Here is a 71771-nt window from a genome sequence, read left to right as displayed (position 1 = left end):
ATGAGCCACCTTTTTTTAAAACCAGATTGTACAGTACAGCTAACTTTAGCAGAGTTCTCAATGTTTTAGTGTACATTAAGCACATTAATTATTTTAAATACAATTACATATGCTTGTATTAATTCTTCTAGATGGCATAGGCTTTGGCAATTCAATCAAAATTATGTTAAGTATCAAAAGTTATATAATATTAAGGCACACTCAAGAGACGTGGAGTCTAGAAGGAATATGCACAGCAAAGTTATAAAGACTGAATCCAATTTTAATTTTTTCACTCTGCTAATCTGGATCTTTTGATTACTCACAAGTCTAACATGTCCCAGTTCAGGCTTAGCTTTATACTTGGAAATTCCCAGTGCTTTTTATGGTTCTTATTTTTGTTTGTTTCTTTGTTTTTGTTTTTGTTTGTTTTTTTTTTTAATGGAGAATGCTTATCATACAGAATTAAATATTACAAGCTCTCTAATATGTAAACATTGTTCCATGTTTTTGGGAAAACTTAAGTCTCCGAACAATTTCTGATTTCTTGGTACTATATGGTCCTTGGTTACTCTGTTTCTGTCATGCAAAAATTAAGGCCAAGAGAGAAAAAACAAAAATCAGGTTAATTTTTCTTTTAAGATAAATTAATCACTTACTTTTTCTATTGTTATTTTCTTGTGTCTTTCTTAGAAAGGAAGAGTGACAGATCATGGGATGAATGTCACTGATTTCAGCAAAGTTAATCCTGCTTATACCAAGCCTGATCCCATAAATCACATGTTCACTAATAAAGGGAGTGCATTTACAAAAGCAGTGGTTTCCACCCTCCGTCAGTGAGGCAGGCAGAGCCTGAGTGTCACCATCCTTTCCCTGACAAATGACCAGACCTTCTGAACAAGAACAGATCCCTGTGTGGAAGACCCAACATAGCTTACCATGTGTGTGCTACAGAATCAGCAAATCTCCTGAGGGGGCTGCAAAAAAATCAGATTATTACACCTGGGGCATGGGGTGTGGGCCAGGAGATTCTCTCTAAAGGGCTGAATTCTGTACAGGGGGTAGTGTCTCATCATCCATTCATAGATTATGCACTGCATTAGGGAATAATTACTTTTGGGGACAGGACCATTTATGAAGTTCCTGAAATAAATCTATTTGGTGTACTTGTAAAATGTTTGCTATGCTGCCTCTCTTCTCTGTTCAGTGTTATGACAACAGGAGGTTTGGGTAGATCTGGGGTAAAATGGTTGTGCTGTGCTTTTGCAGAGCTGAAAATGAAAGATCACTAGGAGTTAAGTTACAGTACATCAGCTCTAAACAAATATGAACCTGGCTGAGTATCTTTGAATAAAATTTCAGTTTCCTAGCCTTATAAAATTTGTGTTATTCTGTAAATTTAAATATAAGTACTGCAATTTGAGAAAAATAAAATGTTTGGGTGTATGAGAGGTCCTGATCTCAACCAGTTACTTGTGAGGCAGATCCAGTGTCTTACAAGAAGAAGTCCTAGCCACTTCTCTGTGAGTTCTTCCTTGACAAAGGCTGGGCTGAAAACTCAGTTCCATTGAAAAAAATAGGAGTTCTGCCATTCATTCTGTGGATCTGGCCTCCACCCTGGTTCTTCATTTGTAATCCTTAAGAGTCGGTGTCTAACAAGTCCCACAATGAAGTGCAGGATGTAGCTGAAATGATACGTTTAAATAGAAAAAGTGTGCTAAATGCTCATCTTTCACAATATATGAATTCTTGGGTAGATGTCATGAGGAAATGTAAACACCTACACTTTTCAGAATAAACTAGTAAGAGTGCTTAGGTCACCAGCCTGAGCTTAAGCTTGGGTAGCACTCCCTCACAAATACAGAACCAACCGGCTGATCTTTTGTGGCATTTTTGTATCATACAGAAATATTTTCATTGGGAATATGATACCATTTTTGAAAGAGGTTAGATTTCTCTTTTACATTCTTAAATTAACTTATCCAATATGATGTACAGCCACTGAAAAAATACTCATGGATGCTATAATAGAAGCCTAAATTGAATTGAAATGGTATTGAATACAAAGTTATTTAGTAGATGAAGCTCTAAAATCCCAGTTCTGCTCTTTTTAAAGGATTAACTCTGTTCAGCCTGTCTGAAAACCTATGCATGCTACACAGAAAGCTTAGCTGAGATACAGGTAGAAGATATGAACTCCTGAAACAATTACTAGTTGTTTATGTCCCGCTCTGGGCAGAATGGCAGAGCCAGCACTCAGGTTTCCCAAGCCAACTGATAACACAGCCTTCCCATGGCAGTTCTAAGGCTGAAGATACGTCAGCGTGGAATCACTGAGGTCACTTCTCTCCTTTGTTATTCCCCTTTTTGGCTCTCTCCTAAATTCAAAATTGCTTTAAAGCTAACAGGATTTACAATCATGTAAATAAAGGACATTATATTAGCTTGCATATCAGATACGCTTGTTTATTCTGTCCAAGGAAGAGCTAGCAATAGCATTTTCATGACATCAGAGGCGAAGCAAAGGAAGCCATTCCAACTAATTAATCTCAGTAATGTTTATACAGAAATATAGGAAACTGATCTGTGTAATTGTTCTAAGGAGTCACAGTTTGCACACTATGTTTAAACAACGTATGACTATTAAGGGCAACTTTGAGGATGGGTTTTTTAATTCATCAGTACAAAGTACTTTTCCGAGTTTATCAGAAGTGTGAGGTTCACAAAGGTGGAGATACAGAAAATTTTCAGACTTGTCTGTAATTAAAGCCCAGGTGCAAGGAATTCTGGAAGGAATGACAAACTTTGTTCAACACCAGTAATTTGTGAACTGCATAGCAGTGAGTTAATGGTAGGTACAAGGATTAAAATGATTAAGAAACTAGATTCCCATCAATATTAAATAATTATATTCAGAGACAGTAAAACTTAAATAATAATTCTGAACTATGGTTGTAATTTTTTTCCACCTGATTGTCACCTGAATATCTGCAGCTTCTAAAGGGATTTGTTCAAACTGCAATACACTGTATGTATACAAACACTGAAAGCATCACTGTGGTTAAAATGTGAGTTAAATATGGGAATTAAATGATGCAACACTGCTTCATGAAAATCAAGTGTTCAAATTCAATTTTTCTCTGTAAAATTGAGTTTTATAGTGATTTGGGACCAGATTATTTAAGTTAAAAATTAATTTAACTGGCCTTCTAAGAAATTGCATGTCAAAGTTTTTGTTTTCTTTGTTTAACAAATATGTTTAGTAATCTTTCATACTTTTCTTTAAACTTCATTGAGAATTTTAGGGGAAACTGATCTATAAACAGGGAAAATTGATGCCAGGGCAAATTGATGCCATTACCATTGCATTTTTTTCCCCTCCTGTATTTCATCAAATAATCACAGCATCTTTTCCTTAGATTGTTTTCTGTCAATACATGTGGATCAGTGATTTTTACATGTGCACTGGGTAGTTAGTAGTAGCTAGGTTAATTTGAGTTTAACTGTGGTGTTCATGATGCTACTGAGCTCAGGACTAAAGTTGAAATAGGCTGGGGACCACTATGACGTGGGAAGGATATCTGGTTGTTCTCTACTGCTTTGCATGCTGTTTTGCAAGCACAAATCCCTTCCATCCAATAGGTAAAAACCATTTAAAGAAATGGTGTGAAAGATGTGTATTTCACCCTCTGTACTCTATAAACTTCTCCCTCCATGCCCAGCTGCAACCCCCCGCCCTCAGCCTAAGCTAGCTGCAAGTGGTGCCTTTTCCCCTCAGTGCCTGCAGGTCAGGAGCTGAGCTCACCTCCCCTTAATGCCCTTTGGGTTTGGTGGGAACACTACTACCACTTGCAGCTTCCCACGGCTCCCTTCAGTCGTCTCCACACCACATTCCACCTCCCTTTACCTGACTTCCCTGCAGCATCTCACTGGGTCCTCAGCCTTCCAAATTCCTTCACCAAAACTGTTGTCACTGCCCAGTGAGAACAGGGGGAATACATCTGTGACAAGTGATTTCTTTCACCAGAAACTAGGAAAGAACGTACCTCTTTTCAATTCCAAAGACATCTTTGATATTTTTTTTTTCATAATGTTTGAAATGCACCAAAAGTAATTCAGAAGAATCATGTTTCACTAGTCAGCAGCTGCCAGCATTTAAAATGGCACTGCTCACTGACCTCAGCCAGGCCCCCAACAGAAGCACACATCAAAAATCACTGTTGATACACTAAATTAATCTACTTTTTAGGGCTGTTCAGGTGAACTTAAGAGGAGATGGTACTTCCAAGGTGTCCACTGGTCTCTAAGGTTAAAATTTAGCCTTGAGCAGCCACCCACACAGCTCCTGAAGGGGTGGCCTTCCTCCACACACTGCCAGCCCAGCCTCAGTGTCCCACTCCTATCCATAACACCTTCCAGCTCTCACTGATTGCCGTCTCCTCCCTTGTTCTCCTGTGCTTCACTCCACTTGTTCTCCTCACACACTGTGGGGGTCAGGGCAGTCATTCTGTTCTCTCCCAAACCACTGGCAGTAAGGGGAGGACAGGTCTACATTTTGTGTATAAGATGATTCAGGTGTTGAAAGCTTTCCTCTAGGTCTCCATGACAATTTAGAAAAATCACTAGTTCCACAGAGGGATAGTAAATTCTGCTAACACTGCCTATGTTGTGACTTTTCAGAGAATTTCTTTCAGCTGCCAGCTGAGCTAGGTCAGAAACCTCTCAGTGACCTGTGGCCAGCAAAGGGCCACCAGACCTGTCACCCAGCCAGTCTGTCCTTGCAAAACCTGCTGAGGATAAGGAGCAGGGATGACAGTGGAATTCCTGTGTTTACACAGGATCTATTTAATCGAAATAAAGTTTTGCTGTCATACCTTCCTGTTTTCAGAAGTTATCCAGCTGTGATCTTCCTAATCAAAAGAGATGTGGCAGCATGCCATGGAACAGCCTTGCTTCCAGCATGTAGCCCAGAGTATTTCCAAACCCCAGACTGTGCCTAGAAACACATGCCTTGGGTGAAAATCTGACTTTTATACTATGTGCAACAGAACATACACTCATTTAAAAGAAAACACAGAAATAGCAGGCACCAAGACCCACAGGCCACTTTGGAGAAAACCCCAATGTGGAGTGAAGCCAACCAAAAAACCCAAGGCTTCACCTGTCTTTCAACAGATAGATATCTGTCCATGGGGGACATATCGCACCAAGTTGCACAGTTGTATCTTCATGTATTTAAATTAATGTCTGAATTTGCTTTCAGCACACTATAAATTCAAAGGCCTCATACATATAGGATTATAAATCTCTACTTTATGCAGAAAAAATGAGGTAACAGGTCCTCTGGGTCCTTTGGTTGGTGGAATGAGCAATCCCAGTCCTTTCATGCTTCACCTGAGGGCAACATGGAGCAAAATTCCAAGTACATTGAAAATCTGACTGCCTGGCATTACTTCCTAAAGGATTTTTTGTTCCTATCAATTTTAATGTGGGATTACTAATCAATAATAATAATACAAGGTCCAGGACTCCTGTCAGCAATCTAAAGGCATACTTTATTAATTTCAAGGATCCGAGAGTAATAATCCTGAGCTGGGGCTAAGTGGAGGTTTCTTAGCAGCATAGTATTGCTTTTTTTTCTGCATAGTGGGTGAGTGACATGTTCCTGACTTGGACTGAGCTGCTCACAGTGTGGAAGAGGAAAGAAGGCAGGAGGTTTGAGGCTCTTGACAAGAAGAGGAGAGACAGAGTGCAGTCACTGCTTGGAGGTGCAGTGGTCCCCCCCAGCCACAGCTGCTGTCCCATGAGCTCTGGCACTCACCTCTGGCAGCAGGGATGCTTAAAGGTTCCTACAGTATGGAAACATAAACTGTGGGGTTATGGTCATTTGTTCACTCCAGCAATCCACAGCCTTGATTAACTCCAGATGATGCTGTCCCTGGCCCAAATTCAGCAAACTATCTTCATCAAAGATCTCTCTTCATCAAAGAGTGTATTTTCCATGAAAATTTTGCAATAAAAAGCAATAAACTTTTTATTGTAGTTGCTAGAATTATATCAGCTCACTGAACTCAGTGGTACTTTTGTTTTAATATTCCTATAAATCTGGTGATCATAACCTCCCTATCCTGTGTTATCCAGGTGTCATGGTTGAGGCTCACAAGAATCCTTTCCTTTACATCTGGGAATCTACAATTCAACTCACACTTTGTTATATTTAAATGCCATGCAAGTGTGGATTTGACTTAATCTCAGGTAAAATCTCTAGATACAACAGGATTTTGATGTGTATGTGAGCTCCATGCACAGATATACCCTAGAAACTGCAGCTGAGCCGAGTCACAGGCACAATGCTGAGACTGGAAAGCACTTAATCCCTTCTGCCATACATTCAGCATGAGCCCTGGATTCCCATGGTGCTCCTCCCAAAAGTCTGTTCAACATGATTCCTAAGGAAATTTCAGACTTCAAAATTTCCACCCATGTCAACTACCAACAAGCCTCAATTCAAAACTCTTCAGTGAAACACTTCTAATTTGTATTTTGTATTTTGTATTTTGTATTTTGTATTTTGTATTTTGTACTTTGTATTTTGCCTCTGCAAACTGAAAATGGAAGAAATGGTCACATGAAATATTTTACCAAATCACCAAGGTCTACTTATTCTGAAGTTGAGCACAATCCTTTTCTCAAAAGTCAGCATGACCTTGATATTGAGATCATATTCGGAAATTGTTGTCACCTTATGCATGAAAATGTTTTCCTCATAGCTAAAGATTAACAGTGTGTGCTTTTTCACTTTCTTTCCTGATGCACATCTGGATGTTTACATTTGCCAGCCTGGGCAGTGCTGTTTTAATAAAAATGTAAGTGTGATTTCTGGGGCCTTGTCACACTTTCATTATGTAATAAATCTCCATAACAGAGGTTGTGGGTGATTATTGCAAGAGGCATCAGTGATGTGGAATCTGTGTATGAGTTGGTCTAATTAATTTTATCTCTGTAGTTGTTTTTGCTCTTGAAGACAATGATGTGGAAATATTAACCTAAACATGAATGAACTGTTTCTTGAAAAATTTTCTTTAAAAATGGACCTTATGTGGACATACCAAAGCTAAGACCATCCACATTTACTGTCTGTCACATCTCTCCACAGATAACTCAAACTGAACATCAACAACACAACACCTTTCAAAAATCAAAAGCATATTTATAAATTAGGGAGAAACAGAATCTTAGATGACAAACTAAACCTTACCTCCTACTATAGCTGTATCAAGATGTAGTCTGTGTTATTTATAGTAGTCTTTGAAGTACAAAGACTAAGAAATATTTCTTCTTTCCATGTTGATGAGGAGTCTGTATCTCCTCTGGGTGCTCAAGTGAAATAGAACAGAAAGCTTGGCCTAGCCAACTGAAAAATCAATTACTTACACAGGGCTATATGCAAATATCTAGAATTAAATTTTTCACACCTGATTGATGAGCATAATTGCATTAATTTTTAAAAGCCTATGAACCTGAGCTCCAGTTCGTGCAGAGTTTACACACATAAATTGGACAAGTAGCTTCATATTAAATGCTAAGAGAAACTTTTGCCTGGTTAACCTTTTGGCAGAAGGAATTTCCATCAGGATCCATGGGCATGCCTGCATCAGATTATTTGCCACATTTACTCTTCCTGCAGCTTTTCTTTGAGAATTTACTTGCCAGTTGGTAGGACCTTTTCTGATGACAGTGAGAAAGGTTCCAGTTCCTTGTGTTTTGGTGATTATTATTTGCTGACCAATCTTTGCATGTGTGTATCTGTCTTCCAGAGCTTTTCCATTCTCTGCTGTCTTCCTGGTTGGTACTATGTGCATCCCAATGATTCTTCTACTCTTTTGTGGGTGGCTGTTGCATCATCCAGGATTGTGAAGGACAACGATAAGGAGACTAACAAGATATGGCAAGCTATCAATGATAAGCAGCTCCTCTTGAAAGCCAGGACTTCTTGACACAGTGACTCCCCCAAATGTTTAGGACATCTGTGTAGAAATTTGAGGAGGGTGAGTGTATTGTTAGCCTTCTAAAGAACCACAGTAATGCTGTCCTTTGGTGCACAAGACAGACAGCATGGCAGAACTGTACAGCAAGGACACATAAACAAACATTTCCCTTCCAGCACGATTTTGGAATAGTTTACTTGGTTCATTATTCTTGCACATTTCTTCAGTCTTTCTTGTATTCTGAAGAGTCTCTTCTAATAACATTAAATCCAAATATTAGTACCCAAAACTGCAAAGGCTGCCTGCAGACATGCAGATGTAATTACAGGCTTGTCCCCACACAATCCACTCTCCCCTTGCCTCACACTCAAAGCTGCTTCATGGTTTGAATGCTAAATGTGTCCCACTTCATGTATCTGTAAAGCCAGATGCTGTAGCCCATTGGTCCAGATCATTACTTCACACAACCAGTAACAGTATGTGGAAGATTAATAATTTGGCCTGGAGAAAAGCAGGAAAATGTTAACCCCCAGAGACAGGGCCTTACTTTCTTTTAACCATTTTCTACAACCAATATAAACAAAATGCCAAGATAACCAAGGTGAGCTTTTTTATTATCTGCTAACTATTGGCCTAGTGAGATGGAAAAAAGAAGATAGGCCAGAAATGTATCAAAATAGCAGAAGAAAGTGAAAACAGATTATATCCTATTCAGAAGGAGAGAAAGAAAGTTAAGAATCTATGTGACAGCTTTGGGCAACAGAATTCTCATATGAGAGAGAATTTATCTGCACTATAATAGTGCCCACAGGGTAGCAGCAACCAGAGGAAGCTCTTGAAGCTGATGAAGAGGCAAATGATTTTGCACAATGATTTGTACTTATTACTGCTGGTTTCTCAGAGACCACAGCATTCTCAGGCAATGAAATGATCCAGTCATAAACATAAATTGTTGAGAATGCTGCCAGCTCAGTGGGGAGATTTTCTATGCAGCACCTTCCTCTGTGTACCTCCAGCTCCCTTAATGGCAGACAGAGCTTCTGGGAGGGTACCTGACCTGCTTGAATGTTAAATTTTCAGTATGTTGCTGAACTCATCAAGAAGCTGGTAGAAAATTGGACCCTCCTCAGATATTCCATCTTTTTCAGTGGTTATAGAGTTTATATGCCCACTGATGCAATGTTTGGTTCAATGTAAGAACGTTGTTAACATCTGATTTGATTCTTGTAAGGCAAAGCACCTGTGGCTGAATGCACAGTGAGTGGCTGATAAAACCATTGATCCTCACACACATCAGCAAAGTAAAGTACATTTGTCCTCACTGCCAAAGCAATATATTTACCTATGCTGTTCTGTGAAAAGTCATTCTATTTTCCATAAAAACATAATTCCCATATGATGCATATGATGAATAAAGTAATCTTATTTTGATGTTCATGCTCTCTGAATCTGTTGTCATTGCCAGTTGCCATCTGGGAACACCTCTTATTCTTTGACTCCATGAAACAGTCTCCTTTCTTCTCAACAATTTGGAGCAAGCAAGCAGGCACTTACAAGGGAGGTAGTGTTCACCATCAGCCACTTAAGCACTCTCATTTCCTGCTCCAACTCTTAAATACACTGCCTCCACTGTCAATCTGTAGTTTCCCAGGAAAAACCAATGCATCTTTCTGTGCAGGACTCTTGCTTAAGAGCAAGGGAAATGGTAGGTCTTTTTTCTTTTCCAAAACAGTAGCAACAATTTAAATACCATGAGCGTATCCCTGTGGGTTTTGGAGAAATGTCTCTTTTCTGTTCAATGGATACATGAGTCTGTGACTGTGGTGTTGGAAGAAGCCACTGTACTGAGCAAGCAGGCCACCAAAACCTAAAGAGAATTTTCTGTTTAACCACATCTCTTTAGAATGTTTCATCTTGGTGCAGCAGCCAAAGTACAGGCACGTGGGTGCTACTAAGGCATTAAAATCACATGGGAACAAGAAGTAATACCACTAGGACTCTCCCATGCCTTTTATGTTTTTTTATGGTCCATGCTGCTGTGCTGTTGCCATTTCTGTAAGATTGGCATGGCAGAATTCCCAGGAACAGAAAGCATCACAGTTCCTGCACTGTTGTCCCCACTAAGCATTACAGATCTGCAGGACAGTGCAGTTCCCCAGAATGTTCATCTTTTACCTGTGCTCAGAAAATAAATTTATTTCAGAAACTGCTTATTCCTGCTTAATACTCCCATCTTCCTCCTTGTGCTGTCACCTTATTTGAGCTGCTAAATGACCTGTCAGAATCCTGTGTGTTTTCCACACACAAACCCATCCAGTATCTCAACTCTTTTGAGAGACTCTTAGATTCATGTCAGAATGAAGAGTTCCTGGATGGAAACTTGAAAATGCTTTGGTTCACCAAAAGAAGATGAATCAGTGCAAATGTGTAGTTTGACCACAAGTCCTGCAGTTCTGGCTGATTCCAGCTGGCTCTGCAGTGCAGTCACAACATGTTGCAAGAGAGGATCCAGAACACAAACAGCTAGCTCACCATCTGGAAAAAATAGCACAGGATTCCTGCCCAGAATAGGCCCCTGCTGTCTTTATGCCATTGTTACAGAAATTAAGTAGGAAACAGCTGGCCATGTGGACACAGTTATTGCAGAATATCACTTCTGCAACAGGGTAGAAAGAAAGGTCACTGAAAATGTCCATGTGAAATGAGATTTTCATATGCACATGACTTGGTCAGCTTGCAACATCTATTTTAGAGGCGGAGCTTGACTTCTTTTGCTGCTGTACTTTGTCTTCCTACTAGGTTAAATCTCAGTAGTAATTCCAAAAAAGAATTTTGCACTCATTACAGGGACAATAATAGAAGATACTGATAATTATTAAAGTTTTTGATGATTGTGCATTCAATTAGCATTGCAGAGAACTGTTGCTCAGGACAAACTACTTCTTCATATCTGAGAGCCTCAAGATAGAGAGATTAAACAAAGTTATTTATCTTGTCATGGTAAAGTAAGTCTTTAAAATCCCCTCTTTTTCACTAGTGGGCACTTTGGAAAAGTTTAAGACAGAGCTTGTTTGAAGTCTGTGCTTTGAAGGAAAAGTCAAAATACAAGAGGAAGAAGAAAATGCTGAACTCCTTAGAGGAGTAACTTAACCCAAAAGAATGCTTAAGCATGAGGAAACTGAAACAGGCAAATATATACAGACGGCTTATTGTGTGTCTGGGTTTGGAGATCACTTGTGCTACCAGAAGCAAAGATTAATAGATTTGGATCTTTTTCAAGGCCTGTGTCTGTCTGCTTCCACCATTGTGCATCTGTGAATACATGAACTCTAAGTTAGATTGCCCATGAAATGGAACTCAGTGAAAGGTTATGCTCAGGCACGGGGAAGCCTGTGGCTGCTGTACTAATAGCAGTGTCTAAATTCAGGGACCATGGCCTTCCAGCTCTCAGAAATGGGTTTTTCAGCACCAGAATCAGAGGGAAGAACAGAATAAGCCTTTTACTATTCTCAGCAACCTCAGGAATATGCAAAAGTGGTGGCTTGATGATTTTCTTGAGCACAGACACTTTGCAGAAGTCCCCTTTTGGTAAAGCATAAATCTCCTCAACTTTTCTCTTCAGATTTTTTAATGAAAAAGGATGCTTGCAAATATGTAAATGTGTTGTCAGGTTTGCATTTCCTGAGACACAGAGTTTTTGGTCCACAATGGGGTAATAGCTTTTCATCAGTACTCTGTAAATCCCTGCATGAGATGAATGGATTTTTTTTAAATAATTTGGTTTAGGGTCAATTTAGATCAGTATGCCTACAGACAGATAGGTCTGCTTAATTGCTATAGATGCATTTTAAGTGTTCATGGATGAATACACAGCAGGTCTGATAAATTGATACACTGAAGTCTGTGAACCATAACTTGTACCTGGATGGTTTGTGTATAGTTCCACTAAATATGAAAGCAACTCATATGTTGCTCATGCATATGACATACACTTGGGCATTTATATGTGGAGTTAAACTAGCATTGAACTCCACGTAAGTAGGAACTGGAGAAGATGAGAAAGAGGGGAAATACTGAGGAAAATAAATGAGGTGAGATTCGAATGAATGACAAAATGCTTTAAGGTAAATATGAGAGAGCAAAGAGTGATTTTGCGAAAGGATCAGGAAGTGAGGGTTATTAAAAGGTTAGTGTAGCATAATGCACAGGGCAACCAGCATGTGTTAGTTTCTCCATCTATGAAACTATTTTTATTTTTTTTTTAAGCTGAAAGCAACACAGACATGTTTGGATTAAGATCTGTATTTTCTGCTATCTGATAGCAAATATTCTGTATTGCATTTATACAAAGCTAGCCTTCTAGACAACATAAGCTTTTTCAATTACAGCAATATACCAGCTCTCTATTAGTGCTGTGGGAATACATCCAGAAGACAGGAAATAATTTCTATGAGAAATTATTTGCACTTCAGCTCTATTAAGGGAAGCACCATCAGGGTCAGCTTTCTGTTGCATGGCTTGCTGTCCTGACTATAATTTTTCTTCTACTTGTACGAAAGTGAAAAGTATTTAAAAACTGTAAAATCATGTGAGAAATAATCACCTCCAAAATTCCTCCTGGAATGGCTAGACAGATTTTTTTTTTTACAACACAAGACACTGGCAAAAATCAAGATGAATTTCCTTCTGTCCAAGTACTATTGTGAAAGCTCCAAATCTGGCTGAAGACCTGCCCTGGGACAGAGGTACTGTTGTGGCTTCTTGCTGTGGTTGTTGCAGTGTTGAAGTGCCTTTCTCAGGAAAGCTGTAAAAGGTTTGTACAGCCTGCAACTTTCTTTAAGGTACTCTTCAAGTTAGGTGTGCACTGTACCATGCAACTTTCACCTAGACCCGCTGTGGTGTTTTAGCATAAAAAAAATGTCCAGAGAGCCTATTTTTTAATTGTGCCACATCCAATTTTCACAGACTCACTATATAAATGGGGTTTAATTTGCTTTTCAGAAGTACCCAAGGCACAGGAATATCTGACAGAAATATTCTGGAAAACCATCATAGAAAATGCTGTCTTTTCACAGACAGATAACAGCATGAATTAAAATATGAAATGTAGCTTATGTTAATGTATGAATCCTTTGCTTCAGGACAAAAAATAATCACTAACTTATACAGACTAGGAAAAATTCCTCCTCTGGGAAGGCTTTACATGATGAGACTTTTCTCAGCTTTCTTTAAACCATCCAACCACTGCAGAACACAGGGTAAATGCAATGAAATTAAAGATCCCTTGGAAAATCTGAGTTATTTCTCATTATAATTATTATTATTATTATTGCTATTATGCATTTATTATGCATTTCTCTTGAGTAATGAATACATTTCTCACTCTCAAAATAGTCATAATGTTCCTCAACAGGAAGAATCAGCCTCCCTAGTTTCTTTTTCCAGCTACAGCAATAGAGCTTCTGTATGAATCCAATATCCATATCCAGGGTTAAAAATGAAACCTTGTTTCAAGTCAATGGAGTGACCTAATCATCTTCACTTAATTACTCTACAGTCTTTTAAAAGAGAATAACGGAAACCCCAAACAAATTTATGGTCCTTAGTTTTGTCTTTAATGCTGACTATGAGTGGTCAGAAGTTTGGCTGGAATGTTTTCTTTACCTTTAAAAATGCTAAATATACTCTTTAAGAGTTTTCCTCCTGCTTCCATCTCAAGATTTCCTCAAACTAGCTGCTAGAGTGAATTATCTTACCATTGCAAAGAAGAAGACAACATAACAGGGGTCTTTCTGTCCGATGGTCAGAAAGTGTTCAACAGAGAAATCCCATAAGAGACCAGATTCAGCAACTGTCCAGAACAGCTGCAGAAAACTGAAGAAGCAACTGAATTTTGCAGGCCAGGGTATGTTCTCCACATCAGGAATATAAATCCTAAAAGTTGTTTCAACTGGTAATACTCAGAGGTTTCAAAAGATCTATCCCTTCTCAAAGTGCTGAGTTCTTTAAGCATCCGCTCCTGAGGACAGGAAAACCCATGGGGCACTGGCTTCTCCTGTGACTGCAGTACTATTTCTGAAACTACACCTTGGTGATAAAAATCTCTCAAATCTGCAGGTTCTTTGATAAGTAAATCAAATTAAAGTGATGATTCCTCTCCTGTGCCATGTTACTCCCATTCCATCAATATCATGGAGGAGAATGTGGATAAAAATAATGTCCAGCACTATGTAAAAATCAGCTCATAATATGTGTAGGGGTTTCCCCCCCTAATTGAAAAAGTTAATTTAGTTAACTAAATGTTAGCTATCTCAAACATTTTGCACCATTAAATTACTTATTTCAACTCAATTTCAAAAATCTCTAGGAGAAACATCAGCTAGTATTTCTCCAGAAGAGAAGGTTCTAACTTAACTGCAATTTAACTTGACTAGGTGTTACTAACTTCTCTTGTGCTTATGTACTTTAGAGTGTATTCCTATGAGAAAATTCCCTGTTGGGTACTTTTCAGATCTTGTCTTGCACTGCTGTACCAGCCTAGCTACAATGCAAATGAAGGATTTTATTTGTGAGTTCCATAGAGGTGCTTCTCTGCTTCTCATTTCCTTTAACATAGGTTTTGAAAGTTTTCAGACCAGAAAAGAAGATCAGAAAATACCTCTTGTAAACAAGAAGTGGTGAAGTATTTTGCTTGGAGACAGAGTTCCTACGTCTTTGGGAACAATGTTCCTTGAAACATTTGTTATCATTTCCTCTTTTAAACAGTTAAATAAAGAGGCTTTAAACCAAGGGTTCACAGCGATATTAGCAAAAGGTTAAGATAATATTTGTAGATTGTTTTTTCATCAATGATTTCAAAGGGGAAAAGCAGCATAATTTAATTTTAATTGCTGCTCCCATTTCCACAGAATGGTGCATATTGACAAAACAGATGTAATCACACTGTCTCTGGACACTCTTACTCACCATGGATGTGGACATGGTAAATTAGCAAGAACTGAATAGGAGGAAGTATGGGTTACATGAAAACACTTTAAACTAGTATGTAAATACTTTATCAGAAATGTGCTTTGTAGGATGCTGTTTGAACTGTCTGGCAGCCAGAACTCCAGAGGCTGATTCCACAGCTGCTCGTTGGCCCTGTGGGACAGAGCTCCAGGTGTGCTGGAGCTCTGCAGGGCAGCAAAAGGATCAGCTGCATCAGTAAATCACCATCTCCTCTCACCTTGGGCAGGGACAGAGGTGTGCTCCAGGGTTTTGCTCTCTCGTTGCAATAGCCCAAGGGAGTTGCTGGAGTAAAGCAAACTTGTTCACTAACCATGTCCCTAAACTTTTCTAAAGTGTCCTCTCTCTGCCTTGAAATACATTTTACATTGAATGCAAGCCCCATCTCTGTGCTGAGGGAACCTGCTGGTGGGGGAAATAATTTGCAATTTACTCCTGGTATTCAGGAATCAATCAAGAATTGATGAGTCTTTCAGAAAAACAATTTGTATCTATGGCTTTAATAGTACAAAGAAAAGGTCCCACAGGATGGAGAGAGAGAAAAAAAACATGAAAAAGTAAGAGAGAAAGACTGGAAGCCAGTGAATAACAGATAAACGGTTCAGCCAAGCAAGCCAAGCATATAAAGAAGCTATAATCCTGGGACAAAGTGTAAAGTAATTTACTGAGCTAAGTTTTCATAGTTCTGGGGCTCCATGCACAACCTCTAGTCAAAAAAGAAGCTGATTCTTTTTCCTCTGAAAAAGGATCTCTGAAAAACAGGAATATTTTCATGATTAATGAAAGATTAAATGATCTTGTAATATACAGCCCAATTCATGCATTTTCTTCATTAGTGATTGATTAAGTGGCCTGAAAGTGTCTGCAGACAGAGAGAAAGATACAGACCAAAATTAAATGAATCTAGGTTTTCCCAGCAGAGAACAAATAAAAGGACCAAAATATTTCAGATTATCTGAAGTCTACTTCTAAATATAAAATGAAGTGTTTCTTCTGATGATTACTTGATTCACTTTTTTTGCCCTTTACAGCTAGAAGTGTTTTGTCTGGCTGCACAGCTGATACAGGCATTTGACCTAGAGGGCAAGAAGCACACTTAGGAATAAACCCAAGTAAAAAGCCAAGAACAAATGCTGTAATATTTTTTGTCCTGTCTGTTTTTCTGCATCCCAGATAACAACCCCAAAGTTTAGAGAATTACACCTTGATATCCAGATCTGGTTCAGAAATCTAATCTGACATCTTTTTCCATGTTTCAAACTGCAAGAATGACAAAGAACAGCAATGATTTGAAAATCCCTATTAAAAATATTAAAATGAAACTGTCTCATAAGTGAATTAATTAGGTTTAGAACTAGCCTGAAAAATTCCTTTTGAGTTTACAAGTTTGCAGCAAGTCTCCAGGGAGCTTGATTCTGAGCTACAAACCTGCCAATGTACACAGATCCTTGCAGTGTAGATGATGTTTGGGAGCTGACAACTTTCCACATGTCTCTTGTGCTAAATCACACTTTAATGTGTGGCTTAAATGTAAGGTAAAAATGATAAAGCTAGGAAAAAGGAAAATTCCAGATAGTAGTAGAAAAAGAAAAATAAAAGTAGTTGTTCCCAGTCTAACAAACTTAGGAGGGTTTATTCCTTGTTTCCTTTGATTTGCAAAGGCCTGTAGAAATGATTTAATGTTTGCAGGGTTCATAGATGTGTTTTGCAAAAATGTTTATCCTTCCCTTTCCTTGTCTTTTTCCTCTGTTTATTTCAATGCCAAATGAAAAATAATGACTCCCAACTTACACTACCATTCAAAACATTATTGTGAAATGAGCCTGGGGTGGCTGCTTGACCACTAGCTCAGTGCTTGGATTTGGCCTGGCTAGCACCAGGGCAACAGAGAAAATAAATGCTGAATGCAGCTTTGATTCCTTCCATTAATAGAGACCTCCACCTGTTTATCTCTGCCTCTCACTCTTATCACCTCCCCATACTTAGCATTTGCATGAAATCTCTGAACCCCAAGTATCTTTAAGGCTCATCCACCTCTCTATCAAACAGTTGAATCCAAACAACTCTTTCAAAACTTCCCACTGACGGACAAACTGCTGGAGTGCATAATCCCATTCCCTCAGTAAAACAGGTAGGCACAGGGGAAAGCACAATGATGCCCTTGAATTACAGAAAACCTTTACTACAAAACACTTGCTTGAACCTTGGATTCTTTTTCAGCAAATAATGTTGAAGGTAACATTACTTATTTAGCTTACCTTTTAGAAATAGATTTTTTTTTTAATGGGCTGACAGAAATCTATTTTTTCAATTCAAGAAGTAACAGCTTTTCCAGGATTTTGAAGGAAAGAGTATTATAAGCAGGGCTCAGTAGTGTCTCCTTTTTTCACTGAGTCTATACACATTTTTCAGGCAAGCTCACATATAAAGCTTTTCAGATGTGATCACCAAATCATTCATGACTAAGATTGGCAATAAACAGAAAATAAAACAAGAAGTTTTATAAGTTGAAATGGGCATTGAAAAGTTTTTCATCCTTAAATGTATTTTTTGCTTTAACTGAATTTACATACAAGTACTTGTGAGAAATCTTGCACACATCTTAAGGGTGGGGCAGTAGAAATAATTGCATCAGAATTTATGTATTTTGGTAGATCATGCCTTGAAAAATTTCTAAAGCTTGTTTTTTATTCTTAAAAGCTGTGTTTTCCTTTTCTGAACTCTTTGAACTCTGAAGAGAGTTGTGCAAAGAAGGATGTTCTGGGAAGACAAAAGAGCCCTCATTTCCCTTAGAAACTGTTGTTTCTCAACTATTGGTTTCTCACCAACTATTGGAGAGAAATCTATATATATGTGGAGGAGGAATGATTTCTATGGCACATGAAGCATTTAGGCTTGATATTTTGAAAAAACCACATAGCTACACAACCTAGATCTATTTCCACTATGTACATAATGCTTGTAATGTTTCCATTATTTATGTAGCGCAATCAGACAGAAGGCAATCTGCTGTGCATGCGAATGCATCAATATATTTTGTCTACATGCAGTAAGCTGCAGTTAAAAACATTAGTTTTTAACTACCAGTGTAGTATAACATGACCCCCTTGATTTTTAAACTGGAACTACAATAGGAAACAATTTTTTTGCAACACTGCCCAGCTTCCTGCCTCCCACCTTGGATTCTAACCTTCTTGAAAATCATGAAGTAATCCAGTTACCCTTGCAGCCACAAGGGAGCCTAAGCAACACATGAAACACAGAGCTATGGAGCAGTATAAATGCAATGTAAATATGTGGGCATTTAAAGTAACCAGAGCTGCAGACCTGAAAGGTGATGGTTTTGATTGAAAGCCCTGCTTCAGATTGCGTTTCTAAGGCAGGTGTTAGTCAAGCAATGAATCAGGGTTTGTTACATCAACAGGACTAGTGGTTCTTCTTTCTTTTCCAATGTTTTGAGTTTTCCTATACACTTTTCTTGCTATTTCAGTGTTTTCTCCCATATGTGCATTTGTGAAACTACTACTGAGAAGAAACATGTTACGAAAAAAGGCCATAATAATTTTTTATGTAGTAGCGAAGGATTTGGGGGTTTAAGAAGATTTGAAAACTGACTTTTTTTTGTTTTTAATACTTCTGTTTTCCAAGTGATCAGGTGATTTTTGATGCATTGTTTATATGTTGGTCTGCTTGAATCATCTGAAGTAGATTTCTCAGGCTTTGACAAAGTAAAGTTACATCAAAGTAACTCAAGTTAGGCATCCTCTGAACTGAGAGATTTAAAACCACCAGTTCTTTTTCAAAGCCTTGGCTGCTACATTTGGAAGCATTTTAACCCAACCACTCTATTCTGATGCAAGTAAATTGTGGCATTTGCTCCATAGTCAGTTTCAATATTTAGCGAAATCAACAACAGAAATGCAAGGGCTGCATCAGATGCCTGATCTGTCATGGTGCAGATCAAGTTATGCAGAGTTTCATCTGAAAAATTTACTCCACAAGGAAAACCATGCTGGCATTCAGCCAGAAGATTAAAACATCCTTTGGGATGCAAAGCTGCTGCAAAGGCAGCACTGCTGATTGTCAACAATGTGTGTGCTGGTTGATATTTCCATAGGTCTTTCCTAGCTTTGTGAAGCCTTGGGTAAGGCCGGGTAAGTTACTACCAGGGTCTGAAGAGCTTCTCCTGCAGTGCAGCTCTCCTTGCTGCCCAAACACAGAGCTGCACTGCAGGTCTACAGACAACAAAGTCAGCTCCAAATTTCATAGGCCTTGAAGGATAGGAAGGATTGTGCTGGCACCATGGGCTGTGTAGGGGTGTGTCTTTGCCTCCTCCCTCTGTGATGGCACTATCCTGTTAACATTAGTCAGCCAAGTTAGGTACATCATGTTCTGGCAGGACACAGCCTCCTAATGATGTTTGTTTGACAAACAACAAACTTTTATTTCCAACAGGTGGTCTGTAGGGGATTGAAGGCTCCTATATTGCCTTTGGATTTTTGTCACTCTTGCAGTCTGAGAAACCAGAGCAAAGCCACTTACATTAGTAAAAATAAATTAAAAATCAAAATATCCTAAGGAAAATTGTGCTGTTTTTTTATAGGAGAAATAAAAAAAAATCATGAGACTGTCTGCTTTCCATGAATGGACAGGTGATAATTTCCCCTGGAGGAATGGAGTTGTTTGTAGCTAGTTTTATTTCTGTGGTGGGCCAGAAAAAAATCAGAGCCCCATCAGAGCTCCTCAGCATCAGCCCCTGCTGCAGTTAAGGGGCAACACTCAGAACAGGCCAGTGACAAAGGAGGAAGATGCAGCACCCCTCAGCACAGCCTGGGGGACACAGTGGAAAGACCCCTGAGACTGAGATTTGTTGTGTCAGGCTTCCAGCTTGGCTGGCACTTTTCCTCCAGGAGTGTACAGTCCAGAGGGGCTCTTTAAAGTAAGTCAACAAAAACTTTTAAAATGGCATTAAAGGAAGAGAAATAAACAACTTAGGAAAACTGGCAGGCAGAAGGAAAGACATAGGTTAGGTGTGGAGAAGAGGGACTGGAGAGGGTGATGGAGGAAACAAAGGGAAAAAATAACAAAGTGAAAATAAGTAATGAAAGGAGTGACTACAGAAAAAACTGACAATGTAAAGGGGCTAAATAAAACATAATCTCTTATGCAGACATTCATGATTAGAAAAGGTTATTTCTCTTTCATTTTTATTTCCTTGGCAGAGAAGGGGGAGCTGTAGGGAGAAGGAAATTAAGTGTTTGCTGCTGGTGCCGATGGAAAATTTTGTTTCAGCTGCAGCTCAGGCAGAGAAAGAATTTCCCCTGGTCAGACCCAGGTAAGGGGTTACAGAGAAGTGGTATCTGTCCAAGGCAGAAACCCTTAATATCTGTATTAATTTGTCAGGTCTTGACTAAGGAAAGCAATATTAATAAGACTTTAACATTCTTGCCACTGACATGTGACATGTGTCCATAAATATTTAAGGAATGATGGGATCACTTAACCACTCTTTCTTCATTTCAGCCTCAGTTCCCATCCTAAACTGAACTGGAAAATTTTTTATGCACTTTGGCTTGTCTCAGTTAATTAACACCCCCACCCCTCTTTCTATACCTCCTTTCCTGTCTACTACTTCTGAATCACTCTCTCCAGCTCTGTCCAGGCTGCTTTCAGCTCTGGCGTTGAACTGCAGGTTGTCACTAAAGGCACCTTGGCATGTACATAAAAGAGATTTGAAGGTGGAAATGACCACCCATTAAATCACCTCATCCTTCCAGTCAGTGTGGGATTTTTCCTGCAGCACACTCCCCAGGGCCTGGGGTTTTATTGCTTCGAGCAACAGAAATTCTACCTCCACCCCCTTTGGGAGGAGTGCACCAGGGCTAATAGATCACACTCTTATGCAATTTTTCCTGATACATAGCCTGCATTTTCCTTTGTTTGATGTCTTTACTCCATTATTCATATTTATAACTGGTGCTGGGTGAATCCCAGGTGGTTCTGACGTTTATTTCTGTTTAAGAAGGCATGCAAAAAGCCAGAGATTATCTGCATTCTTTAAACCTTTTGGTGCCTTCCTGACAGACTCTGTTATTTCTTCCCTGAAAACTGCCCAGGACCCAGTAAAAAGTCACATTTCTCTCTACCCCAGAAGGGTAGAAGGTTGGATACTGGCCAGTTCCATGCTCTGGTAAATCTATCCTGAGAACAGACTAAAGCCCTCACCTCCTCAATCTACAATATGCCTTTTTCTCATCATTACCCAGTAGCTGAAGTCCTCCAGTTTAATTTCCTGTACTCATCAGGCTGTTGCTGTGCTTTTTGTACTCCTTCACCAAATTGAGGGGTTTATCAATCTGTTTTTATTTTTATTTTTATATAGACACTTTGATGTCTGAGCATAAGAGATACTTCTTTAAGTATTTTTTTCTTAAGTAAGTAGGTATTTCTTATGCTGTTATTTCAGCTGATTTCTCATGAAACTCTGCAGTAACCAAACAGGAGCAAGCAGGGTCCTTTCATTTGTTCTGAGGAAATCTTGCACAGCAGGATTTAGTCTGTGAATTCCTCCTCTGGACCCTCCATCCTGTACATGCAGCCAAATACTGCAGAGGAGTCTCAGGGTACTCCATGCTTTGAGAATGCCCAAGCAAAGTCCAACTTAATGGTTACTGGCAATGCTGTTTTGCAGGGATTATACATGTTTATACATGTATTTTATACATGTTTATACACATGTTTATACATGTGTGCAAGGCCAGGGACAGACAGTGCTACCAGGACCTTCTCACTATCTGAAATTCTTCATTATGGGAGCAGGCTGCTCCCTCTTCAGATGGCAGAGACATTATTCCAGACCTTGATTCAGGCATCTAACTTGGCCAGGACACATTAAGTCACAAGCAGAGGGACTGCTCCTAATACTGTCATTTTAATAAATACTAGTTACCAGGGCTGTAGCAAGTGCCAGATCATACCTTTCTTCTGTAAGGGTTTAAGAGGGACTTAAATCAATGTTTCTGTCAAAATGCCCCTGTGCTACAGTGAAGCCTGTCTTCTCACTCTTCCCCTTTGAACGTTAAATAATGACAAAAAATTGCTCTGCTGCAGAAAGAGAAATAAAAGGTGAGAAATGTTTGTTGTCATCTGGTAATCAAGGCATTCAGATTACGGGGAAATTATTTTTAAATGCTTTTACCTGAGGCATTCTCATTTTTTATGCAACAGTAAATTGAGTACACACTGTTCTACAAATAGCATGTTTTTTTCTCTGAGGAGGTAGAATGACTGCAGTACTGTGTACCTCATCCAAATGCAGGATGCTGAGTTTCATCCAGTCACACCACTACTGCTCTAACACCAGGCAAGACAGGAGGAAGAGGCACAAGCACCCCTCCTCTTATGTGCTTTATATGGTTTTAAGTGTGCTTTTAGCCTGCTAGACACCAAAAGGGGAAGCTTGCTGGCTGACAGCACAGCGGTGGTTGTTGGCCTTCGGAGGTGCTCATGTGGTGAGCAGCTGGCACCTGGACTGCTTTCATATCACAAAAACACAGGTGGGAGAAAACCAGAGCTTACATAGACATGTGCTTCTTATGTCTCCTGCCCTGGACAACTATGAATACACAGTTACAATTTTTTCCATCATCTTATTTTTGAACTATATACACAGGTATCAAAAACCTAAATTAAATGGCAGTGTCAAGAAGTAATTGACACTGATAATAAACTGCCAGACTTGCCAGAACAATTAACTGGGGAAAGGGGAATATGATTATTTTTTTCTGAGGACTAAAGACCATCAAACCAACCCTCAAATGACACAGAAAGACTTACCAAGAGTAGCATATGTACACAGGGAGAGCCTTTTTGGCTCATACAGGCTTTAGAGATTGCAAATTATGGCTATTCCTAGGAGGAAAGAAAAGAGGTTCTGTCAGTTGTACAATTACTTTTTATTGGCAGTGCTCTTTCAACTCAAGAAAACATTGGCTGAGGTTCAAGACCAAGATTTGGCTCAAATGCCACCACAATTTTTCAGAAATGTGATGAATGTTCCTCAAGAAATAGTTTCCTAAGGAAGCCACAAAAATGTGTCCAGCTAGGTTTCAGGATATCTAAAATGATATCCAAAAGTTGCTACCACTGAAGATCAATTGCCTTAAGTAATTTCACCAAATGACATTTTTACCTGTCAGACTGGCTGATGCTCTCTAACAAAGGGATCCCTGACACATTTGGATGAACAGTTTCATAAATGTTGATGTATGTTTATCTCTACACAGTTCATCACACCCATTTCAAGCATTTATTTTGAAGGATAAGCTATTAAAAAAAAAAATAAATCAATCTAGTAACAGTGGAAGACAGTCCTGTCTCTGTGAAGGTGGTGACATGTTGGCCTGAGGGTCATGTACTGAACATAAATTCAGTCACTGATCTCTCATGCCTGAGTGAAAATATCCCCAGGACTGAGAGAAAATTTCATTTCAGAAAAGTTGATGAGACTTTTTTCAGTTGCTGTCAAGGAAGGCAAGATGTCAAAAGTCTGTCTTCCTGCTGTCTTCCCTGAAGATGTGTCCCTACAAGATAGCAGGGTTAAAGCATTAACCATTCCTACTCAGTTCTAGAAAATTTAGAAAATTAGCAAATATTAGTAAACTGATCTTTAGCTTACCCTGACCTGAATCTTAAATTGCTAGAAGAGACTGGAGATGTCTCATGTAAAACATCTAATTTTGTTCCCAAAACACCTTTAATGTTAACTGAGTTATCTAGAACACAAAAGCCTATTTGTAAAATTTTTCTATGATGCTTTGTACAGAAATACTGGGAAAAGTTTTAGGTACTTACAGAGGATTCCTGTCTGTATTGGGATGAAGATATAAAAGCATAACCATCAAGCAAAAGCAGGAGAAATAGTAATTTTTATTTGTAAAATGTGCATATAAGTGTATCTATAAGGAGGCAGATTTAAAATAAGCTCAAGTCTAACAAATATTGGGAATATCTTCTACAATTTCAGAAGATTAATGACTTTGGACTTTTAATCAGCTGTAAAAACTAGTATTTTTTTTTTTTTTTCAGCATTGAGTTAATTAAATGTAGTGACATATTTAGGTTTTTACCAGTGAAAGGCACTGCTGCTAGGATATTAGTTCAACCCTCCCCTAAATGAATGGGCCTCTCAAAATCTGTGCTTTTACTCTGCTTTTTTTTTTCCTTTCCTGGGCTGCAGAAGGGTCCATAGTTAACCCAGAGGATGTTTTTATCTCTCCATCAACTCTCCAGTGAATTCTTAATACTTGAAGTTTTGATACGAGTGTGATCAGATTCTTCTTCCTCACACTCATTTCCAGTTATTTCAGGTTATAAAGGTCTGGCATATTCTCAAAACACAGATCTTAAATCTGGCAACATTTCTCCAACAGATACATGCATACAGAAAGCACAAGGCTAGACAAAACAGGATAATGTGAAGACTGTATTTAATAACACAGGAAAGAAACAGAATCAAATTCCCCAATTTTGATAAGATTGCTGATAAGAAATGAACTTGTAACTGAGTGAAATATATAAGTTTTGTCCCTCTGCAGGCTATAAAAATTAATGCTTGCTAGTTAAGATTTCAATGCATTTCAATAGTTTGGTTCATAATTACTTGTATTTCTAGACAACTGAGAATAAACGCAAAAATATTCAAAGTTCATTTGGAGTTCACTGATTAAAACCTTTCCCAGATCTCAAAATACAACGGTTGAGCTTTCGTCCCAAGGAAAGGTTAGATTGATTCCTGATTTAATCAGTTGCTAAGCATTATTAAAATCAGTGGCTTATACAGTTTCTTAGACCAAGAATAACCCTCCTGTTATTAACTCTGTACTGTCTCACAATACTTTCTTATGTGGAACAGACCATGCAGTAAATAGATGACAAAAGACACCACAGAAACAGGTGATAACATATTCCTATGTCTTTAATGGAAACATTTTGTTACAATTTAGGTTATGTGATATTCTTGCATTTTTAAAAAGTGTGAAAGAAAATGCACAGAATAAAGAGTCAAAGGACGCCAGTGAATGTAAATATTTTAAATGACCAAGTCATAGAAGAAATAAAACACATTACACAAATAAACAAAGGTTATATCCACAGTCATGAATACACACTCTCCTCTACACAAAAACAACAATAAATAAAATCACATTATATGCAGATAGTTCTACTTACATCAGTACAATATAGTGTGCAGCTTTCCTTTTGTTTTCTGCTCACCTGGTACTAGGTTTCTCTGTTGTCCAGTATTTTTCCATTAATAGGGAACAGCATCACCGTAAAAAGGGAGACAAAGTTTCTGCCCACAGTGTCTATCCTGAGTCCCGTTAGTTTTTGACTGTTACACCCTATGCACAAGAAGTACAGCAAATTCTGCCCATTGCCTTCATCCCACCTCTCCAGGTTTTCTCAGCACTTTCAGACCTGCACATTAAGACTCTCTTTTTTGGGAGAAAGAGAAGTCCAGACAATCCCCAAGTAGAAAATAACACGGCTGAGCTCCTTGTGCCTGCTGCCAGTGCACAATATCAGCAAAACCTGTGCTTGTAGTTGGAGTGTGGGGGGCAGAATTGTGTGTTCCCTATGCATACCAGTTGACATTACAAAAGAAACCCCTAAAATAAGATTTTTTTTTTTTTTTTAATACCCATTATGGTACATTTTTGTTGCTTGTTCAAGTGTCCTCTAGAAACATTCATGTGACAGAAACACCAAGGAACATCACACAGAGTGGATTTTAACCTTTCAAAGATTTTTCATTGAATGAAACCAGCTAACATTTCTGAATATAGCTTAACATACAAACTGTGACAGTGTCAGATTATTCAGAGTAATTTGTCTTTGATTCAGAATATTAATTTAGTGGTTTGTGAGAAATTTTGAGGGAACTGTAAGCCTCTCCTTTTCTGAGAGTTTTTATACGGTAAATTTGATTTATGTCACTTAGCACCTTCTAAAATGTAAATCCTGGGAGAAGTAATTGCATAATAAAAGTCTATATAATTATACACTGGACACAACTAAACACTAACCCAAGAAAGCCCCAAAACTGTGGCAGTCTTATCTTCTTGATCAAAACCAGCAATAATTCCATTAAAGGTCCAACATTAACCTTTTTCCTTTCTTCCTCTATGTGTGAGATAAAGGGGGAGCTGCATTTATGACAGACTTAAGGCTTCTGTGGGGCAAACCACAGTGCTCAGGCTTTCTGTTGTTATTCTTTAGAAGAGAACAGACACTACCAATGTCTGCTGCACAGCTTGCTGACCCTGCAGACAGCCAGGTCTGGAGTCTCACAAATAGCTATTTGTTTTAATTTCAACAATCACTTTCCATCAGTCTCAGAGTTCAGATGTTAAAAGGTATCTGAGAATGAAAAACAGTTCAGCCCTCAAGCCATCTGCATTAATTTCTGCCTCTAAGCAGGGATATGCACAGTGTACTCTTCAATTCTTCCACTTGAAAGGTTTCACACACACATACAAATCTTTTTGTGCTTTCAACAGCGAGAAAGGGGGGGGAGGAGAGGTGACACACACACAACATACCTGAAAGCAAAATTTTTCCCAGCATGTCCTTAAAAATACATTCCAAGCACAACGCCTGTGTTTGTTTGTTTCTAAAAAGGGCTAAAACTGACTCCTACAAATCAGGCACCTGGAAATTTGTCCCTTTACAGCTCACTGTTGTGAGGTGAGTTACTAAGGCACGTTGCTAACCAACAGAAAAGCTAATGTACCACTAGAAATGGGTATGTCTGTTCCCATGTGCCCTGCCTTGGGGAAGGTGGTTGTTAGACTTGACACCATTTTATAGCAAAAACAATAAGGATTAAAAAAAAGCCCAACAGGTAATTCTAGGTCCAGAACTCTGATAGTGGCTGGCATAGCCATAGACCAACACAAGGTGTGTTGACAGCTGAGCAGTGTCCAGCAATGAACCATGTCTGAAATTACATAAAAACCAACATTCTCAGTGAAGAAGGAGCATTTCTGACTAAATGATGGGAAATGGCTGTCTTCTTTTCAAAGTACTTCTAAACTTAGACAAAAGAAAAAAAAAAAGGGTAAATAAAGGCTGTTCACTCTACTCTTCGAGAAAATGAGGAAAAATTACCTTGACTGCTTTACTGAAAGAACCAGAATGCCCACACGGCTACACTCTGAAGCACAGAGGAGGGCAGTGAAGGATGTGGAACTGTCTTGAGCTCCGGAAAAGGTGGACTGAATTGCCAAAGAAATTTATGACCAGGACTATTAGCTTCCTGTCTTTGATGTCTATTCTTGGCTTTCCAGGAGCACTATGGCATTCATGAGCTGAAAACATCACTGGAGCCAAGGTCAGCTAAGGCTGATGCAGCCTGTTCTACTGCAAAGCTGAGAAACTCACTCTGAACTGCTTCAAGCCTGAAGAAACTCATTGAGGGCCCGAATTTACTTCCACTGAATCAGTAAGAGGGGTTTTTTGTCAGCTTAATGTGTGATTGCAATTCTAAGCCAAAAAATGAATCAGAGATCAACCTCCCAGTAAAATATGTCAGGGAGAACACTCTTTATTTTGTCCAGCACAAATGATTTCTAAGCATTAGCTACACCTTAATAACTCTCCACTGGAAAACCCCAATAAAATACTTCCAACAATGCAATGGCGCATTGCTTATGAGCAAATTGAAAATAGATCAACATGGTTTATTTTCAGAAATTAATTAATACAATTCTTTAATAAACTGAATTCTGTCCACAATCTTCCAAGGTGCTCTCAATCACACTCACAAGTTTTAGCAAAGACTGAATGTTTTCAGAGCTCAGCTGGGTGTGGTCTTCAATGAAGCACACTAGAGCAGGAGCTGGTAGTTAACCAGGGATGGTGGTAGTCACAGACAACTCAGAACACACAAACTGTCCATAAACAAAGGTTTCAGAACTACCAGTGGCACAGGACCTAGACATCTGACTCTGCAGCTGTGGGTTTCAGGAAACCAAATCACAATACTTCAGAAAGTTCTGCTTCATCTTTGTCAATTGCAGTAGAAACCTCGGTGTTGAAGTTATGAGGGTAAAAAGGCAGAAAAACTGTCCATAGAACCTTCAGGAAGAGGATTCTGAGGTGAATCAAAAATTAAGCTGACGACTTTTTAGTAATTTTAATAAATACTGAATTAGCAGAATTTGTCAAACTGAGCATAAACCACTATATATGTTCAATTTCAATTTAACAGGCACAGCTGTAAAATTTAGCAATAAATATACATATCCAGCCTTTCTTAAATTCAAGCACACGGCCAATCTCCCTTTGGTTCAGCCATGGCCAGGGTCATACCCTTTGGTCCCAAGTGGGCAAAGCACTTAGAAGCTGAAGTTGAGCATATTTTAAGTGTGTTCTGAAGTGCTGAGCTGAGCCAAGGGTCTCCTTGTGCTTCTCTGTAATACAGATGTATATTTGTATTATGGGTAATTTGTTGAAGCCAAAAATGTAGGTTTTGAAAGCTCTTTTGATAATCAATTATTATTATTTTGATTACACATTCCCTTACAGAGTTTGGAGCCTAAACATTGTGGCATTGAGCTAATGCAGATGAACCAGAAAGGAAAAGTGCATTAGCCAGTAAAGAATCTCTCTGCTGAATAATCTAAACTTAAGGCAGCCTCTGATCTATGGTCCATGGAAGACTTGGGAACTATTAGCAAAAGGTCTGTGAAAGGCAGCTAAGAAGAGCAAGTTTATTTATGCTGTGAAGGAATCTACTTAGGTGAAATGTCTTAAATGATCTCCACACTTCCATGGGAAAAACGCATATATTTGTGTGCATTGATTTGCAAACATTAAACCCCATTGATCCAAAATGCTCTAAGGTGCAAAGAAGGTTCACCCCTTGGGAGGTGCTGGGATGCACAGTTTTGGCTAAGCCTAGGTCAGCATCCACCAACAGACATCAAAGAAACGCTTCCTGAGGTCATGATTTAAAACCCTACACAAGAGTTCTAAAGGATCAGAATTAATATTTTTTTAATTATAAAAATGACCTTTCACTATACTTTTTTTATAGGTATCATAAAATGACATAATAAATACACTGTCCTGAGATTTTATTGTCCCAGCCAGATTCCCTGTCTTCTGGTGTGACTCAATTGTGCATGGCACAGGAAAAATGCACATCTACACAAATGTCTTGATTCCTAACTAGCCACTGTTTGAGTATTAGTGCATACTGCAAAGCAAGTCACAACAAAAAAAATTTCCAAAAAAGCTTATGCTTCAAATCATATCCTCTTTTCTCCACACATTTAAAAATTTTCCTTGCCTTTTTTCTGTGGCAGGGTAGTCATAATGGGTAAAGGAAAGTCAAAATACTGAAAGGCCTATTTTCAAAACCAGAAGTAGATCAAAATTGATTTGAGAAGTATCTAAAAAAAGTCCCAAGCCTTAAGCTTGCCCAGGGGCTAGATAAACTCAAATGCTTGGGGAAAAAAAAATCCAGAAAATTATCAGGAAGTCTTTTTTCCTCCCCAAGTCCATAGCAGTATGATTTCTGCTGTAGCCTACTTCTGGTGCCCATGATATAAAGAGAATACCATCCTTCTCTGGTGCCCAGAAAATAAGGAGAATATTTCTGAAAACTGTCCACTGATCAGTGCTGCTTTGGCTAAAGCACCTTTGTAGAAGGGACACAGGCCCAGACTGGGAAATGGGGTGCTGGAAATCAACTTGCTGTACTGGAGCTGCCCTGACAGCCACAAAGGTTTGCCCTGTGGCTGCCTGGGACATAGGACAGTGTATCACAAGGGCAGGTGATGATGAACCCTCCATACGCTAAGAATAAAGTTAAGTGAATTAGGAAAAAATACATGTCCAACAAGAAATAAAAAGCAGCAGAAAGCAGGCACAGCAAGGTTCTTGTTCTTCACTCCCAGGTGTTCCAAAGTGGTTTCTCCGAATTGGTAGTCTGGCTTTTTAGGGCCTAGAAGTTTTGTAGAAATCATGTAGAGACAGTTTTGAGATTAACTTTCAAGTCTGACTAGAGCTGCTGAGACCGGAAAGCTTTGCTTATGAAATCAGAATAGAATAAACCAAAATATTTAATGGACTCTTAAGAACCATAGTTATAGCTCTGTATCCCCACTGGCAATACTTTTATGGTTTGTCTTCATCACATTTACAGTAAGTACTGTTCATTTGTAGACTAGAAAGTGCAAAGCTCTCCTTTGTCTAGTATAAAATAACCTGTCAGTAGCTAATTCAACACAGATTCAGTTTTGCTCCTAGTAAAATAAATGGCAAAATTTCCAGGGATACTGATGGCAGCAGGATTAAAGTCAGCCTCAAATAGTGTTTTAACACGATTCCTGAAGGTAGTTCCTTGGGTGTTTAATGTTGTACACACATGGATAGTTAAATCTCACTTACTTCTATAGGACTCTTAAACATGTGAAAAATGCATTATTTACAGCATCAGGGTGATCATCACATAGACAATTCAATAACTGCATTTGTGTTTTTTAAGTAACTCTTTGAATGTTGCACATGCCTGGAGAAAAATGTGGGGCAAAAAGTCTACTACCATTCACAAAATCATTTCTCCTCCCCTAAATACTGGTTCTAAAGTGTATTTACAGCTGTTGAATTCCCTGCATATTACTCCTATCATAAAAAATATGTCTTCAAAACATCCTCTTCCTTAATTTTTAATCCTACCAAAGCAAAAATAGATACTTTAATAGAAAAATACAAGATTAAAAATATCCTAAAAAATAAAATGGTAGCATGAAATGTCATTTTTACATACAAAAAAAAAATCCCCTTTTGAATTGCATCAGCTATACAAATACTTTCATATTTACAGTTATGGATGCAGTCCCGTGCTCAGTGAAGTTAATGGGATTTTGCCATTGACTTCACTGGGAACAGGAGCAGGCTCGACATGGACTACATCTGCCCCCCTGAAAAAGTCATGGCAGTGAACAGAAAAGAGTGTGACAAAGCACATATAAGACTGAGGAATTAATCAGTCCTCTCCAGAGATGTGACTGTCTTTGCTGTCACTATTTTACACATGTGAAACTCCTCATCCTTCACTGGAGATTTTCCTAAGTCCCACCAGCTAAGAGGGAGAAACAGTGCTTTTGACTGTGATGCCACACAAACAAGGAAAGAATGGTTTGTGTGTTTCCACCTGCCTGACTTTCTCAGTGGAAATAATTACAACCAAGTGCCAGTTCCCTCCCAGAACTAAGGCCCGTACACCAAATTTCATATCCCCTGTTATCTATGTCAGTGATTCAGTGATGCAGGATCATACCCCAAACGAATCCCTTTTTACCTTTTGACAGCAACCAGCACCTGTGCCTCTGAAACCATATTTGATACCCATGGGTGAGATGCAAATATGGAAGAAGATGGTAGAAGCTAATAAAAAAGAAATTAAAAAAAAAAAAGGGAACAAAATGAGGCATTCCCCATCAACCAAGATCTGCTAGCATTCATAGCCTTAGGAAATATTGTCTTTACATATTAAGTACATCCTATAACATCAAACTACATAATTTTTTTTTTCTCATGAGATGAAAGGCCATGCGGCATAATGTGATTAGTAAATCATTCCTGAGCTTCTGAAAGAAATTAAGACAAAATTACTGCTTAAAAGAGTGAGTTCTTCAAGAGCCTCTTCTTTTTACACTGATGTCTTTGGTTGTGTCCTTTTCTCTGATTCTTTCTTTTCCCTAGGAAGAATGGGATTCTTTTACAGCTTCTTCTTTATGCAGCAGAAAAATGAGATCTAATGGAGTCTTCACGTAACTGCCGATGTTTCCCCATGTTACAGTCCTCCTGTCGAGTTCGTCTCTCAATAGTTATTCTGTATTTCTTTCTGCATGAAAGGAGAGGAACAGAATGAGAAATCCTTCTCCAGCTACAGGCTAACAGACTTCCCTTATGAAGAATGCCTGTAGGGGACAGCTGGGTGCCGTTTGAAAAATGAAACGTGGCAGAATGTGAAACCCTGGTCAAAGATTAAAGTAGTTTGCCTCAGAACATTTTACCCGGCTCAAGAATGCCTGTTAATTTCTACATGGCAGTCTCAAAGCACTAAGGCACGGACATTTGCTTCTTTGAAAATTTCTGCTCTAAATGATTAGGAGTTTCTGTGAAGTGTCATGTGAACTGTGTCACATCACTGCTTTATATTGATCAAAGCCAAATTACTTTTCAGTATGCTGGGTGGGGGGGAACTTTCTGGAGAGTTCAAAAAACAGATCTGACTATTCAGCTGTGTTTCTCACAAACTATGTATTAACTAACTAATCTTCCCATTTCCCTCTGAGAAAGCTACCGTGTTTCTAATGCCAGAGGAGGTAACATGATGAATTAAGAAGAGGGATGTAGACGACAGATAAGAAATAAACACAAATGCTCATGTATCAGACACAGCTCTTCCTGTGTGTCTTCCTCTAGGGCCTTTTGAAGAATTCTGCTATGTTACTTCGTACGTCAAACAAACCCTCTGACTGCTTTTTTGCTTCCCCTTTAGTACCCAAATCTCCCCCCCAAAATCATTAGATGATTCACATTTATGTTTTATACACTTACGCTTCTACTCAGTTTCAGGACAAATTTTTCAGAAGGGCATTAGTCCAGCCCCATGTGCTTGTACTACTGGTGGAGATGTATGACAAAACCCCTGTATGCCAAGGAAAGTTCCACCAGCACAGGTAGCAGGAGTCACAACTACATATGTAGCAGTGGAAGAAAGATTTTCACAACATCAAGGTTTTGCTTCAAACAACATGGCTGAATAGAAAGTGGCAACCTAAAAGTTCTGAAAATATTACCTCAGTACTTGTGTCTGTATCAGTAAGCACCAAAATAACTTGAAAAACCTGTGTTGTTTACTTTATTAATGTGTTTTCAAGTCAGGCCCTTCCATGGGTCAGAGCATGCACAGCAGTAGATCATGCACAAGGACAGGTCCAGAATTTAAGGAGTTTAAGTTAAAATCCAGTCAAAGCCACATATCAGAACTCCCCAGACCTTTTAACTGTTTGCATGGACACTTAGAACTGTATTTGCACACTCATTTGTGACAATTACAGATCCAAATGAAAGGTAATTAGAAGGGTACCTTTACAGTTTAAAAGGTACAGAAGCTGCAAGTACAAATTACTCCCAGGTACACAATTGCTAAGCCTACTTTTTCTGAAAATCTGACTCACACACCCTGGGGTTTCAGGGGTTTTTTGTTAGGTTTCAGATATTTATTATATCTCTATAATAATAAAAAAATATATTTTATAAATATATTTATGATATAATTATATAACTATATAATTTCTTATATCTCTATAATTTTATTTATAATTTTATTTATTATATCGTTATAATTTATTTCAGATATTTATTATATTTATTTATTATTAGGTTTCAGATATTTATTCTAATGGTGGAATAAGGGGGCTGTCCCTGCCTCTGTTTTGAGCAATTGCAATCAGATCTGGAGAGTGAAATTCACCCACAGGTCATTAGACATCTCCAACACATAGATCCATCTGACAGCACCCACAGCTTTCTTCAGGAAACAGGAACTCCTAAGAGACCTGGTTTAGCTTTTACATGAAGATGACATGAACTGCACAGAAGTGCTCATTTCTCCCCTCTGACCATACATAAAAAGACTGGGTGTTGAGCTCAGGTGTACTACATCTACTTTTACAGGCACCCACCTTTGCTTCACATGGGTTTCCAGTCCAAATCTTTGTGTCAGATGACTAGGAGTTTAACTTCAGTTCTTGAAATGATACTTTGCATAGCTTTATAGCAGCCCAGGATATTTGCTGTTTTTTTCTTATTCTTACATACCAATTCCCTCCCAATATCAGCAATGCTACAGCCCACACCTAACAACTGTCATCTCTGGTTGAGAATCTATGTAAGATGCAAGAACCTCTGATGATATAAAATATAAAGACAGATTTTTATTCTCTTTTACTTTTAAAGATAGTCTTTATTCAGCCCAAGCCAACATAATGCTATCTCAAACCCAAACAACACTATAAGCACTGAACACATGCAAGAATAAAATCACCCTGAAGAATTTCAGTTTTAAGTACCTGATGAATAAGCTTGGTTCTTTGAAACCCTGAAAGTGTCATGGTGAATTGAAGCAGACTTTGCCTGTTTTATTTTGTTAACATTTTTTATAAACTGGTATTTTTTATTGGACAGAATTATTTGATTCTTGTATGCAGAGGTTAATTCTATTCTCCTGTCTGGCTTTTCCATAGCAAGAGGATAAACTACTGTATACATAAGGTGCTGAACAAGTATAACTAATGTATTCCATCAGTATAGGATCAATTATCAAGATTTTACATTTGCTGACTAGCATTGTAAGGATTATCTTACTTAAACAGGAATGAAACACTGAACACCCTGCACTGACCTCAGCTTATTAAGTTAAATGTACAGCTTTGGAATCCAAATGCTCTCTTACACCAAAACAGAAATCTCTTTCTGTTCAGTACAATTCCATTCAAGATATAAATCTCTTGCAGATCACAGCCTGCACAACTGTGCTGGCAAGGAGCACCAAACAAAGGCAGCTTTCAAGGCCAGAGCATTTTACTAAAGCAACTGTGAATGCCTGGAACTCACTGGAATTACTTCCATGAGTAACATTACTTAGAGATGTAAGTAGTAACAGGATGAAGACTCAAGTCAATAAAATTATTTGGATAAACACAAAAGGACAATGAAAGTGTGTTCACCATCTCTGGTGAAAATGTTAGCACACATTATTATGGTGCCTCTCTGTCTCCCATCAAGGATGTTCTGCCAGGAGCTGAGAAGTTTGGATGTTGAATAAAAAGTTTACAGAACCTTCAATGAATTGGACTAACCTGAAGAAGTAAAAAGCCATTAGCAATCCTGCTCCAAGCAAGGCGCCCACGACTATTCCTGTAACTGCTGATTCTCCTAGACCACCTGCTTGAAAGGGGGAAAAAATTGTAAACAATCAGGGTTCATATTGAGAACTATCTGCATTCACATATTGGAAAATACACACAATTAGGGAATTAGTGACCAACATTAGCTAATAACTAAAGCTTTTCAGAGCTCGGGACTCCAAGTGAACCTGTTCTAGTATCTGCATGTTTACTTTTTTGTCCTTGCTTTCCTTGGGGTTGAGAAAGCTCATCTGATCAGTGTCAGATGAAGGCACAGTTCTGGAGATATGACACAAGGGAATGTTAGGAAACTGGCCTGGACAGCTTGGTCTGAATTGCAACACTGACTGGGTTTACAGTGACACACATAAGGGGAATCAGCACTGAATATGCCTTGAGTCACTGTTAACAGAAGCAAACTTATCTTACCTGGATGAGAACCTTAACCCTCTATCACCCAGGTTTATTAAAACTACTGTGATTATCCAGTATCCAGTTCATCCATATTATTTCCTGAAATTACATTGTTTCAAGTTAAAGCCATATGACTTTTATCTTGCTGTAAATCTCAGCAGCAGCAGAACAGGGACAGAGTGGCTGAAGGGGAGCCCAAACAGGGAGTGACTCTGGGAAGTGCAGGGCTCCTGAAGAGCAATGGCACTTTCATGTGCATGTAGTCTACTCCCATTTCCATTCCCACCTGGGTTTGTGGAAAGGAACAGAGAAGGAAATTCAACTGCTTCCTTCTCTTCCTTCATCCTTGATCCTTCAAGGGGATTCTGTCCGTACAGATGGAAGAGGGTGCATAGCTACAGTACACTGACCACAGATGGTCTGCATTCAAACCAGTTTTTCAAGGATTCAAGAAATATCAGGCTGGAGTTAGCTTTTCACTGCAGGACTAGCAATTTGTCTCCTGTGAAAAGATTATCCTTTGTCACCAAGGCACCATTATCTTCCTACCCCAATTTCCTTGCAACTTCCTACTCACTACAACAAGGTCTGCAATGTCAGTGTGCTAGAAAGACTGGACACCTGCTCTTTCAAGGGTAGTGTCAGCCTTCTGAATTCACAGATGTCACCCCATTCAACTATCTTCACTTCTCCTTAGCCTACTAAGCCCCTCACAGTGCCTTCTCATAACACTGAAAATCATCCTGCACTGGGAGAACATTGTTCCCACTGGCACAGCTGCTAATTATCAGTGTGATTATTCTCTGCTGGGGTTTCAGTTACATCCCTCTTCCTGGCTAAAAGGCCCCCATAAAGACCTAAAGCTCTGATGGCCTGGGCTCTGGCCTGTGCATGATTACTGCTATGTTTAAGTTCAGGGAAGTGATTCAGACCATGTACTACCCACGGCTGCCAGACCTTAACCTCCCAAGCAGTTGGGAGAGGCAGAGACAGCCACCATGTCTCCGTTGGACAACTGTGCTAAACAATTTAATATGGCCCATTATTTTGCAGCAACTCATGGATTCTTCTCTTTGGAGCTGGTGAAGCAGAATTGAGTCACTAAACTTACATGATTTACATGGTGTATTGTTTGTGTGCTCTGAAACTCGGCTTTCATCTAGTCGCAGCCTGCCGTGGTTCCACGGGTATTTCACATTCGATCGAATTTCAAATCGCCCCTGCTTCCCATAGTAGTCCCCGATCACCTAGGCAAAACAAGAAGGGGATGAAAGGATTTTACCATCAACTTAGGTAAGTGAAACAAGCAGAAGAGAAGCGTCACTCACTCAGCTCCTGTGGTATGATGTTGAATCCCAGAGAAGAGGGCTGAAGGGGTCTGTGGGAGGTTACCTAGTGCATGCCCTGCCCTGGGGCAGAATCAGCTGAAGGAAACCATTCCTGACAGATGTTTACCTAATCTGTTCATAAAAGCCTTCAAAGATGGAGACTTGACAATTTCTGCATCAATTATTCTGGAACTTAGCTAACCTTACTGTCAGTTGTTTTCCCTAGCATCTAACATAAAATTACTTTTTTGTAATTATCCAATTGTTACCAAATTGTCAATTGCAACACTGCTTTACAGGCTCTTATCTGATTCTGCCCTCAGGCTTCTTTTCTATATAAATCCAGTTTACACAAGCTTTCTAACCTCCTGAATATTCCTCCTACTCTCCCTGGGCTTGTATTCAATTGCTCCATAGTGAGTTGAGTGCTTAGGATTGTCACCCAGCTAAGTGAATGCATCAGCAGCTAGACATGAGTCCAGACTGGGCATGAACAGACCCAGAGCTGCCCTGCCCAGAAGGACCTGGGGGTGCTGGTGGGTGAGAGGCTGGACATGGCCCAGCCATGGCACTCACAGCCCAGAGAGCCAAATGTGTCCTGGGCTGCATCCAGAGCCCCGTGGGCAGCAGGGGAGGGAGGGGATTCTGCCCCTCTGCTCTGCTCTGCTGAGACCCAGCTGGAGCATCCAGAGCTGGGGTCCCTGCACAGGAGGGACAGGGACCTGCTGGAGCCAGCACAGAGGAGGCCACCAAGATGATCAGAGAGATGGAACACCTCTGCTGTGAGGACAGGCTGAGAGAGCTGGAATTGTGGGGAGATCTCACTGCAGCCTTTCAGTACATCAAGAGGGTTTATAAAATAGAGGGAGAACAACCGTATCACAGGCAGGTAGTGACAGGACAAGGGCAACAGATTTGAACTAAAAGAAGAGAGATTTAGATTAGATGTTAGGCAGGCATTCTTTGCTCTGAGGGTGGTGTGGCACAGGATGCAGAAAGAAGCTGTGCACCATAACTTCAACATCCATTCAAGGCCAGGGTGGTTAGAGCTCAGAGCAGTCTGGTCCAGAGGAAGGAGTCCTTGTCCATGGCAGGGGTGTTGGAACTGGATGGTCTTTAAGGCCTCTCCGAGTCTAAACCCTTCTGTGGTTCCAGGAATTCGAGCACTTTGAGTGCTGAGACTCTCAACTACACACTCCAGGATGGAGTCTTCTGTTTTGGCAGAATTCAGATATACTTGACTATGTTACGTTGAAACCTTCAAATCTTGTCTTTCTGCAGTTGTTGATATTTACATATGCGTTATTCTGGTAGTAGGGCAGTATTTTTTCACACCAATTCATAAAGGCACTTTAGAATTTCAGTCCTGTCTTCAGCAGTTTCAGGCTTTATTCAAGATAACCTATGCTGACTCTGCTGCAGCAATATGTCTAAAAACACCTCTGTACAGCAGAAAGACCATTTACTGTGACACTGAAGTGGTCAGAAACAATGGCAGAAGCACATCAATACATCTTTTTGTCCTACCACAGATAAAACTCAGATCTTAATACACTAGATTTAGAATTCAAGGCATGGATAGCCTCTTGAAATCTTTCACCTGAATTTCATTTTGAAGTCAATGACATTAAATAACGTTTCCTCTGGTTAAATACACAAAGGTACGTTTTACACTAAATAAAGACACTTATTTCTCTCACAGTTGCAACTGGGATATAAATCCTTTGAAAAATGAATGTGTTCAGCAGCTGTCCAAAAATTAAGGCAAAATCAGTAAAATGGAAAAATAGAGACCATTCACAGGCATCAGATTTATTATTAAGAGACTGTTTAATTTATTTTATTTATGTTTTCAAGCAGGAGTGGGTGAGTCCTCTACCAGCAAGACTTATTAAATAAGAAAATATGAAGAATGGTTTAAGAGCAAAAAGCTATAAGCAGGAATCACATGGATTCAGATCAGAAGTAGGATATAGAATGATATATATAAGAATATAAGATATATAAGAATGGTTCATCTTTGGAACAAACATTGAGGGCACCAGCAAGGCAGTCTCTGTTCTTTCAGTGCCTCCAAACCAAAATTAAATGCCTGTTGCAGCATGAGCTTTACTCACTTGTAAACAACAGGGCTCCATAGAGGTTAAGAAACCTGCCTGTGCCTAATATAGCAGAGATCAAACTAGGAAATCTAGGTTTTCTTCTAGCTTTAAACTCTGAGAATAGACCTGGGAAAATAGCTCTGCCCAAACACCCATCCATCTGGCACAGTTCAGCTGAGAAACATTCTCCTACACAGAAGAAGTTATCCAGATGAACAGAACAAGTTATCAAATAAACAATGTTTTTAGAGTGAGGCATGAGGTTAGAAATTATGTGGCAGACAAAAGTAGTAAGTAATCATGTGTAAAATGTTAATTGCATGTATATTTATGTATCTAAAAAAAGCAGAGGGAAATTCCACAATAAATTAAAAGAATAAATGTAACATTTGAAAAAAAAAAGGTAGTTTAAATTGCAAGCAAAAGAGCAATGAAAAGAAGGGTAAGAGATGAAAATTAAATTGATAAATAAGATAAAAAGCTCCTGGGCTGAGAAAACAGAAGAAACACAGGTTGTTCACACCGAAGTTATCCCAACCATTTTGTACTCCTACTACCCCTGTGAGTGTCTGCAGTTTACTGGTGTAGTTTTTCAATCACTTTTACACACTAAAATACACAAGACATCCTCATACTTCTAAAAGGGCTCCTTGAATTCTTCTCTGCTGCAATACCAGCAGCAATGTAATTTCACTGGATTCAAAACCACTCACTGAAATGTCCAGCTCAGATACTGCTACTTTTTGTTTGAGCTTGTTGAAATCGGGGAGACCAGCAAAGCTGAGGCTGATGCTGATTTTGCAACTAACAAAAGCATTACCCTGCAGCTGGACTTAGGGCACTGCATGTATTAATAAACTCAGCCCAGGCATGCTATTCTCTACGTGCAGCTGGTGCTGTTTCTCACAGACTTTTTCACAGTCCATCTCTTCCATTCCTTCTGCATCCAGTGGAAAAACCTATTTGGTGCATATGGAGCCATCTGATTAAAATGTTTCTTAAACACTGAAAAGAAGGCACTCAGGAATGGCTGCCTGAAAAACAAGGCCAGGCAAGGCCTGCACTCCTGCATGTGGCTGACCACAGCCTAAGATTTAAATACCTGTACTTGCAGTGTTAATACGTCAGGACAACTCGTGCATCAGTGTTGCTGTAAGATTAATCTTTCTTCCCACCAATAAATAAAAGGCCTTGCTCATTTTTCAACATTAATTCCTCATATGCAAGATTAGCAGTACTTAGCCAGCTTGTGAGAATTCACCCTTTAGTTAAAGTCTAGCATCATGTGAAGTTGTACTGTTAAAGAAAAGAACAAAGTTTAAAAAACTTACTATAACTACTTCAAGATAGCAGAAAGGATTTGGTCTTTAAATTGATAAGATTAAGCCACCAAGTAAAGAGATTATATCATATTACTTTGAATTACTAATTCATCAGTGGCCAGTTGCAATGGTGTTTGTTTCCTTACCTCCTGTGTCCCTGCCTCCGGGTCTGTCATTCCAATCACAGAGAAATCCCCATATCTGTCTCCATTGGCATCAATGGACACCTGCCCTGCAATGCCTAAAGAATGGCATGTGAGGAATCAGAAGATTAATTAGTTAAAATACTGAGCCTTTCCAAGCAAAACATGAAAACAGTGGACAGGTTTTTACAGACTGATACGACAGGAAATCTCATCAATCTCCCTGCATTTTTGTTGGCATTCCAGAAGAAACTGTAATTTCATCTCAGTGTCTGCATTCCTGAATTCTTAACATTTCTCCTTTTTAAATATTAAATGTGTGAGACTGAAGAATACGTGAGAAAAATCTAATCCAAAAACTATGTAAGACTAAAACACAAATATATTTAACATGAATTGTTTACAGAGAGCCTAATCCTGAAATATCTGATGATGCCTCAATAAAGAGAGTCCAGCTCATGTGCTGCAGAGGACACAGGGGCAGAGACCTAGATCCCACAGGCTGAAGGGGCTACTGCAGCCATACAACTAGTCCAGTGTGGTTTCCACCTAATGGGGTACTGGACATGGCATGGAACAGAGGCTCCATGTGCACTACAAATGCATTAAGCCATGTATTCATCTACATAAGATTAACTATGTAATATGTTTAATTTGGTTTATGTTCTTAGAGCCCCATTCCACTTCCTTGTTTTACAATTTCTAGAAAATTTTGGGGAAACTGGGACTCATTGATTCATAGGATATCTCAAGTTTGAAGGGGCTTTGGGGATCCTGAGCCCAATCTCCAGCTTAGAGCATCATCAGCCAGAAGGTTGCTCAAAGTTTTATCTGCTCTCCAAGATCTCCAAGGATGGAAACTGCACAGCCTCACTGGGGCAACTGGTTTGGTCTGCCAAGGGAAATGAACACATCCTTGGATTCAATCTAAACCTTTAAATGCATGTCCTTGTGTACAAAAAGCTTGGCTTCAAATTCTCAAGTGTAAGTCAAACAGTTCCTTAAAATCCATCAAACAATACCAATTAACTATGGTGAAGACACTTTAAGACTGCTGGTACACTTTTTCACTTTAGATATTCTCAAATGTGATCCTCCACTGCCTGACACCAAACACAGCCATTGACACCTGGGCAAGGCAAACAGGTGTCATTGTACACCCATGTTACACCAACTACACCAACTACAACCAGGCACAAAGCCATGGAGATTCAGGCTCTCAGCAACAGTCAATCAGAAAAGAGAGGTCAGATATTCAGAGTACAAATGTCCCCCAATGTGCCAAGTAATAGTGAGCATGCAACAGACTTAACACATCTCCATTTATTCTGTGTCTGTTCAGATTTAGTGATGTCAAAAATATCTCAGCTTGCTGTGGTTTTCAAAATATGAAGTGGTAATCAAAGATTATTGTTAAGCATCTATTTCCTTGTAACAACACAGTAATCACATAGTTGTCAATTCAATTACTGCAGGGAAATCAAATGGGTGTAACAGCCACTTGGCTCTGAGACTGAAAGAAGTGGCCACTCTGAAAAACTGTGATGTCCCTGCTTACTCATGAATTTGGATTCTGGGTCTGACAGGAGGTGCTAGTTGAAACAGACACTTTTGTGACCTAAAAAAAACAAAACTCAGTTTTTTGCAAATAAGTACTGAATTGAAACCTGGAGTTCCTATGGGATTTTTTTTTCCAGTAGGAAGGACTAATTTTTCAATTTTTCATCTGAATCAAAAATAGGAATTTAAAAAGCTGACATTTCCTGCAATTTCCTTAAGAAACATCTCCTCAATTTCCTTAAGGAAATTAAGAAATTTCCTACAGAAGTAGGAAATTTTGAAACAACCTTAATGAAGAATTGCATTTGCATGAAAGTGGAATGATTTTATCTCAGCTTTCTTTCTGTTTTTATGTGAGATACCTACATACAAAAAAAAATTTCTACTTTTTCAGAGGAAATACCAATGAATAGCAAATACTCTGCACCAGAAGTGCCCTGAAGTTATACCATGCTGTCTTTAACAAACCAATGAATCCTAAACAATCCTTTGATCACCTCAGCCTTGTCCTTTCCTAAGCCCATAATGTCTGTGCAGCTGTGGCAGGCAGATGGAATTCTGCAGGAAAAAGCATCTGCATTCTGTTTGGAGTCCTGGTAAGTCAGAGCAGGTGTAAAAATGAGGTGCCAAGACAATCAGATATCTACATGTTAGAAGTTATATTAATTCCACTGGTGAAACCGAAGTTCTCATTAGCAAGGCCTGCAAAAATCAAAGGGAATTGCAAAGCTTCAGTCCCACAGCAGAACCTGATGGGTGTGCATGAACCGTACTCTGTGATGCTGCCACCACTCACAGGAAGGATAAAGGGACATTATCTTCCTTAAGGGACTGGACTACAAGACATTGAGATAAAGGCCTCTTTAAAAGTCAATTTTATGTCCACCAAAGTACTGCCACAGGGAGAAAAAGTCATATGACTTACAAGAATTTTGACCAACTGCACCCTCAAAGCCCAAGTCAGCTACATTTTCAGAATAGGTGGAATAAGGCAGCCATCAGCAACAATCTGGTTTTCTAAAGTGAGGAAAGAGAACATTTTTATCTCCTGACAGGTTTTACAAGCAAGGTGTGAGAATCAACCGTGTAGCCCACGTGGAGCACATGGAACTACAAAGGATGCATGGGCACACCAGTTGGTGTCTTCCTGGAGCACAGGAACAGGAGCAGAGAAAACACAGGCTGTGCTGAGGTATCTGCTCACACATAGCACAAACAGACAAGCAAATCCTTAGGCACCAGATTGCCTCCCTTTTAAAACAGTGTTTTGGAGAGCCACAGATATGAAGAGATATCTTGGAATACCAAGCACAACCTAGAGATGGTGCAGGGCTTCTCATGAGATGATTGCAACCAGCATAATTTAAAGCAATCACTTACTTTAAAGTGCTTGAGTGTTATCTTAAACTGCCCAGAGTATTCTTTTGCCTTGTGTTCACAATTGTACCACAATTTGAGAACAGAAAATTGGTTTGGAGCTACTGCCCTTCTTGCCTTCCTACACCATATCCAGTGTGTTCTAGGAGCTGAGAACCTGGCCACTGAGGTTTTTCTTACACATTCAGATGAATCATTTGCTTTTTATCTAGGGGAAATGTTTCCTTCTCTCAGGCATTTCCACAGGAAATCTTGCCAGTCTACATCAAGTGATTGGACTACTATATGAGATGGATGGAAATATTTTAAGAGATGACAGATGAAACTAATAATCTTCAGTTTCTTTATTACAATTCTTACCTGACAAAAGCATCAGCATTGCTTTGCATCAGCAAGGTGACACACAAGTGCCAGCTGCACTGCAGAATTGCATCCTCGAGATTTAGGCACAGAATGGCACAGTGCTGTCCAGCTGCTGCCTCTGAGACAACATAGCTCCTGAAAGGGGGCTGGGGGAAATCCTTCTAGGGCCCAAAGGAATCCCATTGAGAAACAAAAAATAACCTCAACCCTGGCACCTGCTTGCTTCTATCTATTCCCAGGCTTTCAAGATAAAAAAGTGAAATGGAAAAAATGAGGCAATCTCAGAGCTAATAGATGAATGTGAGCAAAGCAAGCAGCTGTAATCTTTTCAAAAACAAATAAGTAGCCTGAGAAAATTATTGGTATTTCTTTACAACATCAGTGAGGGTCATTAAATTAAGAGGTCTTTGAACTGAGTCAAGACCTCAACAGTTGGTGCAAATAAAAGACAGACTGGTGAGATATGTGAGCCAGCCTTAAAGACGCACATGGTTTCATATGGTTGCTTTCCTCTCTCTTAGGAGTGGAATATGCACGAGACCTTACTTTGCACAGAACAAAGACCTGAAGATTTTTGACTCTGAAAACTGGAATTCCATATCAACTATTACCTTCATAGGTTCTGTTCCGTGTTTGTTGAACAATTTTTTCCCCATCTTTCTTACTGAAACCTATCTTCAGGACTTCCTGTAAAGCTAGAGCATAAAGAAGAATAGCATCATGGAATCCTTCCACAAACATGTTCACCTAAAAAAGAAAGAAGAAAAAAGAACAATGGCAATTGATACTTAATAATTTTTTTCTCTCCTAGGTAATTGATTGACTAGAGCAAATCTACAAATTAACCAAAGAGACTAATTTGGAGAGTTATTTTCTCAGCTGCTGGAACAGAAAAGAATGTATCTCAAAAAAACCTCAGGGGGACAATGGCAACTTCTAACTGTTTTTAAAACAGTTAACCACTATCTGCTATTCTGGACACTCATAATGTTGTGTCTGAATAACTTTGCAGATAGGGTAGAAATTTGCAGATCCCAGTTCCCATGCCCAGAGGCACAAATTCTGCACTTGACCATGTGAGATTCTGTCAGGTGCTGAGCACCCTCATCCCACAGCAGCAAGTATAGCCCCCTCCCTCTGCACAGGGGACTTGGCACCTCTCAGGACTGGGAAGTATGTTCTGTCATGATTTTTTTTGGAGAGCACAACTGGCAGATTTGCTTGTTTAATGATTACCATTTCCATTCCTGGCCCTTGTTCAGCCAAGCATCTCCCCACTAGCAAATAAGCAATGGAGAAAACTACTTACCCTCTCCAGTAATGTGTTCTCTGGAACTGCCAGGAGAACTATTTCCTCTCCTTTATCGTTTTCTCACTAAGTTACATGAAATCAGTGAAATAACCCTAACCCTGCTTTATAACACTAACACAAGAGAAGATTGCTGCCAATGAACCTTCATAGGCAATGCACAGTTTTTGGTCTGTGAGTTACAAAAACAGCTGAGTGCTGCAGAAACATTGCAAGTTTGCTCTCAGGAGCCTGGTGTGCTTCTGTGGTGAAGCAATAATTATTTCAGAAATGGAGTTCAGATGAAGACCCATCAGTAGAAGCTGATGCAGAGTGACCTGAGAAGCACAGGTATTCCTGTTCCTCCTCTGTAGGCAGCAACTCACATTTCAGCAGTGCAATGTACTCACTCAATACACAGTAATTCTGAATAAATTATCTTTCACCTACAAGGAAGATGTTCCCATCCACTCAGGAGTTTCATTACAATAAAAAAAAAAAACAACTCCTGACGTCCTAGCAAAGGAGTAACCACATTATGGGGTCTCTTAATGCCACTTCCAGTGAACAACTCACCTCTACAAATACTCCCCTGGACAGAAGTAACATTTAAGTTATCTTCCACTTCAGTGTATCAAAACAATTTGAAATGCCAGTAAATGAAGTGCTACTCTAACTCTCTCAGGTTTAGCTGGACATTAAAACTGTTACAAGACAAAATATGTGGCCAGTTAACAAATAACTGCTCCACAGATATAAAGTATTACATAGTTGATTGGCTAAACTGAGCTAGTCAAACCCTGATAATGTTATTACACCCAAGACACGCCTTCACTCTTAAAGCAGTTGCCAACAGTAAGGAGAATTTCAGAATTATTTACTGATATTATAAAAGTTTACATTGCTCTGACATTTAAAACTGGACTTTCAGCAATTCCAAGCTATGCTACAGTTGAATGCATTACATTCAGCGGGGGAAGAGACCATGGTGCTACAGGAGGTGCAAAACAGCTCAGCTCACTCTGACAGCCGCAGACTAAAGGGCAGCTCCAGTTATTATGAAGTAAAAAGAAAGCCTGAAAAGAGGTGAAAGTCAGGCTTTTGGTGAAATAAAAAGAGCTGATGGGCAGGGTGCATACTAGGACAGGCTTTGCCAGCAGGGGCTTTAACTTTTCAGAACTGAAAAAACCCAACCAAACCAAGAAACCACAAAGCTCGACAACTGCTTCATGTGCCAGTGTTAGAGTCCAAGTGGCCTGTGGATGATCAAACTTCAGCTTTCTTAATGTGACATTCTTTCTCTCAGGAGAGAAATTAACTCTCCAGTAGCTATACCTCTCTGCTGGCTGATTTACAGTTTGTGGCTGGCATTTGTTTCAAGGAAAGCTATTTGTCACTTCTTTTGTCCTTGGCAAAGACCTCTCAGTGTAACACAGCAACCTTCAAAATCCATTTTGTCAGCTAATTTGCTCAACCTGAAATCTAGTCATGCCATGGGCCTGAAAACCCTTCTGTAGACACTGCAGATTTGCCAGATAAGCCCTGTCAAAACTCACTTGGCAGTTTGGGTGGTTACTGCCACAGCCTCTTGCCAAAGCTCCACTTGGCCAAAACCCCATACATTACATGTGAAAAATCACATTAAAAAATTGTCAGAAAATCATTTATGCCACTGCTCAGTTGCTCACACACAAACCCCAGCACTTTATCTCATGTTGTCAAGGAAGCTGAAACTATGGATAATTTATGTAATTTAAAATCTTCTGAAAGAGTTGTAATTACTGTTTGCAGATGGGATTGCACTTACACTCCCCAGCCAAACCATATGCTGGGCACACCTGAGACATCTCACATTAATCCAGGAACATGTTTAAGCAGCATTTCTTGAAAGGTGATACAGGACCCTATGAAGGGAATAAAGTTTTCCTGTATATCATCTTGTTCAATCTTTTGTAAATTGCCACAATTCCACACAGACCATGTGTTGCATGATGTGGATAGAGGAATATTAAAATGTGAAGTAATAGCTGCAAAAATTTTGAAGAGTTTGCTCTTTGCAGCAGGAAAAGCATTTAAAAGGGCTAGAGTCTGAAGTTTATATTCCAGGAAAGCTTCAAATAGGAATGAGAGTAACTGTGAAGATGTCCTCACAGGCTGCTTGAAGGCGTCCATGGTAAAAAATAATGTGTTAGTTCAAACTTAGACGCCTCCAGGATAAAAACTGAACAGACTATAAAATCTATTAAAGGCCCACTAATCATATAGATTATTAAAAGTTCTTTTAGTTGAGCTCTAATACAAAGCACCCTTTTCACTGTAGTGTTTTCCATTTTAATTTATGCTGCCTTTTAATTACAGGTGTGAGCAGAGCTCCAAATGCTGTGATCACAATTTGCACATCAGATCTACTGAAATGTTGCTGTCCATACCCCGTACTGCAGGGCCACCCCCTCAATGTGGCAGCAATGCCACTGGCAGCAGAGAAGCTGCCAGCTTTGCTGAACATCTTTGGAGGCTGCAGTACAAATATGTGGAAACCTCCTTCTGAGCTATCTTCTGTTCTACTTTCACATCCTATTCTAATACCATACACCTAAAAAGCAAGTATGCTAACTGCACAGGTAAATAAGATATATACTCCTTTTATCTTCCTGCCTTTTTCCTCTAATTAATCACCTTCTATCAGAGAAAAGAAAACAACCAAAACCCAACAACTCCTCTCAGGGCAAATCATGTGCATAAATTTTACCCAGTTCAAAGTTATAGTTCCCCAAGCAGCTATATCGTGACCACACTGTTCATATATACCAAGGTGTTAACAGCATACACAGCAATGCAAAATACTACCGATGTGGAAGACAGCCAAGATACAGCTGTGCCAGACCCATAATTTTCCATATCCTGCCAACTGACTGTAAAATGAGATTATTCTCCTCCATCTGGAACTGCCCATCTCTGAATCACAGCAATTACAGCAATTCGTACCACTTTCCATGCTTAGTGGGGAGCATCATCATCACTCCTTTTTCTATTGAAAAGGCAAACAACATCTCCCACACTTGGTCTTTGCATTTACTTTTCAGTACATCCATAGCGATATTCAAGTTGTCAAACTACAGTTTCAGCCCCAAACAGTGAAGACCCTAGGGAACTGCAGAGGGCTGTACCCAGACATTTGCAAAAATCTTACCAATTTACGTATTTGACATGATGCTCCTACTATCTCACACTGTTACAACATATCCCAAAGAAGTATTTTTCTAAGCAGCTGCAATTTAACTGTCAGTTCTCCCCTTTTAATCCTCCTTCACCAAGCCAATTATAATTATGGTCCCTTCTTTATGAGCTTTTCTAAGAAGCCCTGACATAAATAACTTTTCTTTCATGCATTCTTGGCACACATCTTCAGTTTTCTTCTGCTGACTCACTATCCAGCACTATTCACTTAACTCTACAACAGGGATTTCTTTCTTTAATACCATTTGCTGATGTTGCATATTCCCATTCAGGACATTGCCACAGCCCATGCTGTTTTAAATACTTATTTATGGTCCTGAGATGGCCAGGAGCTTTCAGCAGTTCTTTGATGAGTTGCTATGACCTTGCTCTGAGCTGCACAAATCTAGAACAAGGTGGTCATGATTCCCATACAGTAGATGATCAACATAAAGAAATTATTCATGTTTAACTTTTTTAAAGATAAAATATCATTTTTACAGATTGATTTTGTGTTAAACTTCTAGTTTATGTAATCCCAATGAAAAACTCTGGGTGGAACTGACATGTAGATTGAAAATGTGAAACTGAAGGAAAAATATTCTTACACCTGATCACTACCTGAGAAAAGGTGAAGTGCTTTTCAAACCAGCAATGTCATGTGCAGTTTCAGCTTTGCAGTAATGTATTAATCCTACTGCCATAACACTACCACGTGTCATTCAGCATGCTATCACCCTAACAGGATCAAAGTTTTCACTAACCCACCATCCACCTCCTCAGATCCTCACAGGATTTCTCCATTCTGTTATGCAACAGAAACTCACAGAGCTCCCAAACATCACCTATGGATAACAGCTGGGTAATGCTAACATGCACTGGGACTGGGATTTCAAGGACTCCAAACAAATGCAGAGCCACAGGATACACCCATAATCAGCTATCATAAACAGCATGTCTTTGGTTGCCTTCAGTGAGGCATCACTGTGGAACCAAAGCAGGAACTGGAAAGGAGAATAAAGCTGTAAGACAGTTAATCAAATCTGTATATTTAGATGCCTAAGACTAAAAATACAGACTGTTTGCCTGGGCAACCGTACTGCTCCCCTATTGGACCATAGTGCTTCAAACAAATAGGAAGAAAAAGGGAAAAATAATAGAAATACATGCTTTCTTCAGAGAAGGCCATTTCCACAATATTTAATTCACAACTGAAAAGGAATATATGGCATTACACCAAATTCCGGGCAACACGGCTGTAGCCAAGGACAGCCTCATGCTGTATTCACTGATATCCAGTCTCTAGAAATATATAAATAGGCACCTGCTCAAGAACACATGAGGCAGGGGCTCAGGACTTGGTTTTCTAAAGGATATATCCAAACTCACTTTATTATTTGGAGCTAGAACTCACATATCTTCCTAGGAAAAGAAGAAGAGCGTAACAGTAAAACCCTGTGCATATCTAAGAGAGATTTACTCAAGTACTGTAGCATCAATTTCATGTTTCACAGGGAGACAGTGTTTATGTGGAAATCCATAAGATATTTTTCTCATAGGGGAGCATATGACTTTATTAGCAGAATTCTGCAGACTGAGGCTTACACTCCACTCTAAAATTTAGAGCTTAAAAATTCAGCCCCACAGTTGAACAAGACATCACTTTTCTTTAAGGAGGCTTCTTCTGACAAGACCGCCCGCTTGTGTTCATCTCCTTGTTCATCTCCAGTATTCACTGGAGCAGCAGAGATGCTGAGAGCAGAGATGAGGTGTATGCCCCACCCAAGCACTCTGCACACCAGGCAATGTGCCTGTGGCATGAGGAATTTTTGAGTGAAGCCCACCTTTTGAGAGTCTCAAGCATTGCTTGCAGCTCATCAGCCACCCATCTCCACCCTGAAAGAGCCTGCTTCCACCACCTGAGAGACAAGATGTATAGCGAGATCCCTGCTTTATTATTCACCTTCTGTTTGATTTGGACACAAAGCACTTGTCTTTGAGGATGAGACTATGCCTCTGCCTGCCTGCACTGCTCAGCTGGTACATGAGCTGATGTGCACTCCTGGCATGCCAAACCACTGCTGCCTCTGCTCCACTCAGACAAGAGGATGCTTACTCCAACAGGGCTGAAGTACTACTAGCAACAAACTCCTATCCACTTTAAACCTAACTGTGGACCAGAAGCCAGCCCTTTGATCCAAGAAAAGGTCTGCTGAAACAAAATAAATTAACAAAAAGAAAATAAAAGTAAATTAAGAAATTAAAGCAGTATCTGTGATTTCCTTAAATAAGGCAGCCAAATTCAGGGAGTTAAGGGTATTTGTCAGTGAAGGTTATTTTCTTGCTATGGAAAGAAAACTAACCACAAATTCAGCTCCTTTGCTCTTGTATCTCATCTCATTCTTCAAGCCTTCCTCCTTGTTTTTCTTAATACCCCATTCTTGAACAACTAGTAGATTTACTCACAATCATCTGGCTGGGGCAGCCACAGGTTGCTCTATTGTCTCAATGGTGAACTGAAGCAAAAATCTATTCAATCCCAGACTACAGGGCAGCTGTGCTGTGAAATGTCAGCTAAAATATGTCAAGCTACAGTGACAACTGAGATACAAAGGCATGGAGAAAACTTTCCAACCCCACTGCCTGCAAAAGCTGCCCATTCTTTGTTTATTGCTAGCAACACTCTCCAATGGTTATCTAAAAAATAGCTGTAAACCTCCAGTGCCTGCTGCAAACAGGCTGGGAAGAAATTTCCAGCTACAGCCAAAATGAGTTCCTTCCATTAAACACAGAAAGAGGAACTGTCACCCCAGCAGAGTCAGAACTTTACCCAAAGTCAGTTCACATCATAGGGCTCTGACTGCTGCACTCAACCCATGGCCTGACATCACTGGGCTCTCAGACTCTCCCCAGACCTCCACTGGCATGGTTAAAGCAGGGGCAGGCTGAGCTGAGAAATTACCTGCTCCAGGAACAGGATGCTCTTCTAGACCAGATTTTTCCCCTGAAAAACGTGTGGGGTTTATTTCTGGCTCCGTCCATTGTGTTCACTGACTCCTTTTGTAAGCTGCTACCAGCCACTTTACCCCTCTGTGGTTTTGGTTCCTGCATTACTTTTTAAAGTTGCCCCCTAAAGGATGCAACTGATGTGTCTAAGGAGCAGAATTATTTTGTACCAGAACTCAACTACCTACAGAATAATAATTTAGAGGAATTTCTCCTTTATGTATGATTTACACACATACTATTCACCTTTATAATTTACCTCTAAGGGGCTCCAGGTCACCTATCAAGGAAAAGGATATAATCAGAGAATACATTATCGTGCTCCTGCAGTTAAGGTGAAATATCCCATGTTAATAATACATCTCCAACATCAGATAAACAACAAATGCAAAGAATCTCTAGCACATAGCACTATATGTGACTGCCTGAACACTGAATGGATCTTAACCATAGAACGTATTATTTATAAAATTAACCCTCCTACTTTTTTAGGATTTCCTGCCTTCTAACAAATTATGTGGCCAGTCACATGAGTTACAAAACTATGTGCAGAAATTACACATCTAGTCATAGTGGTGAAACACAAAAGATATAAAAGAAATTATTCTTTTCAGCTGAAAACACACAGACATACAGAAACCAAAATATCCTTGTTTTAAATAGATTTTTTAAGAATCTCCATTGGTAGTCTGATAATCTGTTATACAGCTGTAATGAATGCTTACATTTTAAGTTGGCATTTAAATTGGGACATTTTAATTGCAGATAAACACTTAGCAGCAAAAAAAACACCACCCCCATCCTTTCATTAGTTATTAAGTTTTTGATGTCAGCAAGCAAGAATGTTTTACAAGCAGGAACGTCTCAGTTTTCTGGATGACAGTCACTCATATGAAAAAATTGGCACCACTTGTTAAAATAAGCTAAAGTGATTTAAGTGAATATAGAGCTAGGACAAACAGGAAGGACATTTTTTTGTTAAATGTTTATCCTTGTACAATGTGCAATTGTTTTGGATTTTGGATTACTAACATTATCACCAAACCACAAAAATCATGGACATATTTTATTTTTTGTATTAAAAACTCTCAAGATCACATCAGCTCCCATGCAAAACTCAGAAAAATCACTATCACTTTGGAGACAACTCATATATTCAAACTGAATTTATCTGTGTACACTAGCTGGTGGGCTGGTAAAATCTTGGATGGGGTAAAAAACACATCAGACAAAAAGGATCATTTCATTTCTGCTTTGCAGCAGATTAGCAAAGATTACCCAGCAGAGCATTTGCTTTGCAGTCTTAAGGCTGGATAAACACAAATGACTTAGACACAGCCAAAAGGTGCTTAGCTCAAAATTATGCTTGAAGCTGTGATTAGCCATCTAAGAACAGTACCAGGCAAAAATTAGGCACACAAACCCAGGATTCATAAACATCCCAGTTCACCTCTTCCAGCAGAGGAGGATTAGGAATGAGGGATGATGTGACCCTCTTATTCTCACCAGGCAGGTAACAACTCCCCACTGAGTGAATTTGCAGTAAAGCCTCAACAAAACCCCATAGGGCATCAGTCCTTTTAGATTTCCTGCTCCTTTCATCTAAAAGCCCTGGGCATCCTTTTACTGAGTCAGCATAAGAGAACTTCAGGGTGCAGGCTCTGCTTTCAGAGAATCTAAATTCCACCTTTCCCCTGCCCTGCCTGCAGGGCATCCTGAGGTGGAGGCACCCCTAGAACCGAAATCCAGGTGCTGGGGGAGAGATATGACCTGCCAAGACCTTGGGAACCTCTGGGCTGGGAGTAAATAATTTGCTAGGAGAGATCACCTGAGGCTGTGGTTGCCATGACAAATGATCCTTTTATTAAATACCATGGTAAATGGGCATATGAACTTGCAAACTTTAATGGCATGGAACTAATGCAAACCCTCAGGCTGCTTAGTCATGCTTCCATTCCAAATGATTTAAAATTTAACTATTTGGTTTTGCTATTTTCTTTCAGATATCTGATCTTTCAGGGTATCTGATGAAAGGTGTTCAGCTGGCTGATTAACCATCCCTTTGCTGGCATCCCTGCAAGGATCCCATTAGCACAGAAGAGGTACAACAGCTGTCTCAGCAAATATTTGTCTGTACCTGTCAGCAACCAGTAAGGTTCCAGCTGCACACCTGAAACACATTCTCCCACTCTTCAGCAGCAGCATGGTAGTTAAAACCTCTCAATCTGAGGATTTGCACCCACTCAAAGAAACTAAAACCTCACGCTTGTAGCTGCTTGCCTCCGCATTTACTGTCTGATCCCCAAGATCCTCCTTGGTTTTGCTCTATAAGGTATTTTGCAGTCCGCAGGCTGAGGGGCTAACTGGATGTATTGTACACAGGCATTTCCCATCAAATGTAAATGCCCTGCTCAGTGAATGTCACCTTGTTCCCAGCCACGGAGCAAAGGGCGTCCTCACCTACCCTCCTCCCATTGTCGCGTGCCCCTTTCTCATGCCCCTCTTATTCATTTCCTCTGGGACAGAGACGCTCCTTGTCTTTTCAATACACTTTGATATATTAGTTCTTTTTAGAGTGGGCTAGACCTTTTCATTTTTGTCCCAGACTTCTCTCCCTAATGAAAAAAGTATCTACTAAAGAGAGAAGGAAAGTTTTGAGTATCCTCCTGTGGGTTCCTATGCCTCCTTGCATACACAAGAACACCATTGCATTTATTCACACAGCCCACTCTCACAGGATGATTACATTACCCCTTCTGCACTAGCAAAATTGCTAAATATACCCTGAAAAAAGAATAAAAAATTCAGAGCTGGCACATTGTACATTGACCTTTTCTTACAGCCCAATGGAGTGGAGTGCACCCAAGCCCTGCTGCCTGTCTTGGCTCTGCCAACACTCATACACCAGGGTGACCTGACTCACCCATGGGACTGGCCTGCCCTTCTATTAGGATTTCTTTTCCCTCTGGAGAATGGAGCCTTTCCCAGAGCTATGTTCACCTTAACCTCTGAGCACTCAGCCATATGAAATGAATGTGCTGACACAGCAGGAGATCTCAGACTCGAGGTGTTACTGATTGCCACTTACACTGGTTTTGCAGAAGACTTGTCACTTGTGAGTATCACAAAGTGAGACCCTGCCCTGCTGTCGTTCAGAATCACTTACACCATACCAATACCCCAAATGAGTGCAAGAAAGTTTTCCTGGACCCCCTTCAGTGTGGAGGCAACAGCTCTTCTGCTCTGGTGCTCTCAAACAAGGAATTCAAGACATTTCTGGCATTGAAGAATTGTTCTCCATTTACATCCCTAAAGAAAACAAAGCACGGCTCCCTCCCCACACCTCCTGCATCATAATCAAACTCTCTGATTAAACTGCTTGGCTCAGAGAGAACTCAAACACTGTGACCACAGTGTGGAAGTACCAGCCAGCACAGGTGAAGTGAACCCTCCACAGCACCCAAGGTGCTGAGGCTGGAGCATCCAATCAGACATCCAGCAAGTGCAAAACAGCTTCCAGCTGCCTGCCCAGGAGCCTGCTGCTGGCTGCAACACCATCCTGACATGGGACAGACTCTCCCAAACCTCCTCTTCATGCCCTGTTGAGCTGAACATTCTTTAAGTAAATAAGGAAACTTCCAACTCAGTATTATTTTCATGAGATACCCAGAGGACAAGATTCACAGAAAAAGGCAGTGGCTGCTAAAAAGTCTGTTAAGCAAAGGTATTTAATTTTTCAAGTGACATTTTATGCAAAATGAGATGGAGAGTCTACCTTTTCCTTCATTCAGAGCCCAAAATGAGGACATTCTACACCAGTGTCAAAAATCCTACAAATTTACATTAAAACAATACCTCAGTGGGACAAATTGGCTTTTGGTTTACTTGCAATGCAAATGGCATGGCACTAAAACCAGAAACAGGCTATGAATTTTGCAGGAGGACATCTTTTTCACACTTTATTAGCAGAAAATAAGGTATATTTCTAGCAAGTACTTCAAAGAGGGCCTTACCCATAAATTTCAGAGTGCCTGTTCAGTAAAGTGAAATGAGAATATCTGTGAAATCCAAGTGAAAACATGGGGCTATGGAAAATATACAACATATCCACTAAGATCAACTCGAAACTTTTACATTCCCAAAAAGTTCAGATGTTACTATTTCCAGATATACATACAGTTTTACACTATCTCCTCCATGGTTTAAGACAGCTTCAAAAATATGCTTAGATAGACTAGAAAAACTAAACAAATCCACTGGAAAAGAGATGAATAATTTCTTTCTTTTACTGTCTTTTATGACATCTGTTACTGGAAAATAACTTACTATTCTACTGTAGTTTTGCCTAAGACCCTGATGTGGATGACACTGGTCTTTCATACCACTGAGAAAGCATTAACTTCAGGGGGAAAAAAAAAAGTCTGCTGTATTCACCAAATTTAGGAGTCCACAGGTCAATACTTCTCTTACAGAAAATAAAGACACTTTCATTAATTCCAAGGGGTGAAGGGTTGTTCGTGAAAATCTTAAATATGTTTTACTAATAGAATTCATCTTGTTAATAAGCTGGCATGTGAAACCATTTTTTCCGGCTGCTGAAAGCAGCTTGTGGTTTGCTTTTATTCTTTCAAACACAATTAGCAAAGCACTCCAGCAGCTGAATAGACCCATTCATTTGAACAAATTATCCCTTGGCAGAGCTTGGGGGCTCTTTCTTTTTATTTTTTTTTCCCCTAAATCTCCTCAAAACTCTCTCCCATCCTTATGCAGTCAGAAGACACAAAAGACTGCCTGACATTAATCTCGCCTGCCTGTGCCTGAGAAAAGACAAGTGAGAAGGACATTGCTGAATAAGTTACATTTTCAGCATCACAGCTACAAGACTGAATTGCTCACTTCTCCCAGCCTTATCTTAGCTGATGTGCAATCCTAATTAAAAGGCTGACGTAAGGAATGCACTCAGGGAAGAGTCTGGCATGGATGTTATGAAGGAGATGATAAACTTTATGAGCACAGCTACCTCCCATGAAGCTTTTGTAGTTAACTGTTGGAAGTAAAAAGGTTGCTTTTGAGTGCACCATTTCTACTTTCAGAGGGCTGAAAATGTTAAATAAAACAGAGTTCCCCCTTCTAATAGGGAGTAGCATCTTGCTGATCTAATCAATCTACATAGCTCATTCTTTCACTGAGATAACTTTACTGTCAAAGCTCCAGTTCCCTTCTCCCAGTGCTCATTTTCAGGGTGAAAAAGGCTGTGGGTAGGGAAAAACCCATGCATCCACCTTGTGAACAATGCTGTCATGTAGTCAACACAGCAGAAATATTTGTTTAATTAGTTATACTTTCAGCTTTTAAATGAGAAGAAAAAACAAGTTATGGGTGGTCTGTAACCTCAGAAGAGCAAATATTCCTGGCTGTAAAATCATCTAAGCTCAGAATACTGGGTTGGACATAAAAAAAGCATTTATTGAATCCTGTGCCTGAGTCAGGAACAGAAGGTGCATTAAGAACTTCCAAACTGCACCCTACCACCAATTCATTAAGTGTTCAGCATTATTTAATAAAAATGGCTTATGCATATACTTCAACTGAAACACTGTTTATTCATAAACATTTTTAACTACAGTATGTGTTGGGAATTATTCACACACCCATTTAGAGACAGTTTTACATTCTTCCTTCAAGTAATTGCATGCAATTCCCACTGCTGTCTGCCTCAACTAGGCTATAGGTCTGCAAGCAGAGCTTGCCTGTATTTTGCAATTAAACCAAGGATGTTAGTTGGTTTATAGAGCACAGGACTCTCTGCTGTTAATGCCTTGTTAATGCATTAACATTACAAAAGTAAGAAAACTGACACCATTTGTATAAAAGCATTAAAGTGATTCTACTGCATGCCTGAAACCCAAATCTGATTAGATTTCTGAAAAAATTCCTCCTTTTTTGCTTATTTTATTAGAGAAGTCGATCTTCAGGTAGGCACAGTAAAAGAAAGGTAGGCTCTCTACAAAACTACACCATGTTTCCTGAAAAAGCATGAGACACTTGAATGCTAAAATGATGGCTGAGCAGATTTATTGCTTCACCCCACAGTTCTTTGTGTCACATTAACATGACAGTAACTGCTTTCACACTCAGACTGGTGAACAAAACAAACTAACAATATTTGCTAATGCACTTGGGAGGCTGCAGCAATGGGACTTTGCAATGGGACATTGCAGACAGGGAACATCACCACTGCCCCATGCTGTGCAACCTAAATATTTCTAAGATGCTATCTCAGAACCTCTCTGCCACTCTTATTTTCAATGCTGTCTAGTTAAAAGGAGCTTAAGGAAGCTTTTTACTTCACAAGAGAGATTCCTGGAGAAATTGTCTTTCCCACTCTTTCCTGCTCCCTCACAAGGTACAGGTTCTTCCACCCTCCCCATTTCCAAAGCATAACACCCATGCAGAAACCACAGAAACTTCTGAGCTGGGAAAGACATACCCAAAACACGTTTTTCTCTTTTCTGTGTGATTTCACAGCTGGAGATGAAGACAGCCAACACTCTTTGACCTGTTACTCCTCCAAGGGCTGTATGTGTTCTGCATCTGGCGGTGGGACAGCTGCTGCTTTAGGACTTTGCCCTTTCTGTCTCCCTTATCTTTCCTCATGTCATCTGCTTATTTTCCATTTTTATGATACTCTTTTTTGGTAGATAATAATGCCTTTAGGATTAGCGCTGGCAAGAGGCCAGGACAAAATGGCAGCACTAATGACTTTTGCTGAGTTAGGGTCACTGTGAGATAATTTAGACCATGGGCCTGGGGCCCCATTTTCCCATGACATTGGAAAAATCCACACAGAAAAGCAGACACACTGAATGCTTCGAATCCAAACCTCCCTAAGCATCTCCTCTTGGGACACAGCTTGCAGAAAAGAATGAGAACTATATTTCAACACCCATGGATATGACTTGAGATGGTCTGTACTATTGACTATCTTTCTACATAGTTTTTGTTTTCAGGAGCAGAATTCAGCAGAGCAAAATCCATCTCTGCCACTTCCCACCCACTCAGCTCCAGGACTTCTCCTTCCCTGTCTTTCCTTGGAGGACACAGCTTTGCCTAATGCATATCCAGGCCACTTTTTTCCCATGCTGCCAAAGAAAGCACACTTAATGGGTGCCCACTACCCAGAAATTTTTTAGAGGGGAAGGAATGTGCCTTCAATCTATCTTTATTTTTCCCCATTAGCTTTCAGAATATTTTTTTTTTCTTAATCCTGAAGACTGCACCAAAATGTTTCTCCCAACTAGGGCAGTAGGACAATCAGTTAAGGAAATATGATGCATCTCTTTCCCATTGTCTGAAGTGGGGAAATGTATAATTCATCATAAACAATGCAAAACAAATCAGAAAGTTAAACTTCACACACTGTTAATGAAGAAACACAGCTATGCTTTTTTTTGCTATACTCAAACAGAAACTAATTCTGGTAGAGACATTTTATTTTACCATTGTTAGAAGGCCGTGAAAAAGCAGGTAGGGGAGGCTCTGCTGAGGTCTGCTTTTGTTAAGTTAAGGTATTCCATCTAATACCAGGATACTTTGCATTTGAAACCAAACCTCCCTCCTCCGTAGCCATGACCTGCATCTCCTCTACAGACAGCTCCAGATCCCAATGGCCTCCACCACGGAGAAGCCTGTGAGCCAAGGGCTGATGCTTCAGATGGCAGGAACCTGCAGTAGGTGCACAGAGATCACAAGATGTTCTCTATGTCCCTGCATAGATTGGGAAGCAAAAAGAAAGCCGAGTGGGAAAGGAAAAACAAGAAGAGGAGTAGGAGAACCAGCAGCAGGAGGGGGCATATGCACCTTGCCTGACCCTAGCAAAGACTCAAGGTTTTGTGTGAAGGAGTGCTTGGAACAATCTGAGGGACTCTAGATCACAGATGGAAATGGGGCACAGGGAGAGGCAGCCCTCAGAGCCAGGCAGAAGAAAATCAAAGATGGCAGTGAGCCAGCCCCCATTGCTGCCCCAGGACAGCCACAAGCACTGACAGCACACACAGCAGCCATGGGGTGAAGAACGACAGCACAGGACTTCAGGCAGTGGGTGTGCAGCTGTGAGGGAATCTCCCCAGCAAACACATTAGCCTTCAAAATCTCCCCCATGACGGCACATGAGGAATTTGCTCTCTCCTAGATACAATTCTGGCTGACAGAACAGGACTTGTATCAATGCAGCCTCAATCAACACTTCACAGGGTTTGCAGTGGATTGCCACCCTGAAGAAGAGAAAAGCATCCTCTTGCCTGCCTCTAAACTGCCCGCAGACAGCACCCTGAGCTCTCAGCAGTATAAGGCTTTTCTTAGCTAGGGCAATGTCACACTGCTCAGACTGGAAAAAAAGCCACAGTACTGAAGCCTTATATAAATATATATATAAAATACTTAAGTATTTAAAATCACATTTTTTACCAACCACAACCAAAGACACATAGCAGGTTTTCAAAGGACCTAGCTTGCTAAGTGACATCTGCAAATGGACACAAAGAGAAAAGGGAGGAACAGCACAAATTAAAGTCCCATGGCCTTCTTCAGAAACTCATTTAGCAGGTTCTTCAGACTGTAGCCTCTGTACCTTGAAATTGTGAAGTGGCAGCTCTTCAACATGCCAACAAAAGACTATGATTAGATTTTGAAAGTATCACAGGAATAATATATACCACTTGTTGTGATTCAAATTTAAAAATTTAGATAAAATATTTCAATAAAATACATTCAAGTTCTAAGAAGAAGGAATTTTCTAAAGGTAGCCAGTTACACAATAAACCACAGGTAAGGTTATTCATTCTTTAACACTATATTCAAGCCCAAGCTGATGAACTAAAAATGGACACAATGCTTAAAGCAAAGGCATGAGATGGAAGCCTAAGTGGAAACTGGAAAATTAAGGGTTTAGGCTGCTTTCTTGAGTTTCATCCTCTCATTTTCTACAGCTAAAGGACTGACCAAATTCTCCTCGAGCCTCTTTTCTCAAGGCTGCACCATGGAAAAGGCTGACTGCCCAGGAAGTACTTGTATCAGCATGCAAAAATCCCTGCAGGTACATGCTATACATTCTTGCTTCCACAGATGACTTTTCTATGAAAATGCCTAAATAACTAACTTAGCAGTAGCTCAAAAGCAGATGCCTTTATTTCTTTTTTTCAGTTATTTTCCTCATACATTTTGAGGGGTTAAAAAAAGGCATAGTTTCCCATGTCCACCTGTGAAAGATAGTGGTGTTCCCAAGGCTTAAAGCAACTGGCAAGGACTCTGTTGATATTTTAGACCGTTCAAAATAAAAAACAGCAACTACTTAAATGTGCTTCATTGAGAAATAAGACTACTTTTCTCATTCACACAGGAATGACTTCATTGCATGCAATACAGATAGTGTAACTTTCTGAGACTGGATTCTAAAAAAAAAAAATAATTATTGGGAGAAAACAAAAAGGAAGGAAGAATTTCTTTGCCTGTTAAGAAGACTTATCAGTGGTAGGGTGAGAGACTTGCCTTCGCCCAACCTTTCTGCTGATGAACTAGGAGATGAGCAAAGGACAATTGGTCATGGATGCTGGTGCACAGATACAGTGCACTTAGACCAAGTCTATCCTTGTAATTTGCATTATACATCCCCCCCCCCAAAAAAATAATTATATGTGCAACAGCATAGTTTTGCAACTGATTCTGTCCTGATAAGGTCTCACTACCACTTCTGCATTAATTAGGAGCATGTTTTTGAAGAAACTATGATCTGAAGACTATCATCAAGTACTTACATAGTCATCTTCATGAAGACCTTGCTTCTGAACAGAACTCTTCACCTCCAGGGAAAAATTCTCAAACTCAGGCTTCACAGTCCTCAGCAGAGTGACAGTCTGGAGGTATGAATATGCTTTCTTGGCTTCAAGGTCATGTTTGTCTCCTCTTCTCCAAGAGCCATTTCCTAAAGAGGGAAACAAGCATGTTTCCAAACTAGGTACCATTATGGGATTCCTTTTTCCACCCCAAAGTCCCCTTCTCTGATCTGATGTGGAGAGATAGAAAGTACAAAGGAAAACAGACCTTTCTTCAAGGTGTGCAGGAAACCAGGCAGCACAGAATAGCTAAGAAATAAATATGCAAACCAAAGGACAACTTTCTCCCATGCTGTGTTTGCTTATTTTAAAAGAGTGGAATAAATCCTAAGTGTGAGATGGCATCTTGGAGCCAAACATATATACAAGATCTCAAATGCAGAGATATTTAAGTTAGAAGAAGTGAGAGAAGATTCAAGTACAAAGCTTTTGTTACACATCACTCCTCTTGGACAGTCAGAAAGGCACCAGTAGTCAAGAGCATGATCATCACCCTGAATGGGAGGCTCTCCCGCTGCAGTCAAGTACAAAACCACGTGTGCCATAGCTGCCAGATTAGCCTGCTTTTAATGGGAGAGGAATACATTGAAATAAAATGGAATACTGTGCCTACGCTGTATTTACATGTGTTTTGTGTCACAGCAAGAGAACAATTTAACTTAGGCCATCAGTAAAGAAACCACATTTTTAAAAAGCAAGGTAGCTGACTGGTTGTTTATTAGCAAAGAAATCCTTCTGACAAACAGACCCTGAGATCCTGATCCAAAGCTTCAGGAGGTCAGTAGAAAGGTTCATATTGTTCTGGAGCAGGTTTTGTGATATTTGATGTAAATGATAACTAAAAAAGGCTAGAGGGAACAGTGGTAGCCCTAAGCAGTGAGCCTTTAAATGCTTACAAGTAATTAAAACCTAGACAGTCTTTATTTTTCGAACAACAGCAACAAATCCCATTACAGCTAAATGAGCCAAGACAAAACTAATGCTAAATTCCCAAGGTGACCTGGAGGCACACAGGAACCTGCAATCAGAGATGATGTAGTTATTTTGCTCGGGTTGAGGACCACAGCGTCATTTGGACCAAGAGAAGCAAGTTGTAGAGATAGGAGTACAGGTAAAAAACCCATTGTTCCCCTTGCACAGTGCTTCCCAGCTGCATCATGCAGCTGAAAGAACAAACTCTTGGACCTGAAGGAGGTAAATAGAGCATGTTTTTGTTATCTCAGCACTGTTGGTGGGACTTAACTGGAGACTTACTCTCCTCAGAAAGCACAAGGGAAGGAGTAAAGGCCCTACACTTTTCTGGGGAATAAGCCCTTTTTCCTGCAGGTCCAGGGAAGTTCCTGTCAGCTCCTGCACAGGACAGGAGACACAGGAGCACCTAAGCTTTTTTACCTCTCTTGTCCACTCCAGGAAAGCCTTATTTACCAAGCCCAGCACCGCCTAGGACTGTAAACTTTAGACACACCATGAGCTTTGCTATTTTTTTTTAAGTGATTAAAATTTTTTAGGAAGGAGCTCCAGATTCATATGCCTTCATTGAGGGATTTATTTCCCAATACAAGGTCAAAATCACTTACACAGAACCCTATTCATCACACCCAATGGAGACACTGGATAGCAGCTAATATCCCACTGTCTGGTTTTTCCACTCTTCCCTCCATTGCCTGCACCCATCCTCTTTGTTGCTTTCAAAGAGAAAGAAATGCACATCTGGCAATTGTAAGCAAGCACATCTTGCTACCTTCCCCAAAAGAGAGTAGAAGCCTTGCAGAAGCCTGTAAGCTGAACGGTTTCTGCCCCAGCTTTGCATTTGCAAATGGAAATAGTTAAAAAGCAGGATATTATAGACATAAAAAAAGAAATCAAAGAAAAAGAGGTAGTGCAAGTAGAATATAATTTTCTATCTTTGACACTATACATGTTCCTTCTTTAAATCCAGACACTGTGACTGGGGTAGGTTCACTTGCATAACAGCGTTCCTAGAATAATTTACATATTTAAATTCCTTCATGGATTATTTTGCAGGAGGTCATCTTGTTACAATACTTGTGTACAATTATTGCAGTCTTGGCATTTAATAAGCCTGTTCTTCTGAAAAATTAGAAATATTCAGAACAGAGGGCAACAGCAAACTGCAATAAAGTCATCTAAACACAGAGGCAGTGCCAATTGCCCAATCACACCCACTCTTAAGTTTTATATAGTACAAAATCTAAGGCACTGGGAACAATGATTTTTGGGGGAATTTCCCTACACTTCTCCTGTGTTTGTTTTTCACATGCAATGGCCATCTGCACAAAAGTCAGGTTCTGATGAACAGTCATTTCACTCTACATGGGAAACACATCCACAAGCAGAAAAACAGATTTAAAACAAATGTCAGGAAATGATACATTCTAACTACACTACCCAAGAAATCGAACAGTTTTCATTAATCTCTCAGAAAAGCTACAAGAAGACTGGGCTCCTGTGATAAAAAAGAAAGGTGGTAATGAGTCTCCCACATTGGCTTTGATCCTGATCTTCAACTTCATGTTTTGGATATTTGAGTGATTTCCTTCTTACTTGGCAAAATTTGGCATCCTTTAGCTAATCTTGATTTATGTAGCAGAAGCTATACTTCTGTACATATCTAAATCTCTGAATTTATACAGTTATATACCTTCATTATACAAAGTGTTACACAGCACTGTTTACAGTGAAATTTTTTAATTCAACTGTTTCTGTTGGTCAACCTTTACAGCTTAAAGAAAGTAAACCTCCACACTTTGCCTTTTTTCTCAACTTTCACTTGGTTTTTAACTTAAAATTAATTTGTTATTGTAGTGGATTAGTTAAAGCAGTCTGCATGGAGGAAATTATTTTCTCTACATCTGCAAAAGAACCTGCTCCTTTTAAGAGCCATGTTATACTTCACCAAAACCTGCCCCAGTTTCAGCCATCTGATGTTTGATGTCAGCAAACACATTTCTCTGATATTACTTTGAATTTAAGTGAGACAGCTGCACCAGCTGAGAGCAGGTATAGTCTGCTCTAGAGACTTTGGACTGCCCATGTCCCATCCAGTGCTTCCCCTTTAACACAGCATGGCTGAAAATTTTTGCAGACAGTGAGTCTCTGATCAAAAGCTAGATAAATTAGACTCGTAGATGTCCCAGCACAGAGAAGATTTCTGGAGACCCAAACCTTGCAACTGCCCACAATGCTGGCCATTGCTAATTACTCCTTGCAGCCATCTACTCAGCCCACAGGTCATCAGGTGGCCAGGAATGCCCCTGCCCTGAGAGCTGCCAGTCACAAGGCTGGGGATGGTGTAAGTCACCTAGACCAGAGCACACACACTGCAGAATAGGGTACCCACACCATAACCAGCATCTCTGTCTGGCACTACTTCCCCAAAAAGTAATTAAATAAGTAATTGCTGTAGCATATTTGTCATCTTGTGACCCACCCAGTAGCAAGCCACAAGGTCTGTTTTATTTCCTGCAATACCATAGCCCAAGTGGAAGAAAACTGCAACAACAGGGAGAGACGGTGGTGTTTTCTGGGACTCAGTGCTGCGTGTTTTGAGGCTAACAAATCTAAAAATACTACCAAGCTTACAAAAGACTTTGCAACACACTTGGGCAAGAAAAACATTACCATATGATGAGCTGTTGAAGAGTTCAATATTGAAGAAAGCATAGTCCCCGTTGGTCATTCCTTGCCGATGAGCAGCCAACATGATGTTCCTGATAGTGTCACCACTGGCACACATGATTACAACTGGAAGAGAATGAGAAACATAGATAAGAAGCAGCTCAAAAACTTCAGAGAACAGCCTGTGAAGCAAGAATGCTGCCAGAGACAGTGACCCCAGCTGTCCTCCCAGTTTTGCAACAAACATGAAAACACAGATTGCAAACAAAGCTGATTTCTCAAAGAGCTGACAAGACAGGTATTGAACACAGAGAGGCTTCCTCTTTCCTTGTCTCCTCTGAAGGTAATTAAATAGAGCCTGTGTGTGATCTGATTTTTTTACCCTTGCAAAATGCAGTAAGTTCTGGCTCCAAATTTCTTTAGCTGCATGTATTTGTAGACTAGACCACAATCACAAGCTTCTTTTGTTACTTCTAAGTGGACATAAGACAAAGATGGAGATACCATACCTTACCATTTCAATTTCTATTCCATTGAACAGTTTGATGTAGACTGAACTTCCCTACACCTCAGTTACCTAATATTTAGGTATCTGGCCTAGATTTTGCTGTCTCTCTGTACTTAAGAGAGAGCAGCACCTGTGCAGCAGGGACAGTGGTATGAATCTTTCCAGAACGCGACTCCCTCTTCAGAGACCATACAACAATCCTAGGCAACAACTTGTGATGGGATGCTTAATGTTAATAAATGGAAAAACTGAGCACCCTTTTATAAGCATGAAGATTAAAGGTGGGTACAAACACTACAGAGCCCCATTTATCATGGGCCAGTAGCTAAGCAGAGGCTCTGCTGCCACAATGAGACCTACAAGCCCTGTGTGGGCACTGTGACCCCCACTGTGATGACCATGGTTGGTAGGTCTCCCCTCTGATCTGCTGGGCAGGGGGACTACTGCCCTTGCTACTCCTTCCTTTTGCAAAAGGTGAGGTCTTCAACAATGGGAAGAGAGCTCCCACACAGAGTGAGGTATACTACAAGATTTTACACGGTTTCACAGGACTACAGGTACAAAGATCCTAATATCAGAGGGAGGAGCAAAGTACTTTACAAGTGTGTGTTTTGGGACTGCATCCTACAGCAGAGGCAGAGCCTAACAGAGCCTGTTAGGACAGCGATTCAAAACCAACCGCATGCACATTTCCAAGAACGCCGTCACACATGGCAGGACTCAAAAGCTACAATAATGTATGCAAATATTTTCAACCCAACAATAAAAATGAATCAAAACCGCATTCAGGTCTTCTGGGTAGAAGTGTTTTCTATTATAAGAAATGAAAACGCCAAACAGGCCAAATCTTTTCGCACACAATGAATCTTCTCCCATCGGCTCTCTGGTTGGATGCCATCACAGGCATAAACCTCCAGATGTGCTGCTGGGGTGAGTCATGTTCAGTACAACCCCATGCTTCAGAATTATACCATGCATAGCTCTGTCCTACCGATTATGGCAGAGAAATATAATAATTTCCAGAGCAACAGAGCAAGACATACTTCATGACCATTGTGAAGTATATTAGCATGAAGGAAAATGAACAAGAAAAAAAATTTCTTACAGTAAAATTTGGACTAAATATTTTCCAGATGCACATCAGGAATGAATTTGTCTCACTGTTCTTAATTTCAATATAGGTGAGAGATTTCCTTCTGAAATGTTTCCTTGCTGCCCTCCCAATTCTTCCTTGACTTTGCCTTTGTAATTCACTTCTATCGTAAAACTGTAATCTGTAGATGGAATCAAAGGGATTCCCACAACACCAATAAAAGACATTGAGCAAAAGAAATAAAAGAAAGAGTGTGTGGGGAACTACTTTAAAATACATTAAACTGTCTTTTGTAAGCCTCTAAAGGAATGTAAGGGAAGTAATATTAACTATTTGGAAGGGGTTTCTAACCCAGCAGGAAAGAAAAAATTATATATCTCAATATTCTGAAGCAAATAAGCTATGGATATGTTTCTCACAATCTTTCAAAAATGTAAATTATATATTTAATCTGCATCTGTACCTTACCATTGTGTATGTACAAATGTGTACGTGCAAACCCATACAAAATGTTCTCCCTCGACCATAATACACACAGACCACAGTAATTCTAATACTAATATGCCATATTTATTGACTAGGATTGTTGACTCATCCAGAAAAGAGTTTAGTTTAATTCCAGTTTAAAGGAATAGGCATTCCCTTTGCTACACACATCCTTTGGACTATGTGCATATACATTTAAGCACAGACCTGCATTTGTGAACCTTACAGTAAACCTGAGCCTACAACATGAACTCTGCAGCAGGCTTACCTAAGCCTATAAGGAAGCTTGAACTACTAATCAAACTAATTGCAGACAAGCACTTAACTTTTGTTATCATATTCTTCATCATCATTTTTTTGTGGCTCCAAGACTTCAACCATTTCACATGGCTCCAGGGACTGAACACACAGTCCCTGGTACACAGAGGTGAATGGCTGAGTGTGCCTCTTCCTCCCAAGGCATCTGAGAGCTCAGTGCAAACCCCAGCCAGCAGCAACCTAACCCCTGGGGCCAGCCTCTGTCCTGCTTCCCACAGGACAGCTGGTGGGGCATTTTCTGTCCCAGCTCTGGGAGAGTTTTAAGCAAGAATCCTGTATCTGCTTGAAAGCCCACTCCCAGGCAGGGAGTTCAGTGAAGGCTGATCACTCAGGTGGGAGCCCAAACAGCAGCAGCCTCTGAAAAGTAGAAAAGGTGAGGGCTTAGAGCCAAGGACAGCATCACAGCAGGTGTATCACAGGAGTAGTTAAAAACTGGAAACCAACCAAGCAAAAACATTTCTAAAAAATGCACTGGACAGTGTGCTGTTGCACACAAGTCCTGCTGTTCTGCCAGGGGATCTCCAGTGAGTCCCCAGGACAAATAAAGACCTGACTGATCTTCAGACCTCATCTGGTGCACCCTCCACATGGTGTAGAACTCTTAAAATATTGTGGTAACCTGAAAGATGCCATGAGCAGCAGGGCCAAAGGAATCTGCCAGGTGAGTCCTGCAGTCAGTCTTCATGGTCAGAAAGGCACAAGTGGAAGCTGGAGGGTCCCACTTGAGTGGCAGGAGTCAGAGGACAAATGAAGAGGTGAGATGGAAGGAGGGACCCCACAGGGCACAATGTGGAGAAAGAAGAGGGCTGCTTCTGTTCAGTCATTTGCAAGCTGCAAGAATTGTGAAAGATCAAACGTCTCAGCTCAGCGAAGCATTTCAGACCAGGCTGAAAGCAAGCTCTCTTCCCTGACTGTCAGCATGGTGTGAAGAGTGGTGCTGGGGTGAACACTTGTCTTTTCCTGCTGTAAGCATGCTGTAATACTCTCAGCATCAGGAAAGCCGCACAAACACACTTGACAAGCATCTTTCCCCACACTGTGGTTTCCTCCAGCACTGACACATTTATTTCTCTCCATTCATTCTATTTCCCCAAATGGTGCTTAAAAAGAAAGCTCTGTTTTAAGCACCTGCTTCAGTGAATAGGGAATTAAAAAGCCCTATACTGCTATACTGTATACCTAGACCTCAGTTACCTCACACATTCTGGCACACTGATGATTTCACAGCAGTGTAACATCAGCAGTGCAAGGCTGCTCCATCCACAGCCTACACCACCATAATACCAGTTCTGCCTGCCACACACAGAATATCATTATCTGCCCAATTGTGACGCTATTTTAACACTTTACAACAAGATATGTAAGAATTGTACAAAGGGCTTTGTACATCCACAGCTTTCTTGGAAAATATCTAAGGACTTTAACTTCACCCTGAACTTCACTCCTGGAACACATATTTTTTCTTTTTTTTTCTTTTTTTTTTTTTTTTTTTTTTAGCATAATTTACTGGGGAAGCCTGTGGCTGGTCAAACCCTATAACAGAAAAAGTGCTTCTGATAAGCCCATAAATACATCCACACATTACTAGGCAAGATCTCACTTTAAAGCACATCCAAGCACAAAACTGCACATTCCAAAGCATTTTAATTTGCTGCTCCACGATGAAAAGTCAGTTTCTCCAGCCCAGACATGACTGTCCCAGATGTTTTACAAGCCATTTATCTCCACGGTGTCTAGCTAACTGTTAGTGACAATGTCATGCACTCAGGTGTTTCACATGCACACATCCCCTGAAATTACCGTTTCCTCTAAAAGCATCTGTTATTTACGAGGCACTCGACGGGGCTCCCAATGGCAGAAGACGCGAAAAGGTCTCCCGCTGCAAGACACAGCGGGGTGAGAGGGAAACACTCTTGTTTAGTCCTTGAGCTTACAGTGTCACTGCAAAAATCTCAGCGAGTAAGCAACAGATTTGCTGCCCTGCAGACGTGGATAATTTTGGGTAAAGCAGACCGCCAGCAGAAAGCTGATTTCTTACCATGCCACAAAGCCCTCCTAGGGTAGTCCCCGAGGGCAAACCGCTCACTACGCAGTCGGGAGCCAAACTCTACCTCTGCGGGCAGAGCTTTCACTCCGGGCTGCTGTTCCCATCCGTCGGGGGACGCCTGGCCCAGGGCTGCCGTCGCAGCACCGCAGCGGGTTTCCCCTCGGGCGGGGACGAGCCATGGCTCTTCCCCTGCCGCAGGTCCTTCCCTCCGTGGGATTCCCACCGCCCCAGCCGCCACCGAGGAGCCCGGCCGGGCACTCCGCCGCCACTCACCCCTCTCGCCCGTCTGGAGGGCGCGGACGACGTCGTCGATGTCGAGGTGCCGGCTGGTCTCGTCGAAGCTGTGCACGGCCATGTGGAAGGCCTCCTCCTGGAAGACCACATGGACGCCCTCCATGGCGAAGTAGCAGCTGCGCTCGGGGTTGCTGTCGCTGTAGAGCAGCGTGGCCCGGTTCCACTGGTGGTGGCGGAAGAGGGCCAGACGCATCTCTCCCATCTTGGCGTAGGCGGGCGCGACGCGGGTGAGGTGCGAGTACTCGCCGCCCTTGGCGCCGAAGCCGGCGGGCAGCGCGCCCGCCGGCAGCACCGGCACGTCCCAGTGCGCGGCCAGCCGCCCCCCCGGCGCCGCCGCGTACTCGCACACCGGCCCCAGCAGCAGGTCGGGGCGGCGGCGCTGCAGGGCTACCATGTCCACCAGGCTGAACAGGGCGCGGTTGCCGCACGCCGAGTCCTCGTAGGTGAGCTGGAAGGCGTAGCCGGGCGGCAGACCCGCGCCGCTCTCCCGCAGGCCCCGCACCGCGTACTCGATGGCCGGCCGCACCCGCCCCAGCGAGAAGAGGTAGGCGTCGTCCTGCGGCAGCAGTACCAGCACCCGGATCAGCTTCTCCTCCTCCTCCTCCTCCGCGCCCGCGGGGCCGCCGCCCAGCGCCGCCCGCGCCGCCAGCACGCAGCAGAGGCTGAGCAGCCAGGGCGGCATCGCGCCCGCCCCCCCGGAGACGCCCGAGCTCCGGCAAACTTTTCGCCCCCCCTTTCCCCGCCCGCCTCGAAATTGTTCGGTCGTGCTTTATTTCTCAGGTGTTTGGCGGATTCACAACCTGCCCCTCCCCACCCCGCCTGCGGGTCACGGACGGAGCATCTCGGCTCTGCTTTTCTCGTTCTCTTATAGATGGACGGCTATTACTATGATCACTTTCCCCCCCACGCCGGATCCCCCCGCGGGGCTGCCGGGCTGCGCCCTCCCCGCTTAAGTAGCGCGGGAGCGGTGGCGGCGTCTCCGCACGCCCGGCGCGGCGCGGCCGGGTTTGTGCGCAGGGAGGAGCCGGCCCGGGCGCTCCCTCCCGCCCGCCCCCTCCCTGCGGCCCCCCCGCCCCGCACACCTCCGCGGGCGGGCGGGGGGTGTCCTTATCGCATACATCTAACACTGATGTGTGTGTTTCGCCTACCTTCCTGCTCGGCTGCTGCCCTCCCTTGTCAAGCGAGTCCCCGCCATCGGGCCCGGGGAGTAAAGGATCCCATTGCACTCTTTTTTTTTTTTCTTAAATATTTTTTGGGGGTTGCTCCAGCCTGCTTAAGCTGGCTTTTACCGCATAAGGAAGGCTTTTGAGGCACCCGGAGGGCTCAGGGGTTCGGCCCTCGGCAGGGCTGCGGGATTTGGGGAAGGAGGTGTTGTAGCATCAGCACCGGGGGATACAGGCGGCAGCCTGAAGGGCATTGCGGCAGGGTAAAAGCAGAGCTGCCCTGCTCCGTCACTTCACCCGGAAAGGTGCCCATGCACAACATAAGCCTACGGGGAACTTGATAGTGGATCTGTGACCCCTGCCTGTGTCCCTCTGGGATCTTTCTGAGTCCCCCGTGCCAAGAAGGTCTGGATACCGGGTTCTGTAATTTCCCACTGTGTTGACACAGTTTCATGCCTCAAGCAACAGAGGTTAACCCCACTGAAGGAGAGGTCTGAGATTATTTTACCGAGGAGAAAAATGAACTTTTGGAATTACTGGGACAACACTGCGTAGTTGTAAGAGTTTCCTTGTTCAGTTCTACTCACTGGCCTAAAACTGCTATGCTTCAGATCTTGTTAGCCTTTTCTGGAATAAAGTGATGTGAAATGTGCAAGATGTTTTGTGAAAGAGGCTTTGGAACACCTGATGCTTTTTTACTGCAATATCCTAAAGTATGGTGCTCTTTGGAGCTTTGTGCGCCCTGTACCAGCACGCATCCTGAAAGCCAGAGGAGGGCTGCACAGTTTGATGTTTTATGGTTGCTAGAGAGTGCCAGGTTTGTGTTTGAAAGGTGAGAGAACTGCTCCTGGCTTAACAGAAGGTTTGTTTAGTTCAGCACAGAGGTCGTTGTCAGGGCAGTATGTGTAAACTTAACTTTTGTTGCTGCCTTCCCTCTGCAGGCTATGAATGAGAAACCTGCACTCCTGCGGTGACCATATGCTCACCTTTAAGATATCTCAATTAAATAGAGAAACCTCAAAGCACTTGTGCAATTACAACCAAGAAGTGGAATGAAAACAGCAGGTAACACGATGTACAGAAATAATCATCAAAATTTATCTAACAAGGCTCAGTAAAATAAAGAAGCTCAGAAGTTCAAAGATGGGTAGTGTCTGAGAAATGTGCTTCTTGTAGTTTTATTTGATTACTGAATCAAACTTCAGAGTGTTCCCAAAGATTACATAAACATCCACCCTGGTGAATCTGGTT

General features: G+C 40.7%; 1 protein-coding gene across 3 annotated transcripts; it reads right to left on the bottom strand.

Annotated features, from left to right (window-relative positions):
- Positions 1–24930: 24930 nt before the first annotated feature.
- NPR3 (natriuretic peptide receptor 3) lies at positions 24931–70328 on the bottom strand. 3 transcript variants are annotated; one of them, XM_088054577.1, is made up of 8 exons: positions 69337–70326; positions 64615–64737; positions 60895–61061; positions 44184–44319; positions 40276–40370; positions 36489–36624; positions 34916–35000; positions 24931–31890 (listed from the first exon to the last, which is right to left on the bottom strand). In XM_088054577.1, exons 1-8 carry the CDS (start codon positions 70037–70039, stop codon positions 31779–31781), a joined length of 1557 nt encoding a protein of 518 aa, XP_087910703.1. In that variant the 5' UTR covers positions 70040–70326; the 3' UTR covers positions 24931–31778. The 3 variants fall into 3 exon arrangements, with proteins under 3 accessions (XP_087910703.1, XP_005528047.2, XP_087910704.1); XM_005527990.3 differs by having other exon boundaries at positions 34916–35003; positions 69337–70325; XM_088054578.1 differs by lacking the exon at positions 34916–35000 and having other exon boundaries at positions 69337–70328.
- Between the last annotated feature and the right edge of the window lie 1443 nt (positions 70329–71771).

The sequence above is a fragment of the Pseudopodoces humilis genome, chromosome 4 (assembly GCF_049639895.1).
Source record: "Pseudopodoces humilis isolate 2021_Gansu_Grassland_sample_001 chromosome 4, ASM4963989v1, whole genome shotgun sequence".
Lineage (NCBI taxonomy): Eukaryota > Metazoa > Chordata > Aves > Passeriformes > Paridae > Pseudopodoces > Pseudopodoces humilis.
Note: the sequence above shows the minus strand (reverse complement) of the source record. Positions and strands in the feature narration are given on the sequence as shown.

What these genes read in the sequence shown, in the direction of transcription:
- NPR3 (XM_005527990.3), bottom strand. Translation starts at nt 70,039, where the DNA reads ATGCCGCCCTGGCTGCTCAGCCTCTGCTGCGTGCTGGCGGCGCGGGCG. An exon ending in CTTCAACAGCTCATCATATG is followed by an intron (nt 61,062 to 64,614) that starts GTAATGTTTTTC and finishes TTCCCTCTTTAG; the next exon opens with GAAATGGCTCTTGGAGAAGA. An exon ending in ACGGAACAGAACCTATGAAG is followed by an intron (nt 40,371 to 44,183) that starts GTAATAGTTGAT and finishes GCCATTCTTTAG; the next exon opens with GCATTGCAGGGCAGGTGTCC.